The 72,089-nt window shown below is 40.1% G+C and overlaps 3 protein-coding genes, 1 long non-coding RNA gene and 1 pseudogene across 7 annotated transcripts; 3 read left to right on the top strand and 2 right to left on the bottom strand.

Moving 5' to 3' along the window:
* Positions 1-20,133: 20,133 nt before the first annotated feature.
* On the top strand, positions 20,134-27,965 carry LOC147474760 (E3 ubiquitin-protein ligase AIRP2-like). The gene is made up of 5 exons (XM_086582032.1): positions 20,134-20,345; positions 23,567-23,717; positions 23,806-23,872; positions 23,979-24,213; positions 27,327-27,965. The coding sequence occupies exons 1-5, from the start codon at positions 20,266-20,268 to the stop codon at positions 27,535-27,537; spliced, it is 744 nt and encodes a 247-aa protein (XP_086438158.1). The 5' UTR covers positions 20,134-20,265; the 3' UTR covers positions 27,538-27,965.
* A 519-nt stretch (positions 27,966-28,484) lies between these two features.
* Positions 28,485-34,802, top strand: LOC147474759 (uncharacterized). Its single transcript, XM_086585180.1, has 9 exons — positions 28,485-28,488; positions 28,628-28,703; positions 29,062-29,266; positions 29,454-29,556; positions 32,251-32,775; positions 32,869-33,607; positions 33,693-33,860; positions 33,942-34,358; positions 34,448-34,802. Exons 1-5 carry the CDS (start codon positions 28,485-28,487, stop codon positions 32,379-32,381), a joined length of 519 nt encoding a protein of 172 aa, XP_086441306.1. The 3' UTR covers positions 32,382-32,775; positions 32,869-33,607; positions 33,693-33,860; positions 33,942-34,358; positions 34,448-34,802.
* Positions 34,803-41,739: 6,937 nt separating this feature from the next.
* Positions 41,740-61,618, top strand: LOC147474757 (sphingolipid delta(4)-desaturase DES1-like; annotated as a pseudogene).
* Positions 42,423-46,328, bottom strand: LOC147474758 (uncharacterized). Of its 4 annotated transcripts, none has more exons than XR_015208847.1 (5): positions 45,164-46,323; positions 43,956-44,993; positions 43,345-43,425; positions 43,062-43,239; positions 42,423-42,649 (listed from the first exon to the last, which is right to left on the bottom strand). It is a non-coding gene; the product is annotated as an uncharacterized LOC147474758 (long non-coding RNA). The 4 variants fall into 4 exon arrangements; XR_015208848.1 differs by having other exon boundaries at positions 44,765-44,993; positions 45,164-46,312; XR_015208849.1 differs by having other exon boundaries at positions 43,062-43,217; positions 43,345-44,993; positions 45,164-46,328.
* Positions 61,619-65,892: 4,274 nt separating the features above from the next.
* On the bottom strand, positions 65,893-70,552 carry LOC147474756 (uncharacterized). Its single transcript, XM_086584699.1, has 3 exons — positions 70,094-70,552; positions 68,467-68,761; positions 65,893-66,330 (listed from the first exon to the last, which is right to left on the bottom strand). The coding sequence occupies exons 1-3, from the start codon at positions 70,406-70,408 to the stop codon at positions 66,188-66,190; spliced, it is 753 nt and encodes a 250-aa protein (XP_086440825.1). The 5' UTR covers positions 70,409-70,552; the 3' UTR covers positions 65,893-66,187.
* Positions 70,553-72,089: the final 1,537 nt, after the last annotated feature.

Raw genomic sequence — 72,089 nt, 5'->3', positions numbered from 1 at the left:
CGTTCTTCCACACCTCGCATCTCTCGTTAGAGGTTTATACTAGTACATCGAATTGTTTGGAGTGTTGCATGTGTAGTTAAGCTCGACTTAGTCTTGCATGAGATTAAAGTGCGGCGAACAAAAACACGAGCGTAAATACAACAACAACATCAACAATCAAGTCTATCTAGTATACCACACAACTACACCTCTAGCTACTATTCCACACACACCACCTGATATAATGGGGAAGAAAAGAGACTCCTCTCTCGGACTTCTACAAAGCCTTGGCGATAGCCCCAAATCTTGCATCGTTCTAGCAAACCCAAATGGGGATTTGAGAATCCCTCCAAATATTTTTAATTTGTTACCCGTTTTTCATGGTTTAGACCATGAAAAACCTTACCAAATCATCGTAGGATTGAACAAGTCCTAACAACATTCCACCATCCTACGGTTGGTTGAACAAATTAAATTAAGGGTATTCCCTTTCACCTTAGCCGATAAAGGCGTCTTGGTTAAGCGCCTGGCGCCTAATTACGTGGACTCGTGGGCTAAACTTGTTAAATTTGTTTATGGAACATTTTTACCCCCCTAAAAGACGGATGAGATGCTTTCCAAGATTCATTTCTTTTCGACAAAATCCTCATGAATCATTTTGAGGAGGCTTGGAATCGTTTTTTCACCGATCTGCTTATAGAGTGTCCACACCATAACTTAGCAAAAGACCGTTAGTTCGTGCCTTTTTCAAAGGACTTCAACATCACCATAAAGAAGTCCTTGACATAATGAATGGGGTAGTTTCTTAAGTAAAGGAGCCTCGGAGGCTTATAAATTTTAGAGGATCAAACTAAAGCGAAATAACAACTGGGGGTAGTGATGATATCCCCGCTCCGCTAGTTCTTCTTCCACGATTAAGACTACCCGGTATGTTTGAGGTTAAATCGGATCCGAGCTTAAAACTCTAATTGAATCCCTCACTAAAAGGTAGATGCCATATCGTACAACAAAAGCCAATCCCGTTATGAATGTAAATTCAAATCCATGTAGTTTACATTTGGAGTCCCGAGCATCCCGATTCCCGGCGTCTATAGCCTATGAACAGGCTTGTTCCATTAATAGTGAACCTAAGCGCCCTTGGAGACAAAATCCCAACCGGTTGGCGGAATAACCAAAGCGTCACACCTCGAGGGTACAATAATCAATATGTTAGGCCTCGCAAAGCTTTAACCAAGCCCCACCAAAACAAGGGCGACGGGGGGTAATTTTAATAATTATAACAACCAAGTGCAACCTCGACAAGGTCAAGCACAAGGTCAAGGTAATTATAATAATTATAATGCTAATAGAGGTATCGTTAGGTAAATAATAACTATCAAAATCCACCAATAAATAATTCACGGAAATAGTTCGGTAACAACACCCGTGAACACTACACCCACCCAACGGATCGTCTTGACACCTTCATACAAGTGAGCCAAAAACTTTTCCAAACCATGGCTCAATCTAACCAGCGGCTTCTACAATCCGTTAATAATTTAACCCAACGGTTGGCTCAAGATAAAGCCCAACCCAAAGGTGTGTTTCGAGGTAGCGCAATGATACCTAATCCTAAAACAACAAACACAGCCTTTGAGGTAACCGATAATACTAGTAATGAATATGAAAATGTAGGTGAGATAAATGCCATCACCACTCTCCGATTTCGGCGAGTGGTTGATAACAAAGTAACTATGCCTATAGTTACCCCACGATAGCCCTACACCGCTATATTACTAGATACGAAATAGAAACTGAAGAGCCTACCAGCGTAGAGGTCGATTTACAACACAACCTAAGAAACAAAAAGCCACGGTTAAACATCCAGGTGATACCATTGCTAAATATCGAAGCCGAAACCACCGTTTCCACAAAAATTAGCCATGTTAACTAGAGATACAAATTCGACGGGAGATTAGGGATGTTTTCAAGAATCTAACTATAAACCTTCCTTTCCTCGAAGCTATAAAAAGCTACCATACCATGCTAAGTTTCTTAAGGAATTGTGTACTACTAAAGTAAGACAAATATACCAAAAGGCGCTTTTTAGCGAGAACAATTCCCAACCTTATCGAACATAATGGAATTGTTAAGTACAAGGACCCTGGTTAGATCCTCGCATACAATGCACCTTAGGAGATTCCTATCGACCACCGCCCGCGTTATTAGACACGGGGGCTAGTGTTAACTTACTCCCATTTTATTTGTATAGACAAATAGGTCTAGACAAAATGCAACCCACTAAAATGACGTTTGCAATTAGGCGATCGGTCTATTAAGTACCCTAAGGGTGTAGTCGAAAAAATGTGCTTGTAAAAGTGCAGGATTTCTACTATCCGGCTGATTTTGTAGTCCTCGTCTGAGAAGTAAGCTAGCGACTCTGTCGATCATTTTAGGGCGTCCTTTCTTGGCAACTGCCAATCGCGCTCATTAATTGCCGTGATGGTTCAATGTCCATGTCTTTTGGCCATCTTGCTTTGTTGAAGTCAATGTTTTTAAAACAAGGGACGCAGTTACCCGATTCGTCTATGGATGGAGAGGTTAGCATGATCGAGCTTTGCTCGAGATTATTTCAACAACACGTTCCATGATGATCATATGCCCAAAATTCTTTCCTTTGGAAAGTCGGACTCAACATTTTCATTCCTACACTAGTCGATACACATATTATTGATGAGGGCCGGGATAGATGACTTTCTCAAAGATGTAGAGGACTACCATAGTAATGTGGATATGACCAATCTTGATGAGGAATTTGATGAGTTTCTTCGAGTAGGTGACAATTCACCCTATCAAGAACTAACTTGCACAACAACCACCTCGATGCCCCTCCTTCCACCCTTTCAAAGGAATCCCGAGTTTGCACTTTCGATCCTGTTTGTTTCTTACGTGCTTCATAATTTTTAAATCCTCCTAGCAAGCGGATCTTGGAAGGACAACCTATTTAACACCTTCATTTTCAGAATTGAGGCAGTCCACACACACAATGAATGAGTTCGATGCTAAAACCACATCCTCATTGTGTACAAGCCGTGTCTTTCTAAAACTTATCCATATCCACCATATCCTTCACAACCATTCACTTTTCCACACTTATTTACTAGTACACCCACTCATTCAAAAATGAAAAAGAAGGTGCATGATAGGTTACACAATAGGGTTATCCGACCGTTTGGATTCCACTAGAAGGTTATGGTAGTAGGAAATCTTGGTGTTTCATTGTGTTTGGATATGTTTCCTCTGATATTTATTTATGGAATGATCCACAACTATTTAGGTTGTTGATATATGATCAACTGCATGTTCATACATATGTTTTAGATAAAGTCTTGAGTATCGACTATAAGCGACTCAAATTTCTGTGTTGGTGCATTTCCTTTCATTCAATATATTGGTGAGTGCACCATTAAGGTAACCGGGCCCTCCCATGGAGTGTGTGGCTGTAAGTACCGGATCCTAAGTCCACGGTTCACATAGTTCACGTTTTCCACTCTTGCATGTTTTTCGGATTTTTTAGTCATGTTTCTCTATGGTGTGAATTATGTCTTTATTGCTTATTGTTTTTCCTTCTAAAACTAAAATAAAAAAATAAAAAAAAAATAAAATAAACATAGTAATCTATGAAGTCCGGGGAATCGACTTTAAAAGACCATTTGCTAAAAACAAATTTTCTAAGCCGTTGTAAAAATTTGTTTGGGGGGGGGAAGTGTTTTGTTTCTGTACTAAAATGTTTTATGTCCCATTAGAGTTGCTTAGGCGTTTTATTGTATTACGATTCGGATTGACATGATCTATTCATTTAGATTTCATTCGTTAAGCATAACTTCGTCATGCGCGCTTCGAGGCGTTTTCCACTATCTCGTATGTCATCCGAAGTCGGAATAGAGTGTTTTATGGATCATTGGATAGGAAATTCTCTCTGATCATTTTCCATATCTCATTCGCAAAAATCGGACATGTAGCGGCGGGAATTTTGATTTGAAATTAGCGAAAAAATCGAAAAATCGAAAATTTCGATTTTGGGCTTAGGCCAACTTCAGCCCACCAGCGCCCATGGAAGCGCTTCGCGCTCTTACATTCTCACGCATAACAGTTCATCTTTTCCATCTTCCACCGCCATTAACAACCTCCAAACCTAGAAAAATCAAAATTAAAAAGAAATACCATAAACCCGCCAAAAATCAAATCGACCCAAATCGACTTCAAACACCAATCAAAACAAACTCCACCAATTTAACCCAACAAAAAGCGACCAAAATTTCAAAATTTGTTCTTTGCGCCGCCACCACTCCACCACCACCACTTTTCTTTAGGTCGGTCAAGTTAAACCACAACTACCACCCTCTACAAACCCCAAACCGTAATCAAACTCTAAATGGCTCAGCGAGAATCATCTGGGGAGGGTTTTCCTCCGGACCATTTCGCGCCGTTTTCACGGTGGCGAAATGGCTAGTAGAGACTGGAGTAGTCTGTGGTACTTTCGACCGAAGACTTCTACCCACGAAGACTTGGTCCGGCGGTTCTACAACACCGGGGAGTTGGAGGAGAGTAGGATTTTTGTGATGGTAAGGAAGAAGAAGGAGTTGACTCACGGAGATTTGTTGGCTGAGATTCTAGGCATTCGCCTAGAATCCATCTGGAAACCCTCTACAGGAGCCCGGTTTGTGAGGGTAGAGCCGTTGATGAAATTCGTTATGTCATCAATGGGAGTTACAACCCAAACTCATTATTGTTGCGCCCGAGCATCCACGAGGACCAACCGGTGGCTCTGACCCGGTGGATTGGTCGAATGTCTAAAGGGAAGGTCAAGGTCGGTGACATCGGTCGACCTGCCTCCGCGTGTTATGGGTACTCCGGGGGCGGAAATGCGATTTCTGTATCACGGAGTTTTCTTGAGCATGATCGGGGGTTGGAAGGTCTTTGGCACCTCTCCCGTGCTTATTACTAAGATCATCTTTGAAGATGAAGGCAACTCCGGCCGAGAGGAGGATTTACATTACCCGCACAAGAACCAGCGTATCTATAGGGAGTGTGTCCAACAAGTCTGGTTGTTGAGGATAGAGATGAAGAGGATATTGGGCTGGGAATGAAGAAGATTTGGGGGACAGCGGAGGATGATTCGGAGGAGGATGAGGAGGATGGCACTTGCTTTGATCACGGATGCCTTCGAGGAGGTGTTGGTCGATCTTTGGCGCATGGCTATGCTTCATAGGGGCATCGTTCACTCAACTCTCTGTGCGGACCTCCGGACTCGGCGAGGCGACCATTCATCACAACCGAGATCCGCACCCGGAGGAGGATGAGAGAGATGGGAGGCGGTGAGATAGAAGCCAGCGCCGCCCGAGTGGAGATGCTATGCGCTTCCCACCTCATCTGGGGACTCGCCTCGAGGACCGCGGCTACTAGGCATGGCGTCGTCGGCGAAGGGCGGCTGCTGCTTTGGACCATACGGAGCCCGGGGAGCCACACTTTCGAGTTCGTGCCCTCCGCCACCGATGGCGAGGTGTTTAGAAGGATGAGGAGTGATAGTGGTAGTTATTTTTGTTTTATAAGTTGTTGTTTTATTTATTTTTTTTGTTGTTTTATTGTAATGTAATTTTTATTCTCGTAATTTGAATTTTGTAAGTGAAAGGACCTCGAATGAAAATTTTTAATATAAGGGGTTATTTTCAGTTTGTGTGCTTGTTTCATATTGACCCCACCTTCCCAACTTGTTTGGGGGTGGTTTGATTATGTCAAGCTGTATTTTTTATAAAAAACCCTACTGTTAGAATTTACTGCGGAGTAAGGTGAAAATATGGTAGTTTAGGCATATCTGTGATTGAGAATCATTGTAGGATGAAATCTAGATTAAAGAGGTACATTCAGTCATAAAATCCAAATAAGAGATACTGGGTTTGAATTAGAATCCAGGAGATGAGTTGTTTCCGTTTTCGAGTTTGGAAATTTTAGGATTTCCGGAAACTGCCGTAATTAGTTTTGGCAACTTTCCGATCCATTCTAGCAACTTTAAACCTATATAAACTTGATACAATCTATCCTCACAACTCACACTACACCTAAACTCCATCACTCAACCTTCACACCGCGATTCCCCGTTTCCGTCTCCATTTTCACAAAAGCGCAACTTCGGGGCCAGCGCCGCCTAATTAATGGCGCTTCAGCATACTAAAATTCTGTCGAGGAAAAATTTGGTCGAGGCTGGCGCCCGCGCAGTCAGCGACCAGCTAAGTTCTTGGAAATCAAAAATACAAAATGGCGCCCAGCGCCTAGTTGCGCGCCAGCGCCGACTTTCTGGACCGAAATTTTTCGGTTTGTGCGCGCATAGTATCCGGATCATTCGCAGCTATTCCAAAGCGTAATTTAGAGATGACATCTCAATATTGATACGGAACAGTCTTTCGAAGATTTGTTCAAAGCATTACTTTACGGTGCTTGGTTTTTGTGAGGTGATCACATATGTTGGTAGGAACCTCTTATGGTAAGACCGGTGAACTTTATTCTCCGGCACTTGCATCTTATTTTTATAATAAGCTGCATTTTCTTTGAGAGACCGGATGGAGAACAAGTGTTCTCCATCAACATTGACTATGAACCGATGGAGATTACCGGGTTCTTGCTAGCATTTGTTCTTGGACTTGCTATGCCATTTGAGATACAAGACCCGTGGTGCTATTAGATTCGATAATATGCATGTCTATACTTATGAGTCTTTGCACGAGGCTTATGGGGCGGGCATTTTTCGTATTGAGGACCAAAGGGGACTATAGCGTTGCCCTTGGTAGCTTTGTCCATGAACATAGGAACTGTTATGTTTTGGATTATGCTAAACATTTTAGGGAATGGCGTTTTTCTTACGTGAATGGCGCCACTTGCGGCGTTTTTCCTTGCTTTAGCCAATGGGCCGCCGATTCTATGACCTTCCGGAACTTTGATGTCTAGTTTAGCACGAGCCTATACCATGAGGCATAAGTACCTTCTTATGCCTGTTTTAATTCCGCGTATTATGCTATGTTTCTTTCTGTTTTTGTACCGTTTCCGCGGATTGGATTAAGGTAGAGACGGTCGCGACCACCAATAGTATTATTCGATCTTTCCGTGCAATGACTTGGCATGGGTGGCGGATACAACCTCACTAGGTTGCACCCTACACCCCATCGGACCAAGTGGCACTTAATAGGTTAGCAACCATAGATGATAAATGGCGTGAAGCGGCAAATTATCATAGCATGGCAGGGGCCGAAGGAACCTCACTTCTTTATAGAAGTAGAGGATGGCGAAGATGACGAATAACAAGCGGAGTGGAGGTAAGTTTTAGTTTACGTTAGTAATGCGCTTATGTCCCAAAGCAATTTAATTAGGTTAACCCCATAATGGGTAGAACTCTTATAGAGTTGTGTCGGTTTTATTTCCTATATTAAATGCGTTCTAACTTTTTTTTGCGGATGTTCACGAAATTCCACGGCGTTTCAATGGTATTTTCCTACCCTCTTTATTTAAATGCTTTGAGGACAAAGCATGCTTTTTTGTTGGGGGGCATAGAAACACGTGTAATTAAGACATCTGATTACGATATAGATAGACATAATATGCATTTGTTTTCTAGTTAAAATTTCAAAATTTAAAATTATAAATAAATAAGTCATGCTATACACTTAGGAATATTGGTATTGTTTTTCTTTCTCCATGCTTTTAACAATCTAGAAGTCTCACATAGTTGTTGCATCGGAATAATTGTTAGAAACTTAGGTTAATCGTAGGTAATAATCTTTGCATCTATCTATAAATATATTACATGAGTATCTATGATTGTTAGCGATAAGTTTTTGAAATCTAGGCTAGAGTACTTATTCTACAAATCTGTGAGAATATAGCCTAAAAGCCTTATATGAAGCGAAACATTTGAGAAATGACACAAGGGAGAAGTAAAATCCGGATAGAGAAATCACACCGTCCACTTGCTTGATCACTAAACCATATCCTAAGTGAGAATTTAGGCGCTCTTTGGATCGATATAGCCGAAATTCAAACCTATGAATTATTTTCCGCTAGTCGCCACTCGAGCCTTTCATTAGCCCTTCCATAAACCACAATTCCTTTACTGTTACAAAAAACAAAAACAAAAAATAAAAAAAGAGAATAAATCAACCTACCCGATTTAGAATAAGTCGAGAATAGATTGAGTGAAGAAAGAAGAAGAAAAAAACATTGTAAAAACAAAAATTGTTAGTTGCTTGTAAAATAAAGAAAAGAAGTTTCCATCCAAAGAAAAGAAAAATAGAAATAAAATAAAAACTCGAAAAAAAAAAAAATGGAATAAAAGGGAGTCAAAAGCCAAAAGAAAGAAAAAAAAAAAATATGGCTAAGGATGGAAACAAAGTATAGAAGCAAAAGAAAATAACAAGGTTTTCTCTAAGTTACATATCTGAAGACTCTATTATCTCGGACTTGTCCTTTTGAATATCCATTTCCTTCCTTCTTAAACCACCTCCTAATCCCGTAACACCTAATAAAGAGACCTCTACCTCGATTAGGAATAGGTTAGTGTGATAGTAAGTGGCGGATGTGTTTGATTGACCCGGCTTCCTTGTTGTCATTGAGATTGTAAGGTAAAGTGTGCCCCACTGTACCTTTGGAGTAATGAAACTTGAGTGCAAAAATCAGAGTGTTGTTTCTTGACTATTATTGTGAGAACCTACTTGGGGCCTTTATTAGAGTTCTCGAAACAAACACGCTAAACATTTGATAGTACTACTCATTGTATATATGTTTATTGTAGATGATTGATTATTATGCATATATTAACTTAGGGTTTTGACTGGTTATTCTTATGTAATTGCTAGAGATGTATAGATAGTTGAGCATGAATAAAGGAAACAATAGTTTTATTTTCTTAGTCGTTGTAGTATAGATGAAGTTTGTGAGTACGCCCTTTGGAAAACTCTCTCACGAGGCTATAACTTCGTCCACTAGGGAATTCCTAGTGGTTTAAGGCCTTGTTGCATATGGTCAATGCAATCGCACTCAGTGAAACGAGATTAGGTAGAACTCCATTTTTGGGCACTTATTCTAATTTCTCATCTTTGCTTGAGGACAAGCAAAATCTTTGTTTGGGGGTGGTTTGATAAGAGCCCAAAACTGTAGTTTTAACTCCTTAATAATCATCTTGTTAGACCAATTATGTGAATAATAAGTAAGAGTTAATCTTGATTAAGTGTTTTTATGCATTTCAGGGCTTCAAAGTCCATTATGTGCGAGAAATGTGCCACTTTAGCGAGATAAAGGAGCAAAAGTCAGTGAGAACTTCGAATGCCATATCTTTGGACTCGGACCTCGGATTGAGGCCTACCTTATGTCAAAACGACCGGCTCGGAAAGAGCTTTGCAATGGTCTAAGCCTTGACCCAATCAGAGGAGCAGAAGTGGACGAAAAGTCTGTGGAAGCCAACTGCAGCTGAAGAGGCCTTTTGAATTTGAAAAGAATTGGGTTTTGGGCACGATTCTCGGCCCAAACCATGGCTCCAAGCCCATGCACGATTTTGGATCTGAATGTATAAGAACAAAAGCTTAAGTCTTTGTTAATGGTAGATTAAATAGGAGAGAATTAGGGTAGATAGCTTATATAGAAAGTAGCCATTAAAATAGCTTCTAGATCTAGATTTAATTGTTTTCTTTAATTAGTTTCAAATCCATTTATTAGATTAAACCTTTGAATCTTGTTCTTCATTTGATTAGATCAATAAAGTAGTATTCTTTATCCATTTCGATTTTGTCAATTCAATTCTAGATCTAATTTCAATTCATGTCCTTAGTTCAATTTAGTCATTAAATTAGATTTCATTATTGTTTAATTAAATAAATTTCAATGCTTTATATTATGTTTAGTTTTAATATAAATGGAAATGATTGCGGAATGATTCAAGGCTAAACCTCCATTAGAGGGGTTGTGAAGCCTTGATGAAAGCTTGATTCGATTATCATTAGAATCGTCATATTTTCTATTCCACTCTAGAAATGATTAGTTCACCATGAGAATGGGTTTAATTGTTCACATGCTAGTTATGAATTGGTAGAAATGCCATGTATAATTAGGGATTAGGAATAACCAATTGTTCTGCTTGGCGATTCAATTCGGATTCTGACGATTCGTCGTTAGTGGATTAAGTTGAGTTATGGTGGAATCAATCCCCCTCTAACTCCTTATCATAGAATCAGCGTAGCATTCCCTTAGTATTACGATAACCGACTAGTTGCATCTTGTGGGTAGTTGCATCGTAGTATAATTCCCTTCGTGTAAAACTCTCATAGACTTAAAAGCGACTAGTTAGATTAGAAAACATCCATGCTAGAGCACTAGGAGTGGAGCGAACTTATCTACTCCACTATATCTCATAGGATTGAGAGTAGAATTCTTTGATAACTCAAGATAGCATCAAAATAAGTTATAGTTTACTTACGTTTGGATTCATAGTTCATTTCGTAGGTAGACTATTCATTTTAACAGTTATCAAGCTACAGTCAGAGTGTTGGACCATACGCTTCTTCCCCGTTCCCCCAACATAGAAAAACTCGCTCCCCACGTTACCAACATGTTGCGAAGAACTTTCACCCGCAGCACATTGATTTTGACCCAGGTCGCTAGGTTCATCAGTATTCGAGTCATCCCTGTCTCTTCGAATGGGAGACCTGAACACAATGCCCCCTGTCGAGCGACCTGCCCTTCTGGCTCGCTTGTTACTCGTAACCTCCAGAGCCACCACCTTCCTCTTGCCGCGATCATAATGGTGACGCTGGTTTACGAACTCAATCTCCTCCATAACAAGAGGTGAGGATTCCCTCTCACTTCTATCACCAACAGCAGCTCCACGTCGCCTGACCATAATAGAGTCTACACAAGAAAACCAACAATCAGCGAACTAACACGAGAGTGCGCAAAGCTTTCTTGCTTAAACGAAGAACTAAGCAATGAAGAACACGTACCTGAGATGATCAGCAAAGGAAAGAGCGCAAGAACTTTGGAGAAGAACAGATAAACTTGAATAAGAAGATGAGCAAATGCTCTCCAAATTCTAGCAACAATTTTTTATGTTCAAGTAACACACCTTCCCTAGGCGCATCATAATGACATCGAGACGCCAAACGTCCGGCCACCTAGCATCCATCATTGCATATCTCCAACCGTTCATAGTCCTACACGTGTCACGCACATGTGGAAGTCACTTTAGTTCTCCAAAAGGAAGAACGCTGCATACGTACTACAATCTCCATCGTTCGTCTAGACTCACTAATTCTCACTAATCGCGACCTACAACAGTAAGGACGAATAAAGCTCAAGATGCTCAATTGGGCTCACAGTTACTTAGCCTCACCCACTCTTACCAGGAGTCGCCTACGCAACCAAATAAGTACAACAATATCAAGAATCATACATTCAAACTATGAAGGAGCTAAACAAAATGGAGAAACAAAAAACAAGCATTGTATATAAGCAAAAGGATGAACTGGTCAAACAAACCCAGACTCTAGTTCGTCTACTAGCCGAGTTGCTAAGTCTACTTAGGAAATCCAGCTCGGCTAGCCACCATTCATCATCACATTGGCGTCCCAGACCAGTACGGAGAGCTAGTTTGTTCAGTGTTTTAACAACCATAAACAAGAAAGGCGAACTGCCCAAGTTACCCCGGGAAACCAGCTCTAATGTATCACAGCTTACAAACATTAGAACCAATAAAATACTTTCACAACTCTCAAACTCCAGGAAGAACAAGAAAATTTTCAGCAGCTAGAGGGTCCATTTTAACCTCTACATCACCCCCCCTCCACCACAATCGAAATACCATCCGCACCTAAGTTCACAAACACGTATAACGCAGCATCTTCAGTTCGGGATTCAGCGACCTCTTGAGCAGGTACCATAGCAGAAGTAGGAGCATCACATGCATCTCTCAGTATAGGTACCACTGATATACTGGGAGCCCCACGTTCACGCTCCTCTCTCAAGGCTTTGTTTTCTGCCTCCAGCTCAAAGAAGTCAGCGTCTAGATTGTCATACGCTTTAGTAGCTTTTTGCTTAACATCCTTGCAGTGCTGGGCATAGTCAGTCAACCTACCAATTTCTATTGTCACAGCAGCAAGTTTCTCCTTAGCGGACTGTAATTTCATCTGGGCGTCTGCCACCTCGGTATCCTTCAGAAGCTTCGCCAACTTAAGAGCGTGATACTCTTTTTTCACCTCCTCAAGCTCCTTACGATCTATGCTAGACGCGTCCTGAACATCTTTCAGCTCGTCTTTTAGCTTCATCAAGGTTTCTCTATCTAATTTAGCGAACTGGGTGATCTCCTTCAGCTTCTGGTACCCTCTCACAAGCTGCATTAACACACATAAAATAGCAGTCAGTTCGCAAATCTCTCATAACAGAACAAGCAAACCAAGTTGGTTGAATTCCACTTACCAAACACTGCGCCATGTCCATTCGCCTCAGGTTATCAGCAAGCCCCTTGGCATCCAGTTCCTTACGGTTGCCATCCAGGGCTATGTGATCAAGCAGACTTGCTAAAATCTTACTCGACTTGAAGCTGACATCAGTTCGCTTCACAGTCCGTTGCACCTCCCTGATCATCCAAGTACACCGCTTGGGGATCCAAATCCTCACCAGCCATAAGAGACTTCCCACTCACCTTACTCGGGGCTTTCGCCTTCACCACCGAGCTGGGCTCTCGAGGCGCTGGGAGTGAGCTCTGCCTGACCCCATAGGTCTCCAGATCCAAGAGTGGTTCCGGCCTCGACCTAGCACTCCGAGGGGCCTTACCACTAACTCGTTCACCACCAGACACGCCCCCAGTGCCGGAGCTATCCCCAACCACATGCCTTGTAGCCTTGATAACCTTGGCAGCGTCCTGCTCAATCATATCAGCCTTTCTCTTCAACGAGCTGCTCCGATCGCGAGGCTTGAAGACTACCTCCTCCAGCTCCACGGGCGAACCACTAGAACCACCCACTCCTAGATGCACTAGCACCTTCGGCAGATCGCTTCGGGCCACCTCGACTTCGATTCCTCTCCTCTCTTGTCACCAGATCACTCTTACGTTTCTCCATTGCTGCTTCACTAGTTTGACCCTGATCCCTTTTCTTCTGATCCCTCCTTTTATCCCTAATCACACGACCTCCTCTCTCCACAAAGAAATGAGCAACTTTAGGCAGTTTCGCTCATTTCTGCTTGCGTGTCAACTTCGCAAACCTCTCTATTTCTTTACGACTAGTTCGCCTCTTTATAGCGAGCTCTGCAAACACAACAAAAACCCAAGTCAGTTAAAATAACAATAATCCAACCATCAAAACAACAAAGTAATACACTCCTACCCACCAGCAATATTGCAAACTACATCCTCTAGCACAGTAGTTCCCAACTAACAACAATGACCTCTTCTTCCAAGCCTCATTGCTTACACCATCCAACACTCTAGAATTCCTCGTCAAAATTTGCAAACTAAAGTTGAAATTACGAGATCACTTTATCGTGTAATGCTCAATAATATCAGACACCTTTATGCGGTACTCACCACTCGCATTCAATAAATCGAACACCTTGAACAGCCGCCAAGTGTTACCAACAAACTGACAGGGGGTTTTCCAACATAAATTTAAAAAGTCGCAAACCAGCTTCGAGAACGGTATCTTCATACCAGCCCTCAGCTGCCCTTCACAGATTATTATCCCGCAATTCGGAGGGTTGTACTCCTCACTCCACACATTTACGTTCTGACCTAGTTCGTGTATCTCCAGGTCGTTTGCTTCTATCCCATAAGCTGCCCTTAGTTAGGGGAATGAACTCGCGGCAAGTCGGTCCACCGTCCTAAGGGCAACCCACTAGAAGACGACCCCTCTTCACAACCTGAAGTGCTAGCTACAACACCCACAGAACCAGATTGTGCCCTATCCTTTTCATCCCTAACCTCAGCCTCATCATCCTCCTAGCCACTCTCAAAACCCACCGAATCCTCTTCATCTTTCTCATATTCACCACAGCTTAAAGACACTTCCTGAACCTCTTCCGATCGAGTATAGTCTGAGTTAGACATCTGTGTTTTTCTATCAAATACCCAAACCTAAGAAACAACAGCTAACATCGATCTAGCTACTAGACACACAACGCCTGAACAGAAGAAAGAAAAGGAAAAACGGAAAAGTAGCGGCAGCAAAAATACTAACCTGAGAAACCCTAGCTTGTGTGTTTGTTGAAGATGAAAATGGAAAATGACTTTTCAAGTCTCAAAAATTTGATTTTGAATAACCGCCCATTCAGTTCCTAATGCATTATGATTACAACTTACGCCTTAGCCCGCACACGTGTACTAAGGACCTGTCTTTTCAAGAGTCCGGAAAATGCGGCGACACGTTTCCTCAACAACTGCTACGATTCTCTCACGTGCCAACCACGTGCCAACTATCCCTCACATCAAGCCATCACACAACACAAGTCGACCTCCACAATATGATAGGCATTTCCGCTCTCACCAGTCCGCTTCCCCACTCATGCTTAACACGTGCCACCGTTTTCTCTCAACAGATCGCTTCAATGTACAATACGACCTACTGAGAGGGGGCTGTGTGAGGGAGTAATATTCTCTTCCAGGAATATTAAGCACGTGTTCATAAGCAAAAATCCTACCCCCAAGATCGTTTCATATTCAGCTCGCTTCATGTAGGTGGGGGCTAACAGACGATCTCAAGCAGAACGCTTCATCTGATGACATCATCCCTTATCCAAATGCAATCATTACCAGAGCCATACATGTATTTCCAATCACTGTGATATACGAATTACTACAACCACTCCCAATCATCACATAATTCCTACCAAAACCAACCTAACACTCATTCTCAATCTCCATCCCACACTTGTACATGTCAGTACACGTGTCTCGTGGATCTACACCCCCCAATGTCTATAAATACCACCTACATAAACTACGTGAGACCTGATTCTTCTCTCCTCTCAAAATCGAGAGACAGATACGTAGGTAGTTCACTCATCAACGAACTCGGTATTTCCCATTTCCAAACCTTTTCTCCTTTCTTTCTATATTTGTAAGGGAACACTAAAACGCTCCTGTCTACAGTAGTCACTACTTACTATTGTACTAAGTTCAATAATATGATTTAGGTATAGTTAATCTACCATAAAACCCCTCAAAACCCCTTCGACTAGATTGGGACAATCCAAACATTCCATTTTAACACAAGGCAGTAATGCCAATGGGTTCATGAGCTATTGTCTGGTATCAAACAAATCTTTTGAAGAAATTGAATTAATTGGGTTGAACGTTGTACCCAAATTTTCATGATAAGTCATGTCCAAATCATGTCAAATTTGTATGGCTTCTACAAAACCGAAGGTTAATAAGTTTCCGAACCAAAACAATTCAAAGAGTTTGACTAGGAACAACCACTTATTATTTTTTACTTTTATTGAATTGGTTCACCTTAGGGGTGTGCATGGGTACCCAATTACCCGAATCCGTACTGGAACCGGAACCATTTATAGCGGGTCTAGGTCCTAAAATGTTATACCCATTTAAAATGGGTCTTCAAGAACCAACCGATAAAGAACCGAACCCGTTAGAACCGAATAGTAAAAAACCGATGGGTACCCGAACCGAAACCGGAACCGATTAGTTTGATTTTGATATATAGAATTTAGTATTATATTACACTAAATAAAAACAAACCCAAACATTATTATTATATATTATTATATATAGTCTATATTTGTTAGGTGTAAAATTATACTAAATATATATAACATTTAGCATAATAGTGAATGTGTGTTATTAAATGCATCTTTTATAATATTACATTAAATATGTGTATTATAAATATTAATAATAATATTTACGTGTCTACGTCTATCGTATATAGTCGTATACTATGAATTAACTTATGCCTTGTCTATATTAACTAATACATGAGCATTAATGCGTGCTTGATATATTACATGTATATATATTAGATAACGAATCGTGTAATGCTAACTAACAATTGTGGTATATGTGGTATTTATTCTATATATGACGCATTACGTATAGTATAATATACATATGTTCGATTTAAAATATACACATACATATAATGTATGAGAATGTATTTAAAATTTTTAGATAACTTTCAAATATTATTATTGAATTTAGGATCATTACTTCTTATGAGAGGACAAAAATATCGATGACAAGTGTTATAGTCCCCGTAAACCAACTTTTATATCGGTTATATAACTAAAAATAATAATTTTAGCAATAAAAATGTATAACCCGATAAGGAACCGGAACCGACTTATTTAATGGGTATGGGTCTGGGTTTTCAAAATATAGGAAAAACCATGAAAGAACCGAACCCGATAGGAACCGCTAAAAATAGACCCAGAATCGAAACCGGTAAGAACCGACCCAGAACCGACCCATGAACACCCCTAGTTCACCTAGGCTAAAAAAAATGAATTCTCAAAATTTCGTTGATTTTTTATACTTGTCATGTGACCACTAAAATTGTTTTACCCAATAATATGTATTTTTACAAACTCAAGAACGTGTACAATTAGATTTTTAACAAATTTTCGGACTATTTCAATTGGCAAAAAATTAAAAAAAAAATAAAAAAAAATACATAAAACTAGGTTTAAAACCCTAATTCCGGTCTTTATTAGCTTAAAACCCATTGACTTTATTAATTACACCTAAAGCCCACCCGATTTTTTGAAATGTGAAATAAAGGTTCCAACCGGTAAATTTCGAAGTTTAAGTCTTTTCTTTGTGTTTCATTTATTCAAAATGCCCATTTTACCCTTTTCAAGTTTTTCCTCACAAACACCTCTCTTCTCAAAATATATCTTCATCACCACACTCCAACATACACTAACTGTCGACCTTAGCATCTCCCACAATCAAAGTAATCACTTTGCCTCTCCATCTTCTTTTCTCCCCACTCTCTTTTTTTCCTCTAATCGTTCTAAAAAAATGAGTGTTTTTATTATTTATGATTTTGGGTTTCAAAATAACCTTTGAAATTTGGTATTGATTGACTTTTTAGATTTCATTACAAATGAAGCATTTCCCCTTTATGTAGATTAGTTTCATTGCATACTCCTGTGATTTCAAGCGGTTGCTATATATATTGATTGTTTAATTTAATATCTGATTTTCTTTACTTTGAATTATTGATATTGTTACTACATACTTTGTAAAGTTATCGTTGAATACATTGTGTAATATTCTAATTGTGTTTTCAAGGTCATTTAACTCATATTGTTTTTGGCACTTGAAGAACAATGTTGGTTATGTTATCTGAAAGATAACAAATTGAGAAAATATGTTGTGAAGCTATTTTACGATTGTGCTTATATAGCTTCTCATCATGAATTTTGCCTTGTCTGAAAAGTTGAAGAAACATGGTGGTTTTCTGTGCAAAAGGTTTTGTGGATATTAGATTGGAAAATTGGGCAAATGCATACTTTCACGGTGCTAGATATGGTAAGATACATGTGCTTTCGACACTAACCGATCGAATGTTTCAATGAATGATATGGATCACTAAAGAGCGCTTCCTGCCTATTATTCCTATGCTTTTTGGAATCATGGAAAAGATGATAGAAATGACTTGGAACAGATTGGAGGAGTCTATGAAATAGAATTCCATTTTATGTCCAAAAATGGAGATAGTACTGGTTAGTAAGGTTGAAGCTATAAGGACTTTGAGGGTGGTTAGATCAAATGAAAATCAGTTTCTAGTTCATAGCGACGTCATTCATTCAGTTGATTTAATGAATAGATCATGTACTTGTAACTATTAGCGTGTCGATAATTTCCCTTGCATACATGTTATCGCTTGTATTGGTAGTAAGGGTGATTCCTTTTATAACTACATTGATGAAGGATATGCAGTGATGGCATTCAGGCAATGTTACTCACATTCTATCAAGCTAGTTTCGAATAGTTCTATGCCAAGACATATGCTTGATTTTCCTACGGTTTATCCGTATAGTCCGAAGATTGGTCTGGTAGACTCAAGAAAAAAAAAAAATTGAAAGCACCGGTGTGATTCGTTTAGTCGTGATCGGTTTTGATGTTCTCGGCAAACCATATTTTTTGTTATCTTAATTGAGATTTTTAAGTATGGTCTTGACATTTATTAATGAGAAATTGATACTCATTGTATTCTTTTATTGAATGTTAGATACTCATTTGAGATTATTAGTTAGTCATTTTTTTTTTATTTGTTATAATGGAATTTATATCTGTGAAATTATTTGTGTTGCAATTGTAATTAAGAGTGCAACATTCATGTTTTGATCATAATTGATAGTGCAACATTCTAATTGATATTGCAACATTCATATTGCGATCATAATTGAGAGTGCAACATTCATGTTGTAGTCGTAATTGATACTTGATAGTGCAACATTTTAATTGAGAATGCAACATTCATGTTGCGTCGTCGTGAATGAGAGTGAAACATTCTAATTAACGATTGCAACATTCATATTTACGATCGTAATTGAGAGTGTAACATTCATGTTGAGGTTATAAATGAAGGTGCAACATCCATATATTGCGATGGGATGTTGTACAAGAACCATCGTGAGACTTACTTTTGATGTAATGCATGAGACTTAATGCTAGAACTATGCGTGAGACTTAATACTATATACACATATAAACGAATCTTGGTGGATTTGAACCACCATCATCTTGGGATTCTTCTCCCAAGCGCTCTACCTTTTTGAGCTAAAGATCCATTCTTTTTATGTTAACTTCATCACGATAATACTTATAGTACATTTGAATCAAAAGTAATAAGTGCACTTTCTATTGTGTATAACCATTAAGTTCTTTAACATTCATATATGAGTACATGTAATCTCAATTATTTGATGTCAATGTAACAGTGCAACATCTATGTTGCAGTAGAGGTGACAGTGCAACATCCATGTTGCAGTGGTAATTAATGATGTAACATTCATGTTGCGGTGGTTGTTGCGATGGTAAGCCCGGCGAAGGCAATATTCATGTTGCAGTATTAGTTGACAATGGTTGTTGCAGTAGTAATTGACTATGCAACATCCATGTTGTAATGATAATTGACAGTGCAACATCCATATTGTAATATGAGTTGACTGTGGTTGTTGGAATGGTAATTGATTGTGCTACATCCATGTTGCAATGGTAATTGACGTATAGTGTAACACCCATGTTGCAGTAGGAGTTGACAATTGAAAACAACATGTAAAATCAAACAACAAGCATCAACATTTAAGCTTCATGTTCATTTAAGCAAAAAGCAAGTTCATTAAACCAAAACACAAAATACAACTAAAATTAAATATAAATATATATATATATATATATATATATATATATATATATATGGAAATTTTAAATTTAGTTTCTCACTTTTGTAATAGTTGGTTGTTTTTTGTTTCGAGTAGATCTCGGTTTTTAATGTACAAAATCGGTGGAATCGCCATTAATTTCAAATTTCAAATTTCCATGTTACACTTTTCATACTTTTCGGTTTAATTTGGAGGAACTAGGGTTTGTTTTTTTGTTTTCAAACTATTTAGATTTCTGTTTGGGGAAGATGGGGTGAGGGACAAATTTGTAATATTACCAAAAAATTGACTGGGTGGGCTTTTAACATAATTACAAAAGTCTATGTCTTTTATCCGAAATTAAATTAGAATGGTGGGCTTCAGGCCCAATCTCTGAATAAAATAATAGTACATACCAAAATGTAGTCACGGACTCACAGTTATATAGAAAACAGCCACTTAAGAATAGATTACTCGACAGTAATATATAGTTGTCAATGAGAGAGACCCTTAATAATAACACCTTTGATTGGGACCATCAACATACCAGACAATAAATCCCATTCCGATATAAGTCTAATTAAAACTAGATTTAAAATGGGTAAAAACTAAGCTTTTTTTTTTATTATTACTATTTTTTTAAAGTGTATCGTGGAGCCAGAAGGGTACCGAAAGCGGTAGAGAAAAGACAAGAAAGTGGATAAGAGCGTCAAAATTACCATTTATCAAATATTAAATGACACCCGCTGGTACACGTGTCAAATAACTAAACTTCTTTTTCTTCTTCTTCTTCTTCACTTTATTAATATTATTTTTGTAGAAGAAACCCAGAAAACGAGAGTGAGAGACTGTGAAGGGAGGGGTGAGAGACTTGAGAGAAAGAGGGAGATGTTCGTTGGGTCTATGCGAAAATCTTTCAAAGATTCTTTGAAAGGTCTAGAAGCTGATATTCAACATGCCAACACTCTGTAAGTTGAAAAAGTTTGAATTTTTGAATATGGTTAGTGTTTATTACTTTGATGAATTAGATTGTAAGGGTAGTCTGGTCAAAATGTTTGCTTTTGGTTTTGATTAGTGCTGAAATTGCTTGTTTTGGAGGTTTTATGTGTTTGATGGTGTTTCTGGTTAGATATTGATATTCTGTTAGCATGTCAAAACATGAAACCTATAAAAGCAGTTCAATAGTTTTTGTTCAGTAAATGTATTTGCTTATTTGAATGCTAGTTTAATCAAAATGTGAAGTGACCATGGACTGTGAAGTTGTTGAATTTAGGATACATAAATATATGAAATTAGGTGGAATTTTACCTAATTACTTGGGTAAAACGAAGTATTAACAATGCATTCACTGTCCAGTTGTAAATTCTATTTGTGTGAGCTATTTTGAGTATGGAATTTAAAGAAATATAATTCAAAATTCGACTAGTTTAGTTGGGTTATTAAGACACAGCCTGTCTACATTGCTTGATCAGTGTATAGAACTACTTGAGCTAGTTGAGTGCAAGTTAGGCATAGACGCCATTTTTTAAATATGATCATAAGTCAGCTTGTGACTTTCTTAGAGAAGTTTACTGTGAAGTTTTGAATAAGATTATGAGATGTTGGGATTGCTATCTCTCTAAGGAGCTAGTCACAATTGAGTATGTCCATCTGGTTTACATGAATTATTATGACACAATAGTTAGGGTTCGTGGACTGTGATGAAGTAATGTATTGATTATTCTAATGTGCAAGTTTAGTCAAATTGTGATGAAATAACCGTGGACTGTGAAGATGTTAAATGCTTATATTGATTGTTGAATAAATGAATAATCGAAGTTGAATTTAAGTGGACGTTTATTTTTTGTAATTGCCTATCTGACAATGTATTCTCAGTGCAGTAGTAACTTTTCTATGAGTGAGTATTTTGAGTACGGAGATAAGAAAGAGAATTTAAAATTCGTCTAGTGTAGTTGGGTTTTTAGACAGAACACATTTGAATTGCTTTATTTTGTGTAAAGAATTACTTGATAGCTGGTGACGCCCTTGACGGATACACTGTATTGAAACATACGATCATAAGTCTACTGTTAGCATGTTACTTTCTCAGTGAAATATACTGCAAAGTTTTTAATAAGAAATATGAGATGTTTGTATTGCAATCTCTAAGGAACTAGACACAAACGACTTTGTTCATCTGGTTTACGCGAATCTTTGCGACGCGGTAATTATGTTTTTTGTGCAATTGGAGCTGCCTGACGCCGTGATGCTATCCTCACGTCTGGTTCCTACTTTTAAGGAGCCACAGGTTATGCATTTAATTTGCAAAGGAGAGGGACAGGGTTCTCCAAGCACTTGAGGAAAGAAAAAATCACTGATTGTTTAGAGCTCAATCTGTCAGAAGTGTGAAGGAAAAAGTTGATGGGAGACATAAATGTTTTCCTGGAATCCACCAATTATCTTCTTGACTGTGTTGTGGTTGAGTTTCACACACAAGGTAGGGCATAGTGGATCAGTTGAATAATGTGCTGATGTTGATTTAAGCCAGAAAGTTTTATAAGAAGGCCTAAAAGACATCAATTTTGGTGCTGAATATTCACCATTACTTGAAGTATCATATTTTTTTTTTAAAATATTATTGATACTGTGGGAGGGATTAAAATTTATTGACAAGTTTATACTGAATGGTTTGCACCAACTTTGTGGACCACTGTTACTTGGGGTTTTACTTGATGGTTTTTATGTCTATAAATTGGGAACGGAGAGCATGATGTCTATGTTGGATATGCACTAGAGGTAGTTTCTTGTTTGGTGTATCTCGACATTTCGTGTATTTTGAACTGTCATATCAGGCTTAAGGCTACGAGAACAGTTGTGACAATTTAGTTCTGCTCATTGAGTTTTTAGTAGAGAGGGTTTGTTAATTGACAATCGGAGAGAGGAGGCGGAGCTATAATGGAAGAGGGTAGTTGACTACTATGAAGAGTCTTAGGAGGATTGATGATTTGTATGGTTCAGAGGATGAGTGGTTGGAGGAAGACTGCAATAGGGAGGAGAGCGAGGTGGATTGGGTGGTGATCAACTATTGGCAGGGGTGATAGGATAGGTGCTGTTAACTTAGTTGATCTTTGGGGGTCTCTGTATTTCTTGTATGGTCTTCAAACTTCTTTTCTTCATTTTTGTTTTGTTTGATGGTTTGGGGTGCTCTTCCCTGGTGGAACGATTGTATTAGGGGTTAGGGTAGTTTGTTATAGGGATCTTCGTCTTCTTTAAATAGCTGCTGGCTAACTACTCAATTACGAATGTATCATTGTATTTATTTTTCTATTTGTTATAATAATAAATTAACTATCATGGATAAAAAAAAGAGGTTCTGTTTCGTTGATGAACGTAGTTCTTGAATCATTTCGCCTATCCTAAGTTATGTCATAACTCATAAGTTACGATGGTGAGGATAAGCAGCATTATTGATCCCCCTCCCCCTCCCCCATTTTCATTTTCATTTTTATTTTTATTTTATTTTTTATTTTTATTTATTTATGTTTATACTCGGAGGTGTATCTGAGGTGTTGTCACAGAAAATAGCTTGTTTTGTTCCTGGCGAGATTCTGGTGTTTTCTGATGGATGGCTTTTCTGAGCCATCCCATACAGTTTCTTTCCATGTTGTGTTTATTTTACCAAGCTCGTTTACATGTGAACTGTGAGTTGAATTGTTTGTGTTGTTAATTTTTGTAGATAAAGTAATGTGTTCCCATTTCTAAAAGTAGATGCTGGGTAGTTGGATATTATAACAATGAGGATGTTCCGGCGGCATACTGTTTGAGCTAATATCTGAACCACTGTGCTAGCTTTCACATACTAAATATTCCTAATAGTTTGGAACTGAAACTCTCAAGCAACATAGCGAATCCAAAAGTTAGTTTTAACTGAAACTCCAACAGAAGCAATTATTTATAAATCAGCACTTAACAAAGCCGTTAATGTTGTGAACTTGGCTGGTTAATAAAATACTACTTTCTTAAAACTTATTTATTCACTGCTGCGTTTAGAAACACCCTTTATTGTGTTGTTGCAAGCTTATTTTCCCTTCTTTTTCTCAGTTATCCAAGTTATTGAATTTCTCAAGTACTGCTTCAGCTTCTTATACGCTTTAGGACTTCTATTAAATTTTGTATATTATGAGGTCTGATACTTTAATGTGAGCTGTAGGGCGTCCGAGTATCCAAGGGACTATGATGGAGCTTGCCTGCAGATGAGAATGTCCTACAGCCCTGTGGCACATTTGTTCCTTTTCCTAGTACAATGGACAGATTGCCACCTTGCTGGTGCCCTTGGATTACTTAGAATTCTAATTTATAAGGTCACGTACCTTCTGTTTTGAAGAGTTTGTTTGTATGAATTTTACAAATGATGGCCTCTGAATTGATGAAGTTAACTATATGCTTCAGGTTTATGTGGATGGGACAACGACTATGTCGACTCATGAAAGAAAAGCAAGTATAAGGGAATTTTATGGTAAACATTCTGTCTTGAATGCAACTTTGTTTCTTATGCTTTTTAATTACTATGGGCTTCATATTATTGTCTGATCTTTTCTTCCCTCCTGTGCTGTTTGGAGCAGCTGTGATATTTCCCTCTTTAATTCAACTTGAAAGAGGCATTACCGATATGGAAGATAGAAAACAGAAGGCAGTGTGTATTGAAAGGTATAGAAGAAGAGATGACGAGGATTGTAAAATTTTTTCAGAGATGGATGTTGAAAGAGAAGATGAATGTGGGATTTGCATGGAGATGAACAGCAAGATTGTCTTGCCTAACTGTAACCATGCTATGTGCATGAAGTGCTACCGCGAATGGTATTGCTTTACACCCCTTCCTTTTCTTCATCATCTCCATTTGTTACCTATTATTTCAGTAGTAATTGTGATTTAGTATTTGTCATGCATTTTCTTTTATCCTTTCTAGTTCTTTGTTTATTGATTATCGAAAGATATTTAAAGCATCAAGGCGGATGATAGGCTGGGTTATTTTGGGCATTACTTGGTTTGATAGGATTCTATCCCAACATCTAAACCTTCGATAGAAAATCAGTTTGGTTTCTTAAACAAACTCCTCAATCCTGCTATGGCACTATTCAAGAGAAATAATGAACAGTGTAGGGACAACTTTGTCTACGAGCTGTAGTATCTAGAGACTAGAGTTACACTTTTTTATTACGTATTCAGAGGAACCAATTTCTGATTCATATTTTAATGATGATTCCTTTTTAAGATCATTTTTCGAAAATAACTTGGAATTTTGTTGAGTACCTAAATATCTCAAACCTCTTTTAGGACTTAGGAGGTGCATTACAATGCACCCTATGATTGGCCAGTAGGCAAGGTGTTACAGTTTAAGCCAAAGTGGTGACTGGTGAGTGTTTAGCTGCGACTCTGCAAGGTATAAGTGTATGCACATCTGTTGTTGTGTCTTTGTAACTCATTATACCCAATCGCCAGCTCGGAGGAAGATATTCTCACATGGATGTGGTAACTGGTTTCACATTTTAGAATGTAGTTTTATTAGTTGTTGATCATCTAGGATACATGTGTTTATGCCTAGTATGAAGGAAAGCTCTGTTAGAAAGACGTATTACATTTTAAGGTCCTGTTACATTTGGTTTGTCTTATTCGGAAGTGTGTCATTTAACTTTGCGAAGAGCACATACCCGGGAAGAAGGATTAAGGAATCTTACCTTAATTTAAATGGTGTGGAAAGTCAAGGTGGAAAGATCACTTCATATGAAACACCTAACTTTTATGATGATGATTTTAAATTATTGGTTTGGCAAAATATGACTTAGTAATGAGCTAGTTCCCACAATTGGATAAGGACAAAGAAACCTTGTTTGCCAAGCAAGCCTACAGGAAATTGCTTACTAGTGTGCCTCAGATTTGTTGTTACCAAAGATTGCACTTAAATTATCAACTGACTAAATTATAGGGCCAGAACAGATTGATAATAGCCAACATCAAGTAAGAAGTAAAAAATTAAAGGAAATTAATGATCAACATTGGAAGTTCTAGCTCAATTGGTTGTGTACCCTTCTCCTCATGGGAGAGGTTGCAAGTTCGAATCCTACCTAGTGTTGGTTGGGAGTTATTTCTTGTGTAATTATGTGATGGGCCTTTGGGCCAAGTGAGCCTGTGGGCTAGAGACAAGGTGCTGCTACGATTGGGTGGACCGAGAAGCGAAAGCAAGTCTTCATGGACAAGGTGGAGGCGGTTGGATCTACTCAAAATGGCGCATCGGCGAGAGCCTTCGGGCTAGGTTCCCTTCGGGGTTGATGAGCCTTCAGGCGCTAGCTAGGGTCCTTCAATGTAACTGGTGTGGGTCTGCCTTAACCCTCTAAATATTTCAAATAAAAAACATTGGAAGTTCTACAAGTCTGTGGCGGCCCAAGGCAAGCGAGGTACCCTGGCGGTTAAGGTGATATTTTTTAGCGAATATAGTTGCAGCTTCTTGTTAAAGGAATAAAGGCTTTGCGCTACGCCCTGACAGCATAGCTTATCTGATGTCACCACAGACCATTAGCCGTCACTATGTGAATTAGGTTACTATGTAGTTGAGATATTTCCAGTAAGAATCAGGTATGAGATGGTCTACTCATTTTGTGACTAAATCCTTTTCTAGGACTGCTAAAAACCGTAAATTCTGGGTAACTGCTATGCTCAGGGAACTGATAAATACATTTTATTTCATGGTCTGCTTTCTATTTCTTATATATTTCAGCCGAGGTAATAAAAGGTGACCTAATTAGTTAGAGAGTAATTATTTTACATGTGAGTGATTAAAAACAGGTTAACCTGATGCATCATACCTAATATCTGATGGATCGTGGAGAAATCTGGACTGGTCACTGGAGAGTTATGCGCTAGTGTGTATCTTGAAGATTAGTCATAAATCTGACATCGATGGATGACCTTAGTGTGTTTCATCAGTTTAACCTGAGCGAATAAATAATAGGTAGCCTGGAAGGCAAGATGTTTCGTATTGTCGGTATTGATGTATTCCCCTGTAATGACGCACAGATTTCTACCGTTAGAAATCTGTGCCTTGTCAATAACAAGGAGAACATGAAACTCTAATTCCTTTCTGCTGGGAATACATTTTTAGAGGAATGCTATTTGGCGGAGTACATTTTGAGTGCAAAGCACTACACCTTAGTGAAAAATAAACATTTGTCTTGGGGTTTTGGATTTGTACTTTTGATATTTAGAATCCCATGAACAAGAGTGTCTTGTAGTGAGGTGGTATATAGGCTACTCACAAGTGTGTTGCCTACTAGCCTCCCTCTTATTTATATTCCGAAGTGATAGTGAGAAAAAAAGGAAAGCCGTTGTGCACTAGTCTAACATGCTTGCATTACTCGTGTGACGGTTTGAGAGGTTTCAAATATTCTTCTCCATTTGAGGACAAAATGACAAATTTGTCATGCATGAGTGAGGTTGTAGTTGAGACTTTTTTGTTAATTAATTAAGAACATTTTGTCAGGTAGAGAAGGGAGTGAACACTTTGTGGCATCTCTTCGATACAGATAGTACGAGAAAGGGTCTCCATAAGATGAAACTGGGCCTTACCTGTCTGGGCCTTCTGCGTTATGTACATACAGTAACCATGACCGTAGTCCCGGGTCATTCTTGCACTATTATTAGCCTATAAAATTTTGAATTGAAAGGGTTGGTGTTTATTGCCAACTACAGCTTGAAAACCTTCCTTGACCCTTCCGTTTTGATTGAGGAGCTTGTGTAGTCGTGTATTTCACTTGTATCTCGGGTGTGCCAAGATCTTGCTTTGCTAGATGACATTCCTAATTCACAGCAACCTCTCTGTAGGTTTGGTGTGTAGAATCATTTTTTGCTTGTCCATGAACAAAAGCCTAAATCAGCAGTATATTTTATTGAAAACAATCTATTGTCTGTTGTTTCAGGAATTCAAGATCACAGTCATGCCCCTTCTGCCGCAATAGCCTCAAGAGGGTGAATTCAGGTGATCTGTGGGTTCTTACTGACAGCAGGGATGTGGTAGACATGGCAACCTTGACAAGGGAGAACCTGAGGAGGCTCTTCATGTACATAGATAAGTTGCCTGTGATTATCCCAGATTCTGTGTTTGACACTTACGACTCCCATGTTAAATAGAGCTTAATGGAGTATGAAGTTATGAGCAATTCCATCTGATCGGCCTTTCTGCTTAGCAACCAGAAGGTGATGATTTAGTTAATTTAGATGGATATAAGTCCGTTTGAGGCACTTCTTCCTTTTTCGGTTCTGAGCTGTTGCCTAGACTTCTACCATACAGACTGGTAAAAGCCAGAAACTCAGAGTAGGGAAGGATCTGTAAATTGTATGTAGGAACTATGTATATGCTTGTACAGATTATGATCCTAAGAGGTGTAAGGTTCTCCTTTTCAATCACCCTAAAAATATGGAGTTACATCAGTCTTTTCTTTTACACAACTTTACCACTGAACTTGAAATGATTGTACTTTAGCTGTACGGAACTGAAGGCAAGCAGCATCAGTGCTTGAACCATTTTAATTAAAGTTACATGTTTCCACGGAATCAAATTAGATGGTGATTCATTTTGTTGGTATACGTATATCTGCCTGTGTTGTATTGTTATTAAATGCGACTTTTAGAATTCCAGTTAAGGGTGGAATTCGAGCTAAACAAGCGGAGCTTTACCATGCTCAAGCTCGGCTCGCTAATTACACGAGTTTTAAATTGAGCTCGAGCTTGGCTTATATAGTAAACGAGCGAGCTCGAGCTGAGCTTAAATGAGTCAAGCCCGAGCCGCTTGGTTATTTTACACTATAAATATGTTATTTGAGCTAAACGAGCCAAGTTTCATCAAACTCATTTGTTACACGAGCTTTAATTTGAACTCGAGTTCGGCTCATATAGTTAAACGAGCGAGCTCGAGCCGAGCTTAAACGAACCAAGCCCAAGCCGAGCTCCGAGCACTCGGCTCAAATTCCACCCTTAATTCCAGTAATTTGGACGTGTTATAGTGTCTTGAGCTGTGTTAACTATAACACTACATCAATATGATTTAACATCCCCTCAAACTCTGTGGTCGGCAATAGATGGGTTTGGTCGTTTGGAGCAGTGAAAGCAAAACCTGATATCGTTGCTTGCCAGTTGTGAAGGAACAAACTGAACTCGATGAAGTGATTAAGTTTTGTCTGAGCATGAGTGCCTAACGCATCCAATTGTGGATGCCATGCAGGTAGTAGTACCAGACTACCAGCACTGTCCAAGCGTATTAGGCAACTTGGAAATGAAGCTTGCGAGCAAGCTGAGCCGTATGCTATATAAGAGCTTTAAGTATGAAAAGAAGCCCGCATAGATTGTCCAGTGAATTAGCTGTGCTCCACAATCAAGTGTCGAATGTTTAGTAGAAATTCTAGGGTTCTGTACTGGGCGCCACTACAATTAGATTGGGCAGCTTCCAGCCCAAACCCAAACAACAAAGCCCAAACAAAAGCCCAATACACCATCCCCACCAAATCGCGAAACCGGGAAACCTATTCTAAGTTTCTAACCGGTCATCTCTCTCGCCCAAAACCTTTCAACGTTTGCCAAAATTATCGCCCTAACAAAAAAACCCAAAATCAACAATCGCGAAATTGAAACAATCCATAAATAATCCAATTGAAACAGTTCAGTTTCAGTTTCAATTCAATTGAAACAATCCATAAACAATCGCAAAATTGAACCCTTCGACGTGGCCATTGAAGCTTTTGCAAGTCGGGAGACAATCCAATTCAGTTTCAGTGAAGTATTCTCTCTGCAAGTTCTTCAATTGCTCTGCGAGTTCTTCAATTGCTCGGGCTTTCATATCGAACCTGGACCTCGTGAGAAAACTGTAAGTTTTTTTTTATTATTATTATTATTTCCCCTCCAATTATAAGTTATGTCTGTATCATTGAGGAAATTTTTTCTTGTTTGAGTTGTTTCAAAGAAAGTGATGGATTATTTGCTTAGCAATCTTTATGGATTCAAATATTATGTCTTCATTTCATCTGACTCACCATAATTTCAATCATGTACAGCTTCTGAAACCAGACCCTGCATTGAAACGATACAAGTCATATACGAAGAGTGTACATCTACTCAAAAGAGTTGGAGAAGTTCTTACTATTGTTGTTGCTGCTGGTAACTTCTCATTCCCTTTACAATTATTCAACAAGGTTGATTATTTTCTTATGCATTCAAACATGGAAGACTGAGTTCCATCTCAATACTCGTCCTACACATAGAAAAACAAACAACTAAAGCATTCTACTTAATGTCTATTTCTGTTTATGATTAATATTTACTTGGTTAAGAACATTTAATAGGCCAAAAAAAACATATATGTGCTAATAATGAACACATGTGCATTTCATGTGCTTGTAATGACATTGCTTAATCAATTTCTAGTACTGTGTAAATTCTCTAAGGCTGATAGAATTTTCAATCAGAAAAGTTTCAGTCCTCCACTAGGGTTATTTTGGTAGAGTGAGTGGTGGAAGAACACATACATGATACATCTGACCTTCAACCTTTAGAATGGTTAATTTAGAAATTTATTCACAAGAAGTATCTTAATGAATACGTTAATAATAAAGGAATGTACGTAAAAAACCGATATTGACTTTTTAGAGTTCTTGTGAGTTCTTGTCGACAAAAAGGAAATAAGTAGCAAAGAGAAGATATACTATGTCAAACTGTACTTTAGAAAATTCATTTTCTCATAAACTTGTTAGTTGGATAGTAAAGTGAAAGAGGTCATTTGCTAGTGTAGCAAATATCATTATAAAGTAACAACAGTGTAAATTTTATTTTTCTCTTGTTTGGCACCGGCTAGTTTAGTTATATAAAAGCATCATGTAACTAAGTTGGCATCGAAGAAGGTCAGACTGAAAGTGATAGTTCAAGTGAAATTTGAAAACTGAAGACATTATTTTGAGCAAAAAAAAAAAAAAAAATGTTTTTGTTGTTAGTTATCTCCTATAATCTATTTGCTTGTTAGAATCATGTCATTTCATTTCACATATCTGGTAAAGTGTTTTGGATGTGTTAGGAGTGTCAATTTGAACTATCCATTTGCGCGATGTTATGGAACTTCATTTGAACTATGCTGACTGGTAACTGTACTTTGTTGTTCATGTATGTGTTGTGTAAAGTGAGATATTAATGTCAGAATCATATTGGTGCAGAGTGTTGAGCGTAAACCACAAAATGTAGGATTCCCAGAATTGACATTATGGATTAAGTAAATCATAAGATATTTGAATTGTATAAAGACATACGGAAATTGGTATTTCTTTTACCTTTTCACGTACACGACAAAATATTTCAGTTTGACATGAAAACTTATAGTATAACTAGAGCTGATTAATAATTTGTACTGAGTATTCGAAAACTGATTTCTTTGATAACCCTTTAGAGTTTAGAACTTTCCATCCAATATGTGTGATACATTGATATATTTTCTTACCTTATAATTTCTCGAGAAATCATCATAGAACCATGTGATTAAGGAGTAATCAATTGAGCATCCCTTTATAGCTGGAGGAAGAGCAAGGTTCTATACTTCCTCGACCCTTGTGACCCATTCATTACCAGGACCTATGCTTCAGGCCACCATTTAGATAAAGACTAAGGGTGCCTAAATAGAGCTAGGCGTTGAGAGTTGAGAGAGAGGTCATGAAAGAATCAAATATGAGCGGAAAAAAAAAAAGAGAGATTAGATAGCCTATCGTCCTTTCTCAACTTTTTTTGGTTGAGTATGTAATGAATGGTGATGGGCCTTTTTAGTTTACACTTGACAGCGACCATGAATCAATGTTGATATAAAGAAAATCTCATTGCACAACAGTATAGTTGCTGCTGATTTCCCTCGTGTCAATGTGTCATGCATACCTTTAGACACTTGCTTATGCAAGACCAATTCTAATATGCATAGATTAACATCAGCTAGGGGCCTAGCCCTATGTCAGTAAACTATTACTTTTTTCTTTTGGATCTAACAGTAAACTATTCATCAACAACCTATAGTCTACAGCAAGTACAAAGTACAACAGAGACAGACTATATGTTATTTTTTTTTTTTTTTTGACAAAATATTGGGGGGCTCCCCCTCCCCCTCCCCCTATATACAACCTCTTGGAAGAAGATATAAATCGCTTCCTTATCACACATCTAGCATCACCTCGTATTCAAGAGATTATCTTCCCACCATTCACAAACCTTAGGCTGCGCCTCGTTCTATATTCAAAGCATTAGAAAAATAGTATCATTATTCGCATATACTCCACTAATGCTAGGTGGTTACGAGATCAAGATAAACTCGACGTCACTAACTTTAAGTGTACAGGTCATTCTAAACATCCATCTAGAAACTTCTATTTTATTTCATCCACTCCCACATCTAAAGCGATCAAATTTAAGACCTTATCTTAGTAGTATTGAGATGTAGTCAGTATGTCCTAATAAATGACGGTTCATACAGAAACAGTCTTGTATATATATACATTTTCACTATCGTGTAAAAGTTAGGTTATATGTATATATGGTTGTTGGAAGGATGTCATTATTGATTTCCAGGTTATAACAGGTTTAAGCATATAAACGTTGACCAAACAAAGAAAACTCGCCCAAAAAATTCGATAGAATTTGGATAAGCAGAACTTCTCATTCTATTTCTTCATATATACTTGGAGTTATCATAGCAAGCTTATAAGTATATTAGTTTTACGATTTGGGATGATCTCCCTTTTCTAGTGTTTTTCTTTGTACATTGTTTCTTTAAATATGGTTTATTTAAATATGGTTTACTAATACTTGTTTTATTTTTCTTTGTAGCGATGGGTCCTCAATCAAAGAATATGAAGAATGTAGCGAAAACTACATTAAAGGGTGTGAAAAAATTGTTTGGTGGCGGTTTTCTAGTGGTGATGCTGTTGGAAGAAAGAGACAAAGGGCAGAGGGCTTAACGGCATTAGCGTGTAGAGGGGACCATTTGGAAAAAAAGTTCTTGAGGTTCCTAAGGTTGATTCATCTAGTGAAGATAGTATAGATAGTGATACTAATATAGGTTTAGATGTAAATATGGATAAAGGGAAGAGTATAGTAGAAGTAGAGAGAGGAGAGAGAGGAGGAGGAGGATGGGGATGATGATGGGGGATGAGGAGGAAGATGGCGGGGATGATGATGTGGAAGAATATGTGGTAGAAGACGTACCACCAATGGAAGAAGCACCTGCGGTATTGGATTTTGTAAGAAAATCCAATAATGATTTGGAGTTTCAAAAGGTGTGTATGGGGGAGGCCCGTATAAGTCAGAGTTGTTGTATGAGTGCATGTCGCTCGTGATGGTTGGGAGAGAAAGGTAATATTTTGTTTTTCTTGGGTACTTTGATTTTCTTTTACAAAATCTTTTGTTTTTGTTCATATATATCTAATGCGTGCTCGATTGTTTCAGGAGGATCACAGAGCATTGAAGTGTGTTTCGCACTTAGCGAAGTTATCCCAATGGGATTTCAAGAATGAATGTGAAAGGTCTCCGAGATTTACCCAACAGTTGAGAAGGACTGGGTTGTTTGATCTCGTGGAAAGTTATCACGAGCATATGGATCCACCATTGATCTCTGCGTTTGTGGAGAGATGGCATCCAGAGATCAACACTTTTCATATGCGGTTAGGGGATGATTGTGACTTTGGGACGATGTTGTCCAAATCGCGGAGTCACGCAGATTAGAGGAAGAAAGCGGTCTGAGGGGACGATGAGTGAACTTACAACAATCGATAAATTTCCTACATATTGCTCTGGGGCTCCCTATTGATTTGATTAGGGCGGAGATGGAATCTAGCAGATTTACTTCAAAAGTAAGGCTAGAATTCATCCGAAAGCATTTTGCGAACAAGGTTCATGATAGCCCCATATGTGACGTTGTTGGGAAGGTGGTGGAGAAAGCCTCGAAGTTTTCCAGGAAGTCCAACGGGCTGTCAGAGCTTTTATCTTGTTTTTCTTTGGATGTGCCGTTTTTACTGACAAGTCTGGGATTGGAGTGCCTATATGTTATTTGAGGCCGTTGTTGAAATTTAGTGAGATAGAAGAGTATGCATGGGGTGCAGCAATTTTGACATTTTTGTATAGAGGTCTTGGGTCTGCCACATGTGCGAAGGTGAAAGGGATTACATGCTATATGACTCTTCTACGGGTAAAACTTGAGTATTTTAGAGTTTATTTTTTTTAATGTTAATTTTATTACTCTATCAATATATTAACTATTTGTGTATATTTAGGCGTGGATCTATGAGTATTTTCTGGTACTTAGAGCAGTCCCAAACTTCGACTATAGCTCGTCTCAGCCGCGTGCTCATAGACACACCCTAGTCGCTCCACACTATTACGATACAACGCATGCATTACAATATTATCGAACGATACTTGATGATTTGAATTATTTCAATGTAAGTATTTAAGTTTGTTTATATATATTTTTAGTAATTGATCATTGGAGTTGTTAATGACACATTTGATTTTGTTTCAAGTTGATTGGCATCCCTACAAAAGTGTCAGAGATACAAACCCGATCGATGATATTGCATTTTTTGAAGGATTGCTATGTTTTTTCAACTTTGTCGAGCTTTATCTTTGCCGCAAGCGGTTTCGTCGGTTGGGTCCGCGTCGCATGTACTGTAGATCCTCCAATACCAAATTGGAAAACAAGAACTGTGGCAGGACACGGGTATGAGATGAACTGAACCAATATTGGGTCACTTTACTGGGAGTCATGGCAGAATCACGTGATCCAACCCTGCAACCGAGGACCTATCTCATCTTATCCATGGGAGTGTCATCAAAACTACATGACTTGGTATGCGAGGAATTTTCATGTAGTTTTGGTGAACCCCGAGCGTCTTCCTACTCATCCTTCCCTGGAGACACTACCTAACTGTTCACCGATTGTAAGTATTGTGATTTTTAATTGAGTTTCTATAACTGTGATTTTTTGCATTCGATTGGTAACTTATCTTGATTTTTCTTTTTTCGACAGAATGACGTCATCGATGAAACCAGTCGTTTGCTAGAGAGAGGTTTGCAATTGGCTGGGAATGATATGCCAGAGGAAGCAATGTCCTCCTTCGAACGGGCGTACAACTTGACTAGGTGCAAGTACATTGGTGGGTGTTATAGTTCATGATTTGTTTCAGTTTAGGGTTTGTAACTTTGTAATTTGTTTGATGGATGGATTATTTGAAACTTTGTTAACTTTGTTTCAGTTTTAGTTTGATGGATGTAATTTGTTTTAGTTTAGGGTTTGTATGAAGGTTTGATGTTTGATGAATGTAATTTGTTAACTTCGAATGGATGGATATAATGTTTGAATGAATGTTTGATGTTTGAATGGATGTTTGAATGGATGAATGATGTTTGATGTTTGAATGGAATTTGATGAATATGAATGGATGAATTTGATGAATGGATGTTTGAATGAAATTAAGTGGAATTTGATGAATATGAAAGTGTTGTAAAAACGAAACGAACTTTCAAATTTTTTTTGTCCAAACGACCCAGCCGCATCGTTTGGTATAAAGGCCAAACGACCTCGTCAGATCATTTGGCCTTTATATCAAACGACTCGCAAATCATTTTACTTAAAGCCCAAACGACCCAGCCATGTCGTTCGGTATAAAAGCCAAATGACCCAGCCACATCATTTGGTATAAAGGCCAAACAACTTGACCATGTTGTTTGCCTTTAAGCCCAAACGATGTGGCTGGGTTGTTTGGTATAAAAGCCAAACGACTTAACCATGTAGTTTCGGTCATTATTGACAACATACGAACATTATTTCAAATCACTCGATTGCCGTCCGAATCAACTAGTCGATCACTCGATTGCCATCCGAATCAACTTAGTCGATCACTCGATTTCCAAATCACTCGATTGCCGTCCAAATAAGTCGATCACTCGATTTCCAAATTACTCGATTGTCGTCCGAATCAACTTAGTCGATCACTCGATTTCCAAATCAAATCAAATAAAATCCCTAACATTATTTCCAAATAACATAAAAATCAAATCAAAATTACACTTGTTCCAAATTACATTAAAATATCACTTAGTAGATCGCTCGATTTCCAAATCACTCGATTGCCGTCCGAATCAACTTAGTCGATCACTCGATTTCCAAATCAAATCAAATAAAAGCCCTAACATAACAAATAACATAAAAATAAAATAAAATTACACTTGTTCCAAATTACATCAAAATATCATATCGACAACATACAAACAATTTAGTTGATAACATCTACTGTTGGGTCTTCAATGGGCTCTTTTTCCATATTAAATTGGGAATGTTCAATGCCATAAATTGCAATTGCCTTGCTATCAAGGCTAAATTTCAACTTTCAGCAATATCATATCGAGCTCTAAGCCATTGGCGCATTACTGGAGGAACCGGACAATCTTCAATAAGTTTCAACATTGACAAAATGATTTCCACCAACATGTGCGTTACCCAACACTTGGGTCACTTTTTCAAGATTTGCTTGGGTTCTCAGTGGCATGATAAGGAAGCACTGACGAGCTCCTAAATGCAGGAGAACAACATTAAATCTTGAAGCAAATAGGTATCCAGCAAAGGGCATGTTCATCCACTTATTTAAGGGTGTGTAACCTTCTTCATATAGGATTTTCTTCATCGCATAAACAACCTCACTTTGACTGTACAAAGTACAATAAAGGGGAGGTTGTCAATAAGCTCTTGGTACAAGTCCTTTCTCATCTGTGGCCAATCTTCTTGACTTCTTCCTAATGCAATGCAGAAAAAGCTCTATAACCCTAGAGTTGCCATCGCCAACAGGGTCATGGACTCTAACAATGTATTTATGCATTTCTTCAGGAATATCCAACCCGTAATCTTTAGGACCCCTTGTCTTTCCAAAGTCTAACCCATCTCTCACATTTCGTGGTGTGGTTGTTTTTGGATAAAGCTTATTTCGTGGTGTGGTTGTTTTTGGTGTTTTTGGAGAAGGTTTATTTCTTGATTGGTATGGTTGTTTTTGGTGTTTTTGGAGAAGGCTTATTTGTTGGTGTGGTGTGGGTATTTTGGGTTGGTATTTTTAGAGAAGACTTTTTCTTGGTGTGGTGTGGGTGTTTTGGGTGGGCGTAGTATTTGGTTGTGACAAGACCCACTCCTCATGATCACGTTGAGAATGTTCAAAATGAGATGGATCTCGCTTTGAAGAGTTCTCATCTTCAGTTGGAAGCTTTCTGCTGCATCTATATTTCGACCGACCTTTGGTTTTTGCTTTCTCACGAGGCGGTACTAGCCATGTACTTTCTGGTACGACAATCTCCATAAGCTTTCTAATCATAACCCTTTGCTTTTCTTCAGAAACCATTGCAAACCTATTCATGAACAAGTCCATCGAAGGTGTAACATTGGGACCAACACCCACTGACACATTGGGAGAAGCAAACAATGTTTTCCAAAAGGGGTCGATAGCAGTCAAAGGGAAGGACTGCTCTTGCTCTTCAAACTCAATTAATTCATGAGCACATGGCAGTCCATGGCTCGTGCGCAAATAACACCAACACCTGATCTCTCAATCTTTAACACGCTTTACGCGGGTATCTATTTCTTCAAATAGCAAGTCCAAACACTTGTGTGAGACAAGGCCTTTGAGTTCACGAAACAAAGAAATTCGGTGGTGGTGTTGAGTTACAATCATACTTCTCTCGAAGGTAGCTATAATCTCGGACATCTGGATCTCTAGAATCAGATGGATTAAGTTAAACATACTCAAAAAATCGTGACAGTTTGCATTTCCTAGTACACGCTTCACCTGAGCGTGAGACCCTTAAAATCTATTGGTCGTTGTACTCCCAAAGTGAATGTGTTGGTTAGTCCAACAACATACGAATCGATCATTGTGAGGAAACCAAGTCTCTCGCAAATAATTAACAAAACTGCAGTACTCAACCCTATAATATTTTTCCAAACCATCCCATCTACGCTGGAAAATAACCTCTGTCTTCGATTTGACTACAATGTTCCACGAGAATTGGGCCTTCTCTACAAGTTCTGTAGTTGGAAAAATATCGTAATATTTTGAAAGGACGCACGTAACGATATGCCATCTACATAGATGCTTGTGTGTGTTAGGGAAAATTTTGTCAGTGGCACTCATCAGGGCCAAGTCCCTGTCAGACACGATCACGGATGGGCTTATGTCACCAAGCAAGCCGCTAAAATGATGCAGGGCCCACTCATAGTCGACTGTTATTTTAGACTGAAGTAGCACCTGACATACGGTGAAAGACTTCCACGTTGAACTCACCCCAACAAACTGTACGAAAGGCCACCGATACCTGTTAGTTTTGTAAGTAGTGTCTAACATGAAAACTGTTGAAAAGTCCGATCCAACTTAACACCTTCTGGATGGGCCCATAACAACCCCGTTATCTCCTCGGTATTCTCATCCTGTCTCAACTCCTCAAAATAATGTTCTTTTGCTAACAACTCACGCAATCTCTGCAATTGTGTGAGACCATTCATATCTAATTTCCTCACCTTCTGCCTTGCAGTGTAGACTTAGGATATACTAGATATGTTATCATGATACTTATTCTTGATGGAATCCAAAATTTGTTTAGGCTTTATTCCACACTTACTCATCTCTGACAAGTACTCGAACTCTGGAACGGTCAGACGAGTAGCAAATGCATGTCCTTCAAGGGTATTCGCCAATACATGGTTGTGAATACTATTTCTAACTTATATTTTTCAACTATCGATAGTGCCGCATTGGAAAACACCTTTTAACTTAAATGGACATCTTGATTTCTTGGTTCCCGACCTTCTCTTATTAGCCCTCCCTTCGCCTTCCTTCTTGTGTGACCGATACACACCCGAGCACTCGCAAGCCAAATTTAATCTTGCTACTCGGTTTCCCTTGGCACACTCTGACTTTTCAATGACCACAACAACATTAACTTGTCTTCCTCTAGCGGTTGCCCAACCGATTGCCTCGCTACGTGTATGAAAGACCTAAACACATAAAAAAACAACAACTATTATTATTAATACACTAATAAAATTACATTTAGAAAATTAAAAAAAAAATGAAATCAATGCATACTCAATCATACCTCTTCCGTAATAAAAATTTATGTTGTATTACTTAAAATCGGTGGACAATCCACATCATTCGAGTTTGCAGAGGATCGGTTCCCGGATATCGGCAAAGAATTCTACATATAGAAGAATAAAACAAAAGTCTCAAACAATTTGCATTTAGTTTCAAAGTCACAAAAAAATGAACTTTTAACTAAATTTAGTCCAAACGACCCAGCCATGTAGTTTCATAAAGGGTCCAAACGACCCAGCCATATAGTTCTATAGTGTCCCCAAACGACATGGTCATGTAGTTCTGTAGTGTACCCAAACGACCCAGCCATGTCGTTCTACAGTGTTCCCAAACGACCCAACCATGTCGTTCTACAGTCTTTCCCAAACTACTCATCCATGTCATTCTATAGTGTTCTTCCCAAACGACCCAGCCATGTCGTTTGGGCTTTGGTTTTGCATTCATTCAAGTGTTTTGCATCCATTCATTCATTCAATCAATCAAGTGTTTTGTATTCATTTTAATTATATGTTGTTATCTCATTATTTAGGTTTGCACTTTGTCGTCGACGATTTCTCGGCATCTCATTTGCTCGACTAGTCGCATTTTCAAATTCTTCACCTTGACCTTCAACATTTTGTTCCACTTCTTCACTTTTAACATATCTTCTATTTTCTCCTTCTCTAATTTGTTGTTGCACCTCAAACATTACCTCAAATGCTTCTTCTTCATCTTCATGTTCCATTTAGATAAACTTGTGTATTCTAATATGTAGAGAAACTTGAGTATTCTATGTAAGGAGTAAGAATTTTGATAAAAAAAATGAGCAAGGAGGAGTAATGAGTATTCTATATATATTTGAAATTTTGATATATTTCGAATAATTGAGTGAAATATATTTGTAAACCCTAAACTCTAAACTCCCCCAAACTAGTTTATTATTCACAATTGAATAAAAAAAAAATGGAAAATAACAAGTTTAGATATAAAATAAATTATTATTTTAGATTTGGATAATTGAGTGAAATGTGTTTGAAATTAAAATTTTTTTATGTCGGTACGAAATTTGTAAACCTTAAACCTTAAACCCTAAATCCCCAAACTAGTTTATGATTCAAAATTTGAAAAACAAAATAAAAAATAATAAGTTTAGAAATAAAACAAATTATTATTTTGAATAATTAATTAAAATATGTTGGTACGAAATTTGTAAATCCTGAACCCTAAACCCTAAACCCCAAACCCCCAACCTAGTTTATGATTCACAGTTTTAAAAATAAAATAAAAAAATAACAAGTTTAAATATAAAACAAATTATTATTTCAAATAATTAAGTGAAATATGTTGGTAAGAAATTTCTAAACCCTAAACCCTGAACTCCAAACCCCAAACTAGTTTATTCATAATTGAAAAAAATAATAATAACAAGTTTAGATATAAAACAAATTATTATTTCAAATAATTAAGTGAAATATGTTGGTACGAAATTTCTAAACCCTGAACCTTGAACCCTGAACTCCAAACCCCAAACTAGTTTATTCATAATTGAAAAAAATAATAATAATAACAAGTTTAGATATAAAATAAATTATTATTTTAGATTTTAGCATGTTTGATTACATGTTTTAACTTGGTTATACAGATATGTGACTATGTCATAACAGATAAAGAGTGCAGAGTGCATGTTGTGTTGGTGTAATTGTGTTGTTTCTAACCCAATTGTTTTAAATTGGATTTCAATTTTCCTAATTCAATTGGAATGTGTTGATAGTTGATCATTACTAATTCAATTTTGCACATAATTGTTTAAATAAATTATTTTACACTTATGATCGATTAATTATTTGAATTATAAGAAAAGTGTTAGTGTTTATGTATAAGAAACGTGTAATTAGTGTTTATGTCCAAACGACTTCACCATATCGCCCCATATAAGTCCTAAACGACCCACTTGTATGTAATACCAAATGATTAGCCAAATCTAAAATGTACACACAAACGATATGTACACTCAAACTACGTGACCACATCGTTTGAGTGTATACTCAAATGATATGGCCAAGTCGTTTGAGTGTATACTCAAACGATATGATCACGTCGTTTTGGTATACACTCAAACGACTTGGACATATCATCAAATTGACAAAAGCATGAAACGAATGCTTACATGTGTCATGTCACATTTGAGTATAGCCTCCAAAAAATGTCTGAAAACGAAATAGTTTGAGTGTTAGTGTGCGTAACACTCAAACGACTTGTCCATATCGTTTGAGTATACACTCAAACGACTTGGCCATGTAGTTTGAGTGTTACTCAAACTAACACTCAAACGATGTGACCATATTGTTTGTGTGTATACTCAAACGATATGGTCAAGTCGTTTGAGTGTACGACGATATGGTCACGTCGTTTTTATTTACACTCAAACTACTTGGCCAAGTCGTTTAAGTGTAAACAGAAATGACCCAGAGAGTTTGTTTTGGCGATACCGATTGAATTGGTTGATAAGCTTGGAATTTGATGACAAACTTGTAATATGACAAATTTGTTAAAAAAAAAAATTTGAGGGGTTGAACAATCCAATTTGATGAGTGCCCGATGGAATCACCAAATTCTATGGACTCTTCTTTTGAATCGTTTCTTACCCAGTCAATCATGGAACACAACCACGTAGAAATTCAAGGAATCTGCTTTCTGGTAAACTTTAAGGTAACCAAGAGAAATAGTTGAAATAGGTGATGCCAGGATGATAAATGAAACTGGGGACAAATTGACAAAAGCATGAAACGAATGCTTACATGTGTCATGTCACATATCTGGAACGTATCTAAATTTCCATATTTGACATTAAATGGGTCATGGCCTCCAAAAATGAATGACTTGCTGAAAACTGCGAGAAAGATTTTGCATGTCATTTGTGTGCCCCAATATCACCACATTTTTGGGATCACAAGATCTTCATGGTTTCTTAAAATAAGCCTAATTGCCTAAAAGTACCTAAAAGACCAACAGATTATATACTCCTCTCAAAACAACTCTTAAAAAAGAACAACTCTATACTCTGAACACACACACATTAGTACATTACAACCTGTTTATTTGCTCCGCCCAAACTAAGAAAATATTCTTCTGTTATTTTCTGTTCCTTCTCTCTGTCTCTCTTACCTTAAACAACACATCTGTTTTGAGAAAAGAGAGAGAAGGAGAAATGGGGTTGGGAGAGAGAGACAATATGGAAGGAGTAATGGCAACAGATTTCTTCTGGTCCTACACAGATGAACCACATGCTTCAAGAAGAAAACAGATTCTCTCTCAATACCCACAAATCAGAGAACTCTTTGGACCTGATCCATGGGCTTTTCTTAAGGTTTCTTTCTTTCTGTTTCTGTTTTCAATGCCATTTCTTCATGTTGTTTCCATTGCATGCAATGTAGTTTCATTTAATGCTTGTTTCTCTGTTTTCCTCTGTTTTTCTTCCTCTATAGCTCTATAGCGGGAAAAAAATCATACGTTCTTGGATTCTTGCTTTTCCATTTTTACTGCATTGTTTATATTACATAAACTAGTAAACGGGCACGTGCAATAGGAAAGAAAATTGGAGTGGAGAAAATCAAAAGAATGAACACCATGTAAATTAGAATAGTAACATATTATATTTGTTTGAATGGATATATTATGTAACATGTTTTAAATTAATACAGGTAAAAGTCTGACAAAAAACTTCAATAAGAAAAAAACACTTCAATACGCTAGTTGTGTTCTTTGTCCGATTCGATTTTGTTGCTCTGCCATAGTGCAAATAAATATATTCGAAGAGGTATTTAACAGCCTGTAATTTAGTAAATATTAGTGCATATACCACAAACTAATTTACCAAGAAAATGGGTATTATGTTGATGAAATTCGCAAATGAACTCTTGGTTGTTTGGCATGAGTGCAGGAGCATGAAAAATTAGAAATTGAATTCTTACAAATGATTGATGTAATGTAATAAAGTGGATTCAGCTCTAATGTTTGCCTGATTTTCACGATAGGCCTTCTGATAAATTGCCCTTGAGAACAGAAGAACTCCTCCACATAGGCCTTATAATAAACATAGCCACCAGGTCCACCCCATCCTGTGAAGAATGCATGTTAGTAACTGAAACGACATACTCATGCTAGTTCTCATAAGAGTAGATATTAACATAATCCTCAAGTGCTACAGGTTATTTCATCCAATAGCTCTCCAAGAGGAATCCCAAAACGAAAAAGAAAACGGAATGCATCATCCACCATAGTTGCTGAAAAGAGAAGATGGCAAGGGACGTCTCTTCTAAACAAAATTTACATAGATACCAAAGAAATGTATTCAAAAAGAAACATAGGTTTTCAACATGTCTTTTTAAACGCAAAAAATCATCAGAAGTTCACAACTCCAAATAGACAATGTGACGGTAATCTGATATAAAGAACATCTCGTCATTTCTTCAGTAACAACAAAAGATGATGCTATAAGATGGTGCATGACTTAAATAATATACTACTCACCAACAGAAGGAGAATCAGATTTTGCTGCATTAACAGATGGGTGGCTGTTGATGGTCAGAAAACCCTTCAAATTAATGCTTCCCAATTGTTCATTAACGATCTTTGTCTCTGCCTGGAGACCATTTAACTCTGACCATGGATTTCTTTCAAGTTTTCCTAGGCACCATTGCATAAATATCTGATGCATCAAGAACCAAATGAGGAAATATGTTCTCATGGAATTGTTTAAGCTAAAGAAATTGGAAGGCGCAGTAATACTATGAAATGGAAATGAAAATCATACATCATGAATATCTTCAACGGATTTTAGTGACATAGTCCATTCTTCTTTAAGTTTCTTGTCACGTGAGCGTGGTCGCATAAACTGTCACAGAAGTTACAATACATTAGTGGATTCTGGATGAATCAATAGCCAGAATGGCAAAAGTAGAGATAAAGAGGTTTGAAGCCAATGGACAATCCACAGACTACATCTAGAAAATCCCATAAGCATTTGAGACACACATAGAGAAGTAAATAATTATTTAAGAATACTTGGAGCAAAGAAATAAGCTGAGAATATCAAAAGCCATCCCAAGTTCTTTCTTATATTTTGATTGATAAGCTAGCAACATTGTGAAAAATCATGGTACAATTTATGACAATTGTACTTCAACTCTCGAGAAAAATCACACAGAACCATTATAGAGCATACAATTAATCCACATGACGACCAAATAACACCCAAAAAAAAAAAAAATACTCTTTTAGTATTGAATCATATTGAAATAATACTCTTTTAGTATGATTAGCGTGCAACACTAAATATTTGTGACCTAATTGCTTACAAACAGTTATTTGAAAAAACAAAATGAATATAATGCATGAAGCATGAAGTCAGTCAAGAAACTAAACTAATTCAAAAGAAAGCTCGCTCTTGACTCCACAACAGCAAATGAACTCCTTTCACCAGTGGGCCTTGGCATCCTATTCTTATCCCACCTATCGATCGGAAATATTGCCATCCCACCCCGAGAATCCCGGATTTGAGTCTATTCTGATTTCGCTACACATCAACACTCGAACTTTGAAACTGAATCCCTATGAACAGGCACTGCATCTGGGATATCCGGAACGGAATCACTATCACTTCTCGCTTGTGGTAATAAACAACTGGATCAGCACTGGTGTGACTTCCATTGCCGCTACCTACCGGAAAAAAAAACTCGCTTTGGTGCGGAAATAACCTCTGCTCTTTCCACCTCCGCTTCTGGTTCAGATGCAAGATGTTTGGGAAAATACGGGAACTAATTAAAAGAGATGGTGGAAAACCCAAAAATAGATTCATAGGCGAGAGTTTCAGAACGTTGTTATTATTAATTTTTTTTTGGAGAAGAAGAGGGACGGGTTTTAATTGGGATATATCTGCCAAAAGGAAGTTTATTTTTTAGAGTCTGAATGAGGAGAGTTTAGAGAATTTGTGTGCCATTTTTTTTTGTTGTGATTTATGTAGCGATGGAAAGGTGCGTCTGTTGGGTTTATTTTCCATTGTAAGTTAAGTGATGGAAAGGAGAAATTTTTGCCAAGTCAGCAATATTTTATATAATGTAAAAGAGGGAGAATGTGCAGTGCGAGTTACAGACAAAATCACACCTGGTAGTGTTTATATAAGACAGCTCCTGCAAAAATATTCAAACATGCACATTTTTCATCTATATGTACACCTGTAGTAGGCTAGATCAGGTACGTCCCATCTGTTCACCCATGTCGGTCTTCCTTGGATCACTAAAAACTCATTGTTGGGCCAATGTTGCTCCAAACATAGCCGCTTTATCTGCCACGATATTCACTTCTCTGTAATTGGTTGTCATCCTTTCAGCTTGCAGCTTTTCTTACATATATTTCACCTTGGATGGGTTCTTCATGGCAACTTGTTTTCGCCAAATAAGTGAACTGCAGCAACAGAATCAGATTTAATCCACAAGTAGACCCAACCAATGTTAAATTGCTCATTCTACACTCTCTATCATAGCTATACACTTGGCCAAGTATTTGGACTCATAATTTTCTACTCAGTACCAGTAAGAAGTTCCCCATGTCATCTCTGAAGCGAGCACCCATACCTGATATCCTGGGAATTCCTCTCAATGCACCAACAACATTGATCTTCACAACTCCTTGCTTGAGAAGAGACCAATAGCAACTTCGGGTTCTAAATGCAGGTTGTGGTCTTGCTGGTAGTCCCATTGTTCAGAATCGTATCATCTCTTGTACCATCAATATGGTCTAAATCAATTTCTTATTCTGAATAATTTCTTCCTTCTGCACTTCCAGCTGCCTAATAAGACCAGTGATCCTACAATCTCTTCCTTCAGTTCTCTTACTAAGAAATCCTCTCTGGAATCAACTTTTTTATCCCGTAACAGACATCTAAGAAATATTAGGATGTAAAAAACCTTAATTAGCCAAGAACTTGTGAAGTGATCCGAGCGCAACTGTCATTATAGCTAACTTATTTTTAAATAGACAACAGACTGCCTATCATAGTTGCAGGGGAAAAAAAAGGAATTCAACATAAATGTATTTTATTATTGAAGGGTGTGAATGTTCCTAGCTAAGTGAGAACAAATATAAGAGCAATTCTATAGAAATTTTGGAGTTATACAACACAAACTGTGGCTAAACTTTTGGAGTTCACATAGAGTATGTCTTAGTAACAAATAATGCATTAAACTCTCGGGATAATCACCACAGACGAAAATTGAAAGGAACACGCTTGAAAAATGGGAGTTGTGAAACACACACCCCTGGATTAACTGTTGATAATGTTGTTGCAGTCTGAAAGTACAATAAAATCACTCTAAATACAAATCTGATCTAAACAAAAGATAAATGAAATCTGGGAAAAAAAAATGCTAGTAAACATAACTCAAAAGCGATGGAAAAAATGAAATTGGGAAATAAACTATGGGCTAAAAAGAAGAATATATGGGTGAGAGAAAACAACCCTTTTTGGTGGTTGTTCCGTTTTAATTTAGAAAATGAAAGACATGAAGTGAAAGAGCCTTGATTGTTTGAGAGTCCATTCATTTTTCTTATACATAAATATCCATAAATAAATCAATATCATCAAACTAATGCACATGAACGTGCCTTGATGCTATGCACATGCATGAAAGGGAAATGGCAAAAGGAAAATGCTATGTGGACTTTTATTAAACTGTGAACTATATAAAATAGATTTCAAACACCAGTTCTTATTTCTTTATCTATTAAGACATTCTATGTAACAACTAAGAGAAGAAGAAAAAAAAGGCAGAGACAGTACTTACCAGGACATAGCGGATCACATCGTTACTTGCAAATTTATGATCAACTGTCCAGAATCCCATTTTGAACGGCACTATTGTAATTTAGCAGTCCTTCTAAGTTCTAACAGCGACCACCTGTGTTTGACAAAAATACGAAAGCCTCAAACCGATTCTGGGAAGCGCTAACTGATTGATATTAAACAATCTAATAGTAGCAAAATTGACGTGTAACTAAACATAAAGTTATTCAGGCATTTTTTCAAACAATTAAAAGTTATGTGGAAGAAAAATAAGGAAGAAGCATAAGAGAACGAGACGGGAAGAAAATGCAATCAAACCTGTTTTTGAAGATCGCCATGGAACATCGTACTTATCATTTTATCTCTTTTTAGCCAAATCTGGAAACGGGGTCTAAATGGGTGAGAATAAAATAAGGAATTAACGAATTTAAAAAAAAAAAAAGTGATGGAGTTTCGTTATTTTGCTGGAGAAAGAAGATTTTTTTTTTCTTAGTGTTAATTTTTGTACTGTAGATAAACTGGTAAAGTACTCGAAACGGTGCGTCTGTTTCGGGTTATTATTCAGCTTATAATTCTGTCACTTCATTTTTCCCAGTTTACCCTTTTTACAAAGAGTAAAAATAAAGTAGCTGTGTAACTTTCCGGTATCTTTTGAATTAAAAACTTTGGTGTAAAACCGGAAATACGGGAACTAATTGGAACTAATAAGATATATCTCTCAAAGACTCAAATGGGTGGTGGGTTTTGTTACTTTTTCCTTTATTTTTTGTTTTTGGCTTTGGTTCATCCATGGTGCAGTTTCCTATTCAAGATTCCTGTTCTAATCTGCATTATTAAAATAGATGACATGCAATGTTAATTAATGTTAGATTTTGCGTGCTTTGTTATTTAACGCGTACCTTAGGCTTTGTTGGTTCTGTTATGCTAGAAGCATGAATCTCCAATTTTATGCAGTTTCTCACGCTGCAATTTGTGAATAAAAGAGAAATGCTTTAAAACTTATAGCAAATGAAGTGCTTGATAAGCTTCTGGTTTTAATGTTCAGGAATCACACATGACGCACGTATATCTCATTTTTGTCTAGGAAATGTGGTTCTTCTTAGTTTTAAACATGTTGATCAAATAACTCTGCAGTTTTGCTCTACTAAAGTGCTAGGCTTTAATATTTTAGTTCTTATTATACCTAGCTTAGGTAGATAATATCTAGTTGAACCCTCAGATTTAGAGTTTCTACCGGAACCTACTGTAATAGGAGAGATTTGATTATTATTTGAAGTGATAACTGTGTCAAGTACTTTAGTCCCAATTCGGACAGGGAATGTTTGAAGCCCCGAGCTATTTGCTTAAAGTCACAAGTTGTTTGAAGGTCGATACACTTTCCTTCTTCTTATAGAAGCTACTGAATTGTTGGTATGCTCATTGTAGGGGAGTGATATTCTCTATCCAGCACGCACCTAACATGGTGGAAATAACACATCGACCTATGGATACAGGTCGCATCCATGAGCCAGTAGAACGCTACATACAGATCGCAATATCATGCGAACTACGCTAGGAAGTGACACAGACCTCCTATCCATAAGCAATCATGACTAAAGGGTACTTGTACATATCTTGACCGTCAGCCACTGGTCACGGCCGCAAGCTACTTGTACAGATTGCCGCTCCACATCATTACAGCAGACCTATGAGAACAGTTCTCACGTGCTATCCTAATCTCCACCCCTCGTTTAGGACATCCTTTACACGTGGAGAGCAAGGATACACTCTCAATCTCTATAAATACCTCTCCTATGAACTACGCCAGACCTGATTCTACTCTCCCCGCACAACCCGAGTAAGATCGTGAGGCGGTTCACTCTCAAGTCGAACTTCGATCTCATCTAATAATCTATTCCGTCCCCGAGACCGTTTGTAAGGAAAACCATATCACACCTTTACATTGGCCGCCGTCGTGGTCTCGATTACTTGAGAAACCGGACCATTTCCAAACAAATCAGAGCCAAAACTCTCAAGCCCACGAAGCATGGCAAGCCTCGGCTCAACTCCACCTTTTAGCGGGCCAACTAGGGACGATTGAGCGAGCAAATAGCCGAGCTCGGGCAAGAAAACATCACACTCCGTGCACAGGTGGACACACAGAACCCACTAGGAGTCACCGCAAAGGACGACGTCATCAACGTCAGTCAATAGATCACCGAGCTGAACCAAAGGCTCGACAAAAACATGGTAAAGAAAGATTCCACCCAGATAGTGCAAAAGATGTTGAAAACCTACCGCGCATCTCTATTTGTTGCTGAAATACTGCACAAAGTCTCTCCTCCAGACTTTGTCCAACCACGGTTCCCGATGTACGACGGCCGCACATGCCCAGGCCAGCATATAGCACGATATGTTCAAAGTCTTGCCCTCTACAGCGCACCAGAGTTCGACCATCTCCACTGCAGACTATTTCCGGCGAGTCTAAAGGATGGCCCACTCGATTGGTTCTTCTCCCTCGAGGCAGACTCCATAAAAAGCTTCGAACAGCTCACCGACCTGTTCGCAAGCCAGTACGTCCACAACAGACGTAAGAAGGGTGATCTCAATTCACTCTTCCAGCTCGCTCTTGGCAAGGAGGAAACCTATAACTCCTTCCTAAGCCGGTTCAAAAGCAGAACTCTTGGACATGGAAAGCGGCCTCAAAGAGTCATTTGCCATGATGGCTTTCACAACCGCCTGCCGCCCCCAATACCGACCTAACTAGATCTCTCCGGAAAGACCAGCTAGAAACGCCGGCCGAGCTGTACGCTCAAGTTGATAAATACATCAAGCTGCAAGAGGGTCTGAAAAAACAAAACCAAGAAGAAGAAGAAACAGAAGAAGGAGAGGTTTACGAGGTAGCATCATCCTCTAAAAAGCGTCGCCGACAACAAGGACAACTCTCCAAACCCAAACCAAGCAATGGCTGAGAATTCGCCGTGCTCACCAGATCTCCTAGTTACATACTAGAGAAGATCAAGCGAGCTGCCTTCTACCGACCGGAGATAAGGCAGCCAGCAGATCGCCCCGACCAGCCCTACTGCGCGTTTCATCGCGCCAGATGCCATGAGACCGATGTGTGCTGGGGGCTCAAGCATTATTTGCAAGACCTGGTCGAAGCCGGGCACATCAAGCAGTACACCAATATTCCCGACGGCGACCTCCGCCACAAGCTCATGGCCCGCAGAATACGAAGCAGGTCCCCACCCCGACGGAGCGATCCGCGGTCCCAAAGTCGTCCTCACAGCAGAGGACGCTCCAGAGAACGCTCCCGTCAAGATCGCCGTCAAACATCAAGAGGTCGCGAGCATGATAGAACCATCCACATGATCACACTCCAGGATGATTCCGTCTCGAGTTCGCGAGAAAAAAGAAGGCGCGTCGGTGCCCTCCATGAAGTGTACAACTTTTCTTCACAAGCCGCTCCCGCGCCACGCAGTTCAGGACGTAGAACAGGAGACATCACCTTCTCAGAGGCCGACCTCAACAAGGTCTGCCTCCCGCACAACGACGCACTCGTGGTCCACGTCAAGATCAGTGACTGGACCGTCAAGCGAGTTTTGATCGATCCTGGCAGCTCCTGCGATATTTTGTTCTACCACACGATCCAAGAGATGAACCTGCCAAAGTCGGTCTTCATAGACCCCATCGCACCCCTCTTCGGATTCAACGGCTCCAGGGCCGATCCAATAGGAGACATCATACTCCTAGTCTCGGTGGGCTCCCGAGAAGACAAGGTGAGCTTCAATACGCGTTTCAGCGTCCTAGATACCAAGTCGTCCTACAACGCCATTCTAGGACGACGGTGGATCCATCAAATGCAGGCAGTACCGTCCACTTTGCACCAAGTACTCCGTTTTCCGGGCCCAACGGGAATGATGGAGCTTCGAAGCAACCAGCTCGAGGCCCATCATTGTAATCAGGTCATCGCAGCAAACAAGATCGCTGAACCTCCCATCACCGTCGGCAACGAGCCCACCAAAGCCTATCGATGGCCAAAGACTTAGTGGTGAAGAGGTGAGCCCAGACAAAACAAAAGCCGGGGGCTCCAACAAAACTTCCTCTCACCGGCTGGATCCCGACCGCTACCAAGGCAGCTGTCGTACCAGCATTGCAAATCCTTGAGGTCGCCTCAGTGGAGAACGTCGCGTGCAAACAAAGTTTCGAGGTCGCACTACCAGCTCTCATACAACCAGTGAGTTGCAAACAAACCACCCGGTTTACTGTTGTCGGCGGCAATTGTCACTTCGACCGACGTTGTCGTAACCACGGAACGAAGCAGCTCCAGCTCTTACGGCTATTCCAGCCAGTCATCAGACCAGCCCAGCATCGGCAAAGTGCAATCCTCCAGAGAGCACTCAGAACGCGTAGAACCAAACACCGACTCGAAGCGACGCAAGTGAATTGGGGCGAAGGCGACCCTAAACTCGTCTATGTCGGGGCTAACCTCGACCCCACACTTAAGGCTCATCTTGTAAATTTTCTGTCTATGAATAAAGATGTGTTCTCTTGGTCGTATATCGACGTGCCTGGTATAGACCCTAGCATTGCATGCTACCGGTTAAACGTCAACCCTGGTGCCAAACCAGTTCGACAACGACCTAGAAGATTGTCTTTACGCTTTCAAAAAGCAGTCAACGATGAGGTAGATAAACTCAAACAAGTAGGTTTCATCCGGAAGGTCGATTATACCCAGAGTGGGTCGTAAACATAGTGGCAGTTCCGAAAAAGAATGGTACAGTCCGCTTGTGCGTCAACTTCACCAACGTCAACCAAGAAACTCCAAAAGACAGCTTCCCACTACCCAGAATCGACCAACTAGTTGACCAGACTTGTGGGCACGAGCTGCTCTCATTCATGGATGCATATAGTGGGTACAACCAAATACCACTTGCTGAAGAAGATCAGGAGAAGACCCCATTCATCACTGAGCAAGGAATTTATTGTTACAATGTTCTCCGGATTCGGTTGAAAAATCACGGGCGACATATCAACGACTTATGGCCGACATGTTCCGGGACATGTTAGGAGATACCATGGAGGTCTACATCGGCGATATGGTTGTCAAAAGCAAGAAAGCGCAGCGACCACCCTCACTCACCTCGAAAGCAAGCGTTCTCCAAATTCTGATTTAACCGGAATGAAGGTGAACCCGGAGAAGTGCCTTTTGGGCGTCCTCGGAAAATTTCGGTTATCGGTCTCGCCATGGCGAGGTATCGAAGCAAATCCAGACCAAATTCGGGCATTCCTCGACATGCCCGACCCGCAAACAAAGAAACAGATACAAAAGTTGTCAGGTATGGTCATTTTGACTCAACCGATTCATATCAAGAGCATCGGACAAATGCCGGCCGTTTTTACGGATACTAAAAAAGGCGAGTAGTTTTCATGGAACGATCAATGCCACCAAGCATTCTCCACTCTTAAGGAATACCTGACAACACCCCCCATCTTAGCTAAGCCGTGCCAGACGGAGAAACTCACGGGGCTTTATCCGGCGATATCGGTTTAGCCATCGGTTCGGTCCTATTCAAAAGGAACACTTCGAGAAAAGCCGATCTACTTCACAAGTAAGACACTCACTCCGGCGAGAGAGAATTACTCCCACATAGAGAGTAGTCCTTGCTTTGTTATACTCGGCAAGAAAATTCAGACCTTACTTTCAAGCCCATCCAATCAAAGTACTTAGCGATCTCCGGTTGAAGAGGATCCTTCACAAAGAAAATAAGACCACTAGGATGGCAATATGGGCAGAAGAATTGGGCGAGCACCACATGGACTTCGTCCCCCTTGCGTCCGAAGGGTCGGTCGTCGTATGATTTCCTAGCAGATTTTCGGTCGGCGACCCTAATGGTGAAATAGAAACGACAGAGGTCGCACCCCAAAAGGCGAACATAAAAGCGACGGTCCCTCCCTACGTCGATGGTTCCAATAACCCGTGGCGGTGGTATCGAGAATCGTTTTAGTATATCCCGAGGAACTATGGTGGAGAAAGCGGTCCGCGATCGACCGCGAACTTCCAATAACGGAATGAAGCACTAATAATAATAATGGGTCGCGGCAATCCCATTTCGGTGTAAGGGAGATCCAAATCTTTAGTGACTCGCAACTGGTCGTTCGCTAGGTCGCAAAAGAGTACACTACCAGCGAAGGTAACCTTTCCAAGTACCTTCAAGTTGTTAATGATCTGCTTCCTTCTTTTAGCAGAGCTACGATACACCATTTTTTGCGTGACGAGAACCGTCACGCAGATAGCCTAGCATACCTAGCGACCCAGACACCGAATTGTGCCCCTAGACAACTGACCATTGAAGTGGTCGATCGACCAGCTTACCAAGCGGACCATGTCTTGGCAATCAGCGACCTGTGCCCACTCTCTAAAGATCAGATGAGTCAAACATGGATGCAGCCTATTATACAATACATCCAGCACGGCACACTTCTAGATGAGCGTACCAAAGCCAGAAAGGTCCCACACCAGGCACGTAGCTATTGTTTGTTGAATGACAGGTTATTCCGCAAGTCCGCAGGAGGACCTCATCTGAGGTGCATCAGTCCAGAGCAAGGTCAGTTAATTTTCGCCGAGATCCATGAAGGAGAGTGTGGCAATCATGCCGGAGGTCGCTCATTGGCCCACAAAGCGATCTCCCAAGGATACTTCTGGCCCCGTATGCAGATCGATGCCAAATCGTATGTCCTCAAGTGTGTCAAATGTCAAACATTTAGTCACAACATCATACAGCCAGCCCGCGAATTGATCAACATCGCGAGCCTTTGGCCGTTCCACATGTGGGGCATGGACATTATGGGACCATTCATCTCTCAGAAGAGCACCGGCTTCCGCTTCGTCCTTGCTGCCACAGATTATTTCACTAAGTGGGTCAAAGCAATTCCATTAGCACACGTCAAAGAATCACATGTCAGGAATTTCATTTGGACTCATATCATCACCCGGTTTGGCTTACCACACACACTGGTGATGGACAATGGCTCCCAGTTCAAAGGCAAAATAGTCAAAGAGTTTCTGGCCAAGTGGAAGATCGTTCATGCCTTCTCTACGCCCGAAGATGCACCCAAAGCAATGGATGGCGGAGGCAAAGCAACAAAGCCATTCTAGAGAATCTGAAGAAGAAAATTGAAAAGAACAAGAGCCAATGGCCAAATTAGCTCGAGAACATACTATGGGCTCATCGCCTTCTGACTTCGCTCCGGACGGCGAATCACCATTTTCCTATGCTGTAGTGCGAAGCCGTCATCCCCACCGAAGACGACAATCACGACAACCCGATCGAGCTTGTCGAGTCGGGCCTAAATGACTTCGGTTTTAGCTCGAGAGGTCGACCTCCTCGAGGCGGTGCGATCTAGCGGCATCGAGTAGCATCCTACCAACAAGTCCTAAAGCGATCCTACAACAAGCGAGTACATCCTCGATCTTTTCAACACAGGGATCTCGTTTTTGAAGAAAACTCAAGATGACTCAAAAACTAGCACCAAGCGTGGGAAGGCCCTTACATAGTGGAGCGTCGTTGGCAATGCAATGGGCGTATTGGATTAAAACCGGAAGGGGAGTTCTTTTATTTTGCCCGCGACCTTGGAACACATACTTACTAAAAAGCGGTTTAACGGTAGTGGCATTATGTATTGTAATTCATGTCCACATGTACTACAAGCTCAAGTGTAAGCTACTGAAGATTGTTATCATAAATTGCGGTTTTTTTTTACTCGAATCTCCAAGCTAAGCCACTCACACCACAAGCATCATACACACGCTCTCAAGTTTTGATATAGATAACGCTCGAGGAGCTTACGGGGCTCATCGCCTCTCCGAATCTCGCTAAGTTGAGGACTTATACTCCTAGGATCAACACATCGAGAATGCTCTCAGGAGCAAAGAGCCGGGGGCTACATACACTCTCAGCGGCGAGCGGCTCTCGGGAGCTTACTTTGAGGGCTCATCGCCTCTCGAATCTCGCTAAGTTGAGGACCTATACTCTAGGATCAACTGGTCGCGAGCGGCTCTCGAGGCAAGCAACGCCTCGGGGGCTACACACGCCTCTCATGGCGAGCGTTAAGTTCTCGGGAGCTTACAGGCCCATCGCCTCTCCAAATCTCGCTAAGTTGAGGACCTATGCTCCTAGGATCAACTCGGTGAAATGGCTTCGAGAGCAAAACGCCCTCGGGGGCTACACGCGCTTCTCAAAGCGGCGAGCGCTCTCGGGGAGCTTCGGGGGCTCATCGCCTCTCGAATCTCGCTAAGTTGAGGACCTATACTCCTAGGATCAACTTCGGCGAGAAGCGCTCTCGAGGCAGCAGCCCTCGGGGGCTACACGCTCTCGAGCAAAGCGGAAGCGCTTCGGGGGCGTCGGGCTCGGGCGCCTTTCCGAGTTTCACTTTCGTTGAGAACCTATACTCCTAGAACCTACGTAAAAGAGCGGCTCGGCGATGACCAACACGACCTCGGGGAACTTCGAGGAGAGGCCCGTTCCCCGAAGCCTAAGCTAGTCAAACACTTACATCTCTAGATCGCTCTCCGAGCAATACTAAACAAGCATAACACTTTACGAGAACACATCGGAAAACAAGTTCAATGAAATAAGTAAGAAAGTAATACCTACAAAGCGGTCAAGCATAAGATAAACATCAAGCATACAAAGTACCATGGAGCTATCTGACAAGTTTTCGATAACCGGTTCAAACCAACCGATCTGGCGGGTTTACCCGGGAAATCCGGATCGGACGGTGAACGAGAGAAAGCAAAATTAACGAACTGCCACTTTCGTGGAGACCAGTTCTCAGTATTGAAGAAAAGCAAACTGCGCCGGGGCGGCTGAAAACACAGCGACTCTAATGTTTAACCCCTTGTAGGGGCAAAGAAACGAACCAGATCATTTCAACACGAACCAGATTTCTTACCAAGAAGCAGAATCAACATCACGGAGCACCAACCACATGCTTGTCCTGAGGAGCAGCGCTGGTCGAAGGAACTAACATGCCTCGCGGCCCATGAACAACGCGCATACCGTCCCTTGAACCCCATACGCCTTAGTCGGTGACAATACTTCGTCCGGCTTGGCATACTCACTACTGGGCCGTGGTATACGGCGCTTTTGAGCTTTGCGAGCAACCGGCGACATCGCTTAGCATACTTCGGTGACTTACGCTACCTCCATTTGCGGCTCGGCCATCTCGGTGACCGACCCTAAGCGTTTCATCAAGCGGCAACAACGGTGCTTTCGCGATCATCGCGTCAAGTTTCCTCTTGTCGGCCCCAGTCAGCTCCGCGCCAAGCATCATTTCGACGGGAGTTGACATCGATATCGATACGTTGCCTGGCGTTCTTGAGTTTATCATACCCGACCCGAAACTACAAGGACGAGTCATAATCGGAATCACTTAAGAAACAAAGTTTAATTAAAGGCGATAGAGGAATACTCACCAAACAACTTCGCCATATCCATAGTCCCCCCGGCGTGTCCATGTCTTCATCCTCGACTCCATTTCGGTCCCCATTTAACACAATCCCCTTGGCGGGCTAGTGGCTATGGAAGCGAGTGGAAGCGCAATCGATCGAAGCGTTTTCTGATGCGCTTCTTCCCGTTCTCCCCGCGTGGTAGAATTCACTCCCCCGTCCCCAACCACGAGGGGCGAACCCTCACTAGCGGCGTGGCGACCTTGACCCGGTCGTCGCTTCCCTTCAACAACCCGATGGGAGCATTAAAAGCTTCATTGCGGCGGCGACGGGCGACTGGAATAATGCCGCCCGTCGGCGACCCGACCCCCTGGATCGTTTGCTCTTCTTGCCACCGGACCGCAACGGCTTTCCTCTTACAGCGGTCCCCATGCACATGAGGGCCGGAACTCCATCTCCTCCAGCAGAGGGGAACTTCGCTCGACACTCCTTCTCCCTCGGCGTAGGGCAAACACCGAGCCATAATGAAAGGCGAACCACGAAAACAAAACAAAGATGGTCGGAGGCGACCCGGTAACTTCTACGTTCACAATCTAAACGAAAGCAAGAAAAGCGTGCGAGTAAAAGGCAAAGCAGAGAGAAACCGAAGCAGGTAGGAAGGAGAACAGCCGCAGTAGGAAGAACAAGAAGGGCAAATGTCGTTGCTCTCCCTAGACCGTCGTATTTATTCTCACGAAACGTCTCTTCCCAAGGCACACCATTATGGCATCGAGACACCAAGCGCCCGATAACTGGCAGCCATCATTTCATACCCGACCGCCCACATCCCGACATGCCGTGCCGTGCCGCGACTATAGCTTCGGGCAGCGCCCGATGCGAAACGCCGGCCCTCATCAAGATGAGCGACTGCACCAATTAGTTCATAACAGCAGGGCTGCGCTTACAAATATAAATATTCTCTCATACACAAGGCCGACCATAAAGGGAAAGAGCAACAAGATTCACATTCATACAAGGGCGACCCTAGCGACAAGAAGGGCGCCCAGTTCATAGATCAACCGTCTTTGGCGAGAATACTTTCAGGAAATCCAAAGACAATTAAACATCACATCGTAATCAATAACAAAGGAAAAAGCGAGCTGCCGGAGTCAACCTAGGAAACCGGCTCTATTGTTTACGGCCGGAGAGGCCCATTACAACCCGCATGTGCTAAACAAATGTTCTAAACATTTTCACCTAAATCTTCTCAAGAGTAACGATCAAAAGCAGAGGCGGGCTTGGATCACGGGAGGGCGCCCACAACCTGCCTCGGCACCAACCACCGGGGAGATGTTTGGACCCACGAAAGCTGCTTTCACTCATCGGACCACCGAGGGAGGGTGATTACGATTGCGAAGAGGAGTGGTGAAACTTACTTGGCGATTCAGCGTTCGAGCTTCGCCCGAAGTCCGGCGTTCGGCTCCTCCTGCGGGTCGTCCATTTTCCTTTCCGGCTCCTCCACTTCGGACGGATGGCGAGATAGGCTTCTTTGGCTTTGCGAGTGGAAGTCTTACATCGTTCGAGCATAAGTGTTTGCAGCGGCTAGTTGGCCCCTCAGCGCCTCCACCTCATGCTTCAACTCGATCGACTCGTTTCGCGAGAGGTCCCTCTCGAGTCAGGCGGTGGTGAGGCCTCGGCGCATCGATTCGGCCTTTTACGCCTCTTTTGCATCCTCGCAGATTCGGCAATTTCGTCCCTTAGCGACTCAGCGTCCACTTTCTCCAATTCAGCGATCGGCGGCCGTCTAAACCGGTACCCGGTGATCGGCTGACATTTCGCGACAACATATCACGTTATTATCAAACAATAGCATGTAGGGCAATAACCAACATCAGAAAGAGCGCAAAAAAGTTACTTACTAGGCACATCGCCTTGTCCATCCCCCGAGGTTCGACTCCGGCTCCTTAGCATCCAAGTCCTTCCTATCACCGTCGGGTCATCCCTCAACCGAGGCAAAAGCGGCTATATAGGCGGACTTGTAAGCTGCGATCGGACCTCCTCACATAGCGTTTTCTTCCGGTTACCTCGTCAATGTACATCGAGGTTGCGCTCCGGTTCATCCTTTCCGATCTTGGGGTCGCCCTTTACCGATCTCCCTTCAGACCGACCTTTCCCTTCATCTTGCGGAGGATCTCCAACAACCTTAGGTCGGCGACCTCCGGGGCATCCTCACCTAGGGCTGGCGAAGTCGGGCATCGGCCCTCGCCCCTCGAGCTGCGAGCGCCCTTCCCCGATTACGCACTTCACCACCACCGCGGTTTCGGCTACCCTCGCAGCCTTTGCGGTCGATACTGCGGAATGTCGAAGAGAACGTCGTCCACATCAAAGGGCGTCCTCTCGACCCTTCCCGCCCGGACCGAAGGCCCTAAAGACTTCCAGCGGGTCGCTTCACCCGATCTGGCCGGCTTTTCTTTGTCTTCAGCGTCACGGATCGGCTTTTACGCTTCTCCATAATGCTTTCTTTCTTCGACGTATTCCCCACTCAAGTTACCCTGCTTTCGGGCCTACGCTCTACTTTTTTCCCGGATGGCGGGTCCTCCGCTCTTCAAAGAAATGCGCAACCGGTAGCAACGTTTTCAGCTCGCGACAAGCTAGCGAACTTCTCGATCACTTGTCGACTTGACTCCTTTTTCAGGCGGATATCTGCGATAGGCAACAAGACAACGGTTTCAATAAAAAGTTCAACAAAACCAAGTTGACCCTAACCGACAACGCGGCTGCTACCCACCGATAAAGTTGTATACTTTATGGTTCCTGCCCGAACCAGCTATACACGATAGCGTCCTACAAAGGAGCGGCGGTCGTTTGTCCCCGACTTCGTTACTCTTTACCGTCCATAAGCGCCCGACAGTCAGAGCTTCGTGTTTTGCGAGGCTAAAGTTCAATGACCTAGATCGCTTTTACGAGGTAGTGCTTTCGATCACATCGGCGACCTCGATTCGGTACTCACCTGGCGTTCAAGAGGTCAAACACCTTAAATAATCACCGCGTGTTCCCCACAAACCGAGCGAGCCTTGCCATAATGGTTCGGGAACTTTCAAACCAACTTGGAGAACGGCGGTATCGTCGTAATGCGCCCTCAACTGTCCCTCGCGGATGATCACCCCATGATTGGGTGGGGTGTACCTCTCACTAAAACCGGGCGTTCGACGGGCTCATGGATCTCCGGATCGCTAATGGTTATCCCATATTTCTTTCTCGGATATGGGGAACGCCTCAAAGCATGTTTATCCACGACCCTAGGCGGGGGCTTTTGAAGACGGCGACCCTCACCGCGACTGAAGTAGCTTCAGCCCTACAGCTTCTGATCGCAGATCGAGCCACATTCCCAACGCTAGCCCCCTCAGCCGCCTCGCCTTCATCATCACTCTCAACCATCTCACACACAGACTCATCCTTCTCCTCACCTACGTCATCCTAGCCAAGAGAAACTTCGCGAACCTCATTAGATCGAGTGTCATCGGAGTCTGACATTGTCTCTTCTAACCTTAACAAATCTAGCTACTAGTATCTAATAGGGTATCCTAACAACTCTAGCGCAGAGGCTTAGCACCAAACAAGAAGAAGAGGTTCAAAAATGGCAGAGAACTAACCTGAAGGATGACGCGGTAATGAAGTTCTGTCTACCAGACGAAGCAGCCAAATGAAGTCTCAGCAGAGCAAGTGAAATTTTTGAGCAACCGCCCCTCCAGTTTCCAAGGCATCATGATTACACCCTAGCCCTAGCTGCCCACGACTTCCAACCAACTGTCCTGTCTTTTCACATCCCGAAAAAATGGGGCGCCACGTTTCTTCTCGCAGAATCGCCGGATCCGTCACGTCGCACTGCCGCGTCAAAGCGTTCACACCCACTAGCTCACATGGTTAACCACGAGCCATTCCTCACAAGTCGTTGGAGATTTCCACCTCTCACATACTCCGCAGCTTTATCCCGATCTCTCGAAGAGGGTCGTCCTCACAACCTACCGAGGAGTCCCAATGTGTAGGGGAGTGATATTCTCTATCCAAAGACGCGCTAACATGGTGGAAATAACACATCGACCTATGGATACAGGTCGCATCCATGAGCCAGTAGAACGCTACATACAGATCGCAATATCATGCGAACTACGCTAGGAAGTGACACAGACCCCCTATCCATAAGCAATCATGACTAAAGGGTACTTGTACATATCTTGACCGTCAGCCACTGGTCACGGCCGCAAGCTACTTGTACAGACTGCCGCTCCACATCATTACAGCAGACCTATGAGAACAGTTCTCACGTGCTATCCTAATCTCCACCCCTCGTTTAGGACATCCTTTACACGTGGAGAGCAAGGATACACTCTCAATCTCTATAAATACCTCTCCTATGAACTACGCCAGACCTGATTCTACTCTCCCCCAGACAACCCAGAGTAAGATCGTGGCGGTTAAGCTCTCAAGTCGAACTCGTCTCATCAATAATCTATTCCAGGTCCCAATTGTTTGTAAGGAAAACCATATCACACCTTTACACTCATGATCAAATCAAACAACTGTTTACTCATTGACATATCTATTTATGTATGATTTCCTTTAAAGTCGAACTGGTTCTGCATTAGATCTTGTTAAATTATAACTATGATTTATTCCATTGTCATACCACTCCTACATTTTGTACAAGTTGTTGAAATTTGGTGTCTCAGAGTGCTGGTGCACTTCAACAACGCAAGGAATCTTTGGCACACTTGGATGATTCATGATTGTCTAGGTAATTACCTCCATCTAGTTCCGCATTTGAGCCACAGTTATCTTTGTAAACTTGTTTAGGTACTATATGTAAACCTCTAATTATATGTAAAGATAAAACCTGAAACAACTCTCACTACATGTTTAGTAAATCCTATATATTGGGTTGTGAGATTTATGGTATTAAAGTAATCATATCATCTGTACCTTCCCCATTTTCTTATTTTCACCTAATCCTTGTTTTGCTTCTGTGCAGATAAATTTAGTTGTTACAGTATAACTATGGACTGCCACTTCTCTTTATGATTCTGGATGGTTGAAGATACTAGCGGTTGCGTACTTCTTTGGTTCTTTTCTCATCAAAACTTATTCTTAGCAATCCATGAGTTGAGCCACAATCTTGCCTTCTCAACCCCAGTATACATGCAACCGTTGGCTTGGGATTTTTGCTAATCTTCCAATAGGTGTCCCTATGTCCGTCACTTTCCAGAAGTACCATCTGGAGCACCACCGCTATCAGGGAGTCGATGGCATTGACGTGGACATTCCCAGCCCAAGTCCCTATGGGTTATCTTCCAGCTCTTCTTCTATGCCTTCAGACCTCTCTTTGTCAACCCAAAGCCCCCAGGATTGTGGGAGTTCACTAGCTTCATCATCCAGCTTGCTCTTGATGCTGTTATGGTTTACTTCTGGGATTGGAAGTCTTTAGCTTACATAATCCTTTCCACATTTCTTGGGGGTGGAATGCATCCAATGGCTGGCCACTTCATCTCAGAGCACTACATTTTCAAACCAGATCAAGAGACATACTCATACTATGGCCCACTAAACCTGCTAACATGGAGCGTTGGTTACCATAATGAGCACCATGATTTTCCTAGAATCCCTGGGAGCAAGCTTCACAAGGTGAAGGAAATTGCACCAGAGTATTACGAGGGCTTCAAATCATATAAGTCATGGAGCCAAGTTATATATATGTATATTATGGATCAAACTGTAGGACCTTACAGCCGAATGAAGAGAAAGTCATCCAAAAGCAATGCGCCGGTGAAGAAAGTTGAGTAGGAGTTGTATTATACATTAATATTCATTCTTTTGATTTTTCAGGACTTCATTTGTTTTAGTTCCTATTAATTGTAAGATTTGAGGCCAATGTGTTCTTCAACGAGAACACGATCACAATTAAACTCTTTCCACCTAATTTATAGCTGCATTTTGGCACATAGATGAAGAACTTTCAATGTACTCTTTCCTGACAACTATTTTGGTCCTGTTGAAGACAATAATTTATCCTACTACTCACACCTTGTATGGCATGTTGTTTGTTGTCAAGGGTATTGTGGTACTCAAGAGGATTTACTAGGGATTTGTGTTAAATGATTGATAGAATAGATTCGAGATAATGGTGGTTACAAGATCGGTCTCTTTCTCTCTCCATTATCTTCTTCTCCTATCCCACTCATACATGTAACATTCAACTTATAGACAAATATCGACTCTTATGTTGATATCTCGATATATAATAAAATGCATGGGCTGAAATATCGGCCTTGACGATATTTGCCCACGACATCACTCTTTTTTGAAACTTTCAACTTTCACATTTGAAATTTTGAATGTTTCGATAAGAACCACAAAAAAATCTATTTCAAAATTCAAAACATTTGGAAAACCCAAGCGGCTACTGTTGGAAGATGAAATGTCGGCCCAACACAAAAGCATGCATGCGTGACTCCGTGTTAAACTTCCATATTGTATTTACTTTAATGCGTATAAGGCTAAACCCGAGCCAAATAATAAACATTGGGAGTTATGAACTCATGCCCAATGTAATAACCGGACATTGCTTATTACTTGAGGCCCGGATAAACAATAATTAAAATCAATCAACTAAGCCTAAAGTAGTCACGTTCATCAGGAAAATGACAAAAATATAGTCACGAGGATTTAGAATAATTAATTACCAGGATTACGGTGGACCAACTACCTTCCTCACTCCCCTTCCCCAGATTCACCGTAATTGAGTTTATTGGTCACACACTACTTGGTGAAGTGATTATTTTACTCTTCTAAGCCGTGTAGTAGATCTCATCTAGTTTTATTATTCAATTGCGTTTTCGAACAAGGCATAATAATCTATAGACCAAACAAACATTTTCAAAACTCCAAATTGCGAAAACGTATTCCGATTGTTTGAGCATCTACTGCATCGTTTGTGCATTTTTAGGTAGTTTTGCTAAAGTGCATTATACTGCATTCAAGCACTATAAGGTTTAACAAGCATAAAATTTACTCACATAAAAGAGCACGTCGTCCTAGACATACTCCTATCTCTCATCCCCCATCTTCTATCTTCTACAATGGCTGACGAAGTTGTGCAAGCTGAAGAGTCTCTCTCCAACTTCTACACACCGTTACAAGATGGACCCATCTTTATACGACTCACACCGCTTACGAGCGATTTTCACATTCCACCAAACGTGTTCAATCTTCTACCCATCTTCCACGGGTTTGAACATGAGTTACCGTACAAACATCTATGCCGGATACATGAAGTATGCAATATTTTTCACCATCCGGGCGTCACCACTGATCAAGTGAAGCTACAAGTGTTTCCTTTCACTCTAGTTGGTAAAAATCACGCATGGTTTCTGTCTCAGAAACCCAATTCTTTCGATACATGGGAAAATATTGTGTTCTCCTTTATGAAGAAATATTTTCCATTTGAAGAAAACAGAGGAGATAAGAAGCAAAATCTGATTTTTGAGAAAAAGTCCGAGTGAAATATTCTCGAAGCATGGGATAAATTCTCTAACCTGGTCCATTCATGTCCTCACCATAAACTGGAAAAATCCACTTTTGTCCAATGTATTTTCAAAAGTCTTCTCTAAGAACACAAAGTAACCCTCGACATCATGAGTAATGACAATTTTTTGGATAGAGGTGCAATGTGAAGCTTTAACCTTTTTGAAAACCAAGCTGAAAAAGTACCCATTAGGTGACATAAACAATTCGAATAACTCAACCCAAAGACATCTAAGGTTAGTGGTATTTTTTTGAGGTGAAATCCGACCGAAAATCAAAACATTAATTGAATCTCTTACAAGAAAGATAGATGCTCTCACAACCAAACAAAAGGCGAAAATCCTCATCTGTCATGAACATAAATACCTCACGATGCAACTTTTGTCTCAACTTAAATCACATAGATATCAATTGTCCCTTGCTCGCCAATATATCATCACTTCAACGGAAGAAGTCTATGCTTTCAATGTACCAAATACATTATGGAGGCAACACCCAAATTATACATAGAGTACTAATCCACAAACCCAACCACCTCCGGGGTTCACTAATCATTTCAAACCACCAAATACATTCAAACAAGGACAAAGTACCTATAATAATTAGAACAAAGCTTGGTTCCATCCCATTTTAGCGGAACTATCAAAACCCACCAATCAGCGACCAAAGAGACCTAGTTCGGTTACCAACCCACTAGTGTCAATCGGATAAACCATCCAGAGATAATGCTATCGGTGATGCAACAACAAACTCAAATCGTAGCATCTATGCAACAATTTTTAAACTTATTAGCCCAAGACAAAACCCAATAATGTGTGTTCCCGGGCCAAGCAATTCCTAATCTAAACAAGCAAACCACGACCTTTGAAGCAACAAGTGATGTTAGCGAAGTTGGGGCTTTAAAATACTTTCATGAGTATGTAGAAGAAACCCTTCTCCAAGATCCACGTCTCTGAAGATTAAATCATCTTTTTCATGATGTATTCCTTTTCCTTCCTTCCCATTTCATCTTTTTCTAAAAAGGAATACATCATTAAGGTAACCGAACCTCCACTTGGACTGTGTGGTTGTAAGTGTCGGAGCTGTGTGAACCCTGTTCGTACCTTTTAACCTCACACCTCCAATCTCCTCTGTCTCTTCTCGAAGATGAGACTCTCTCTCTTGTGAACCTTTCAGCTGAACCCGTTTAGGGCTGCCTACGTACCCTCGACTCTCCGGGGGATCAAGCTGTGCCGCCGTAGTTCTCTCCTCTCTCTCTTCCCATCTCTCTTTCTCTTCTCTCTCTCGTAACCGCCCCTCTTATTCTCATCTCCTTCTTTTCTCAGTAATCAGCTCTCCTTTTCTATAAGCTGTCCACCTCTCGCATTACTTATGTGGATGGATATTGTACACGACCCGGTTTCACTATCTTGCATCTTCTTGAGTCATGAACCCCTCCTTGCCACTATGTCTCTCACGGAGTCCACGTCCCTTTAATGTTTTCATGGATTGGATCCTATGCTCTCTCTCCCTTGTGCCTTATGTTACCTCCGTCCATGAGACGTGTCATCCTGATAGTCATGAATTTGGCCGATATAGGAGCCTTGGTCCACGTATATCTCGCATATTCTTTGAAAAATATTTTTTACTCGTTGTTTGAGTAAGTGTGACTCTATAGAGCGAGTATACAATTTTATTTTTCTTTATTTTACATTTCTTTTTCAAAATAGTTTTTCCCCAGTCTCTTAATACAAGATTCTCGATACATCAATGGCAACTTTCGTGTCGGCTCTATTCCGAACTATAACATTTACACAAAAAATTGTTCAAATTTGAAATTTCTACCAGATCATATTTAATTACCATAGTGCAGACTTGTAGGAGTTTCATTTTCACAGTTAGGTGTAGAATGTAGACTATATTGTTTGTATTGTTTGGTGTGGTTAGAAATTTCTCATTTGACCAACTTTTTCTGATAATGTTTTATATAGTTAGGATATCGTCTTTACAAAAGATAAGCGTGGAATCCTTCCCTCTGCCGTACATGCCCTGTACTAACCAAGCACTCAAAAAAAAAAAAAAAAAACTAAGAGGCTTCGAAACTTGCGGACGGTGATGGAAAGTTGTCTTTACAAGGCTAATTTCTTTGGTATAGAGTATTCTCAAGTATCACAATCAAATGTAGCCTCCGTATATACAGTGAAGGACCTTATCCACATTTTGTCTTTGTTTAACTTTTTAATCTGAGAGTCTAAGGCCGTGAAGAGGAGGAGATCCACAGAGGCTGGCTTACTTGTAACATCAACGTGACACAGAATCAATCATAACGCTTGACATGGCTCATTTCTAACAATGTAATTTTCGCTACTCCTGCATACACCCTCAAACTTTTGCTGATAAAGGAACATATAGAACATTTTTTAAGTGACAGAATAGAATCCTAAATTGCTTCTAAAATGAAACTCAAATTGTCAATACGTCGTGCTAGTGAGCTAGTCTTCAAAATTAGTCGAGCGTGATACAATCATGCCATATAAATTACGCAACAGGTGAACTACGGAACTGTAGTTTAAATATATCATGATGACTTGGCTAACTAGAATCCTAAAGGTCTAAAAGCTGTTTACATCAGATAATGTTACAACACCAGTTTACATAAGATAATGTTAGTAGCAAATTGTAGCTCAAATTACACATTACAAATATATTTACCAGTGACAACATAAAAGTGCGAATCAAGAGTACTTTTCTTGGTGAATATCACAATTGAATAGTACTTGCCTTGTTAGAGATGGAAATTTTTGGCCAGCTTTACGCCTATAAATGTCAAGCTGGTCCTTCTACTAATTTTCACTCGGTCGTGAAAACTATGGTTTTCCCAAGGACAAAAAGTGCTAGGGACATCTCAACGAAGAATATCGTGTTAACCAATATCCGGTCGATTGTCCATCCAAAAACAGTTACACCCCCAAGATTAGACTGCAAATACATCACTGCAAAGGTAAAAATTAATAAAAATCAACTTCCGAGCACATGCCCACATACAAACTAAAGCAGCACTGAGGTAGAAATCTAAAGATGACAATGACAAAAAAAAAGCATAAAAACCACGCACACAAAACACAAAACACAAACAAAAAGAAAGAAGTAAAGAGAAAAAAGAAATTGGAAATACTAAAGTACATGTATTAGTAAAGAAAGAAAGATTTCTCCTCTGTTATATTCTTTGGAGATAATGATCGAATTCAGTAGATAATGATCGAAATCAGTAGGATCTTCCCTTTTTCTTGTGGGGTTTGATATTTTTCTTTTTTCTTTCTTTCTTGCTTTCCTTGGGTTGTGATGGTTGGGTGGGAGGATTCTCCCCACTCTAAATACAAATCATGATTGCAAACAAACAAGAATTAATTCTCATCCCAACAAACAAATGTCTTCTAGTATTAGGTTCAACCACATCCACAACAGAAACTTAACTCCCAACCGTTTCACCAACCATCCCATATTCCCATCAGAAAAGTTATTTTCGTGTAATGCAAACCAGAAGTATATGTAGGATCATTTTTGATATCGAGTGTAAATGGATGATTGGGTTATGCAGCAACACGCCAGCACCTTATACTCTTGGGATTAATATCACAAAGACAATCCTCCTTAAAATGATAGTGCTTCTTGAGCTGTACCAAATAAATACTAGTATCTATGACCGGAAGGCGGCTTTATACGATTACTATGCAACCAGAGTACAACCCTTTACAGTTTGAGGAAATTGTGAGACTCCCTTGGAAGATGGGATACCCATGAAGCCATGTTAACAATAGAGGGTATACAATCCAAGGTATAAAGAATGGGGTAATCATCCACCAAACTGGGCAGTTTAAGTGACTATTAATCGCCGCTTAATCGGCGCATAAGCGCTATGCGCCCCTCGACCGATCCGATCAAGAAAAAATTTAGAGGTCTGAGCAGGTGCCATAAAACGGGCTATTTCTTCCTTCCGCTTAATCGGCGATTAATCGGAAAATCGGTATAAAAAAAAGCGCCGATTAATAGGTTTACAGGTTTTGTTTTTTTTTAAAAAAAAAATTTAAGTCCACAAAAAAGCCCAAAAAAGAAAAGCCCACGAATCTATATATTGAAAACGTTTCGCTTCACCGAGGAAAAATAATCAAAACTGTAAAAAGTGAAAAACCACCAAAGAAAACTCTTAGGCCAGCTAGCACTCCACCACTCAGGCTTGTAGTTTTTTGACTTTATTTTGTTTTAAGTTGTTATATCACTTATATGTGACATATGTATTATAGGTTAACTAAGGCAATTAATTCCGAGATTAATCCGATTAATCGCTATGAGCTCTTGGAGCGACTTGCTCCCGATTAGTGCTTAAACTGCACAGCCACCAAATGAAGAGAAACAAAGAGGAAGTTTACAGCCGATAGGGAAACCAAATGGGTTGATGAGGAAAGCCTTACAGCCCTTATGATGCGTGGTCAGTGAAAGTTAAAAAGAAATGACTATTACAACTTAGATGTTCTATTGATGCTATGAAGCGATTCTCAAAGCTCCTCTTTGTTCTTAATATCAATATATAGATATCAATACCAATTTATTGGTAAAACTGTGCTATAAAGAAAAAGAAGGAAAAAGCAGGGAAGTGAGACAAATTTCAATGGGGACTGATTACGATCTCGACATCTGATTGCAGCTCAACCATGCCATGCCAATTTATCAACATGCCAAGTTTTACTTGAGACATATCAATGTCACTGGTCAGCATGGAATAATAAAATAATTCTATAGAAGCAAACATAATAACAAACAGAGAGAATTTGTCTAAGCCTCTAAGGGTAACCAAGATTCTAGCCTTTAATCAATGCCCACAACCTAAATAGCATAGTCAATAACGTGACAAAAAATTGTTATGCTCAAACATGAAAATACGATTTTCTACATATAAAGGTTCATTTCTCTATAATCATAGGAATAAGTATTTAAAGTTAAACATCGGTTTCTCGAAAATCACCAGATTAAGTTTTCTAGGTTCAGTGGTGACTTCTCAATTTTCAGCCCACAAGGTTACAGAAACTAGAATAAGCAATAATACAATGCAAAAGTTGGTTTAGTACACTTACCAAGGGATTGTCTCTTATGGTATGAGGACATTTGAGTATTAGTTGAGAACATCACGTTTTCCATTGACTCCATATCGCTTTCTGAGAAGTTAGGAGTCAGCGATCCTACCGGTATGGAAGTCTCCATGTTTTCCGCACTGTTTGAGACTCTACTTTGAGATGTGTCAGTTGAACTGCATGTAACTAAAGCATGCCATCTACTTGCTACCGATGCTATACCTTGAGCTCTATGGGAAAATTTTGCAGCTGCATACAAGCAAATAAACTCGCCAACAACCTGAGCAATGGAGATGACCTGCAAACATAGATGTGTAAAAAGGCAAATAATAGGTATAAGTAATTCCTTATGAGTAATGAACAAGGAGAAACAACTGTCCTAGGAATGAGGGTGTTACTAATCCGTATCACCTAGCATCAATGCTGTTATGGAGAAGGACACCCTTATGAGTAATGAAATTGTCAGGGGAGCCAATCAAAAAAAAAATTGTCAGGGGAGGCAAACTGGCGAAGACTCAAATTGTATTAATATAAGACTCAGATTACCCTGTGATGCTTCAATAGAGATGGTCCCATCTACCCCAAAGCCTGGAAGTCATTTCTAAGGATGAAGCTCAAGGTGAATGGACCACTGTGGGTCTGTGGCTAGGCCTAAAAAGGTGGCCAAGCATAAATGGAAGTCCCTAAAGCTCTCACATGGAGAGGTTGATCCTACCATTGAAAATGCGATCAAGCCCGGACAATCGACCAGTCTAGAAACAAAAAACTAGTCACATTGATGATCATATCCAGAAGGTTTGGGATGATGCTTATGGATGGACCTATGAATCTGGGGAGTGTTGTAGATTCTATCTAGAATCTGGGGAGTGTTGTAGATTCTATCTAGAATAAAGGGCTTAACTCCACTTGGGCTATAAGCACCAAGATTTTGTCAAGATGTCCAAAATGGGAGGCAATGGGGTGCAAAGTAGAAATTCCAAAAGATGTTGAGGAAGCCTAAGCTATGGGCACTCTGAATTTTGTAATATCCTTTAGCACGATGTATGAGCTTCTAAGGGATTAGACACCTTGTGTTTGCTTGATATTGTAAGGCTTGAAGCCTGTAGTTTAAGGTTACAGTGCCATGCCCTCCCTCTTATATTTAATCTAATAGAGAAGGGATTGTAACTTGCTCTGTTTGATAAAGCAGGTGGGGTCTGTCTCAACCCCAGCTAACCGTTTAAAAAAAAAGAAATCCTTTTGTTGGCAAGTGGGAAAACATAGGCAGTTTTTTATCCTAGGTCTATGGTAAGTAGTCACAGACGTTACCAACTAAGCTAGCTGTCACCTGCATATGCATAAGTAACCGAGTCATAAGTAACCCAATTGGAACTACAAAATTTTTTAGTACTTCAATAGTTGACTGAATATATTGGATCAGTCCAATATCAAAGAATCTGCTCCTTGGATAGATGCATAGCGAAAAGTGGAGAAATGGCAATTCCAGTTGGGTTGCTCGTTTCTCCATAGGAGATTTTCCCTGCCAACTGGTAAATCCCGCCAATGCATAGCTTTATGCTACAACTACGGTTATACTATGAAATTCAATGGTTTTCAGCATAAAAAGTGTCAAGTGCAGCAATTTACTTACTGCAAAATTTCCACCATTAATGATATTGATGAATCCACGATATCCTGTGGTCTGGAAGAGTGTCATTATTTGACTAGCTGTCACAACCAAGAACTCCAGAAGTAGATATGCACGAAATCTGTGACTTATCTTAGATAATTGATGCCTTAGACGCATGTGCTCCTTTACATGTGCCATAACATCAGAATTACCTTCTAAAAGCATCCCATAATCCTCAAAGTGGATGATTTGCAAATTGCATACCAAGTTGAACAAAACACAGGCTGATAGAGATATTGTGGTTAAGTACGTCCAGGAGACAACCAAAGCAAGCATAATAACAAGTGATTTCCACCATGAGTCCTGTGAATATATAATGCGGACGACCTCAAGGCCTGTTCTTAAAATGAAGCACGGTAATGCCAACCATAACAGTAAGTGGAAAAACCCCTGAGAAATAAATAAGTATTAGAATTGCACAAGTAAAATACAAACACTCATTTCCAGACCTAACTTAGATCATTTTAAAGAATGCCTTTTCGGGGGTTGCACTGTCAATATACTTGTTCATTTCTATGGAAAAAATATCAGTATATATTGGTTGTTGGTCCACTCGACAGAACATATTTGGACATTTGGATATAGTCAAAGCAACTCTTTAGGATATTAAACATTGGTTAGTCCATATAAGAATACATAGCCAACGAACTATCATGATTAGTCCATGAAGGATGTGAATTCTTGGGCTAGAGCCATCAAATAATATGTCTGTCCAATTCTCTTTCTATCTGCCTTGGGTTCACCAACACAGCACCTCGCCTTCTCCAGTATTTCCATACATGCCGCCTTTTATTTTTTTGCTAGGTAAGTTACTTGTATCTATTAAAAAGAAAATTAAGTTACATTGAGTGTTGGATTTCTAATTAAGATCACACAGATGGATCAAACAACCCAAAGTCTAAGCAAATCTCATAAAAACTTGAAACATCTTTACTCAATCTTGATCCATGCTCTGCTGCAATGTCAGTAGCAAAGTTTACTTCTCTCCAACAATGTCTCAGCAAGAAATGTTGTAAAGAGTTCTTGCAGTTTTCTCATCGTGCACCGACTCCCATGGAATCTTACCTGATCTAAAGGCTTGTACAGATGCATTTGAGTCCGATTCCATCCACATTGAATTTCATCCCTTGCTTTTAGGTATCACCACACTCTCAAGTATGACCATGCATTCTGCTATTGCCACTCTAATTCCCTTAGAGCATGTCAACAAGCTATGGTCTCTGAATGTAGCACCTTAACCAGCCCTAGGTTTCCCCTAGATGTCCTATCAACATTAATCTTTATGTTAGGTGAAGGACATATATATGTCTGCCTCACTTCTTCCTAGTATCAACCCCTCCCTTCCTCCCATCTCCTAACCTTTTCTTCTCCGTTTTCAACTTGGGAAGTGGGTAGTGAGACTGCGACAAATGAGGCGGCAGCAGATTCACAGTATTTTTCTCTCTCGACTTCTCACTTCTTAATGTAGATTGAAGCGGCCGAAGCAACACTTATCGAAATCTACACTTTATAGAACCCTAAAAGTCTCACCTTTATTCATAATCACTCAATAGTTCATAAACACAAACACAACTACCCCCAAACCTAAATACAAGCCCTTATTTATACTAATAACAATAAAGTAGCAACTAAACTAGTGGGCTCCCCGACCCGTGGGCTTGGACTTGACTAGATGTTCACATCACACTCTCCCGTTGAAGAAGCTTGACCACAAACTTGTTGACATGAAAACCCACCAATATGAAAAACTCTTCAAACTTCAAACTTTATATGTCACCTTCCGTGATTAGAGGAATTGACCTCGAATCTTGCCCAAATATCGGCTCAAGCGAATAATATGGTACTACAATCTTGCTAGTACTCCTTTCTTGAATCACGATGGATCTTTGGAAGTCGCGAAATTATCGTTGAAGTGCTTTTGTAGTTGAACAAAAACCTTCTCAAAATTGTTTAGAAA

This window comes from Coptis chinensis, chromosome 9, assembly GCF_015680905.1.
Source record: "Coptis chinensis isolate HL-2020 chromosome 9, ASM1568090v1, whole genome shotgun sequence".
NCBI classification, from domain to species: domain Eukaryota; kingdom Viridiplantae; phylum Streptophyta; class Magnoliopsida; order Ranunculales; family Ranunculaceae; genus Coptis; species Coptis chinensis.
The sequence above is the reverse complement of the archived record's forward strand: the minus strand, read 5'-3'. Positions and strand labels throughout refer to the sequence as shown.

Excerpts from the sequence above, each read along its gene's own strand:
- LOC147474760 (XM_086582032.1), top strand. The coding sequence starts at position 20,266 with ATGTTCGTTGGGTCTATGCGAAAATCTTTCAAAGATTCTTTGAAAGGT. Across the intron at positions 20,346-23,566 it reads ATTCAACATGCCAACACTCT|GGCGTCCGAGTATCCAAGGG; the intron begins GTAAGTTGAAAA and ends TGTGAGCTGTAG. Across the intron at positions 24,214-27,326 it reads ATGAAGTGCTACCGCGAATG|GAATTCAAGATCACAGTCAT; the intron begins GTATTGCTTTAC and ends CTGTTGTTTCAG.
- LOC147474759 (XM_086585180.1), top strand. Across the intron at positions 28,704-29,061 it reads GCTTGCGAGCAAGCTGAGCC|TTCAGTTTCAGTTTCAATTC; the intron begins GTATGCTATATA and ends CAATTGAAACAG. Across the intron at positions 29,557-32,250 it reads TACTATTGTTGTTGCTGCTG|CGATGGGTCCTCAATCAAAG; the intron begins GTAACTTCTCAT and ends TTTTCTTTGTAG.
- LOC147474756 (XM_086584699.1), bottom strand. The coding sequence starts at position 70,408 with ATGCTTGCTTTGGTTGTCTCCTGGACGTACTTAACCACAATATCTCTA. Across the intron at positions 68,762-70,093 it reads TTAATGGTGGAAATTTTGCA|GTCATCTCCATTGCTCAGGT; the intron begins GTAAGTAAATTG and ends CTATGTTTGCAG. Across the intron at positions 66,331-68,466 it reads CCATAAGAGACAATCCCTTG|TGATGTATTTGCAGTCTAAT; the intron begins GTAAGTGTACTA and ends TTACCTTTGCAG.